The sequence below is a fragment of the Vigna angularis genome, chromosome 1 (assembly GCF_016808095.1).
Source record: "Vigna angularis cultivar LongXiaoDou No.4 chromosome 1, ASM1680809v1, whole genome shotgun sequence".
Taxonomy (NCBI): Eukaryota; Viridiplantae; Streptophyta; class Magnoliopsida; order Fabales; family Fabaceae; genus Vigna; species Vigna angularis.
In genome coordinates, this window is record NC_068970.1 from 21,592,533 (window position 1) to 21,656,706 (window position 64,174).

The 64,174-nt window shown below is 31.9% G+C and overlaps 3 protein-coding genes across 6 annotated transcripts; 2 read left to right on the forward strand and 1 right to left on the reverse strand.

Annotated features, from left to right (window-relative positions):
• The first annotated feature begins 14,899 nt into the window (after window positions 1-14,899).
• On the forward strand, window positions 14,900-18,398 carry LOC108338120 (NAC domain-containing protein 37). The gene is made up of 4 exons (XM_052866877.1): window positions 14,900-15,031; window positions 15,473-15,645; window positions 15,969-16,244; window positions 17,727-18,398. Exons 2-4 carry the CDS (start codon window positions 15,492-15,494, stop codon window positions 18,272-18,274), a joined length of 978 nt encoding a protein of 325 aa, XP_052722837.1. The 5' UTR covers window positions 14,900-15,031; window positions 15,473-15,491; the 3' UTR covers window positions 18,275-18,398.
• Window positions 18,399-25,225: 6,827 nt separating this feature from the next.
• LOC108345403 (uncharacterized) lies at window positions 25,226-37,589 on the reverse strand. Its single transcript, XM_017584007.2, has 11 exons — window positions 37,308-37,589; window positions 35,735-37,047; window positions 35,556-35,645; window positions 35,011-35,475; window positions 27,218-27,332; window positions 26,959-27,138; window positions 26,614-26,855; window positions 26,390-26,480; window positions 26,244-26,296; window positions 26,074-26,158; window positions 25,226-25,987 (listed from the first exon to the last, which is right to left on the reverse strand). Exons 1-10 carry the CDS (start codon window positions 37,471-37,473, stop codon window positions 26,090-26,092), a joined length of 2,784 nt encoding a protein of 927 aa, XP_017439496.1. The 5' UTR covers window positions 37,474-37,589; the 3' UTR covers window positions 25,226-25,987; window positions 26,074-26,089.
• Window positions 37,590-46,802: 9,213 nt separating this feature from the next.
• LOC108329613 (zinc finger CCCH domain-containing protein 6) lies at window positions 46,803-55,155 on the forward strand. Of its 4 annotated transcripts, none has more exons than XM_052878719.1 (5): window positions 46,897-47,273; window positions 51,864-52,073; window positions 52,219-52,343; window positions 52,431-53,515; window positions 54,028-55,155. In XM_052878719.1, exons 1-5 carry the CDS (start codon window positions 47,214-47,216, stop codon window positions 54,105-54,107), a joined length of 1,560 nt encoding a protein of 519 aa, XP_052734679.1. In that variant the 5' UTR covers window positions 46,897-47,213; the 3' UTR covers window positions 54,108-55,155. The 4 variants fall into 4 exon arrangements, with proteins under 4 accessions (XP_017419441.1, XP_052734679.1, XP_052734674.1 ...); XM_052878714.1 differs by lacking the exon at window positions 54,028-55,155 and having other exon boundaries at window positions 46,897-47,123; window positions 47,220-47,273; window positions 52,431-54,026; XM_017564024.2 differs by lacking the exon at window positions 54,028-55,155 and having other exon boundaries at window positions 46,897-47,090; window positions 47,220-47,273; window positions 52,431-54,026.
• The last annotated feature ends 9,019 nt before the right edge of the window (window positions 55,156-64,174 follow it).

Below are 64,174 nucleotides of genomic sequence, written 5' to 3' on the forward strand. Positions count from 1 at the left end.
ATCTAACTACACTTAGGGTCATTAAAAATATGGATAAATAAATAGGTAGGACAAATACATCTTATTGGTTACTTAAGATACCATATAGGTAACATTAGTTCAGTCATTATATAAAAAATTACTCAATAATAATAGAGGTTAGTGTTTCATTAATTTAACACGTTCTCATCATATAATATTAAAGAATTAATGGTATAACTTTTACTAGCTTCTTTATCTTAAAAGATTATCCTCAAAACAAAATAAAATTCAAGAAAGATTTCTCAAAACTTAGGGAGTTAGAATAAAATATTCAAATATAATAAAATTTCGGTATGTAATAAAACAAGTTAAGATTATATATTTTCTTAAGTGATCCATTAAGATTGATGAAAAAAACATAACAAAAAAGAGAGAACAAAACATCTTTACATTACAAGATAAACTGTTATTATTGACAACCGTGATAATGTCTAAAATTTATTAATAAATCTAAATTACTGATGAGTTAATGATAAAAAAAATGGTCAATGATAAATTTATCAATGAATAAAAAATTCTTTTAGTAAAATTATTGACAATCATAAATCTATGAATAATTATCCTCATAACTATTGATAGAAAAAATTCTATATATAAAAATTCATTATTAATAATAAAAATTATAAACTATTGATTAATTTTAACATAATTTATCGATATATATTTATTATAGATATTTTCATTGATAATTTAAATTTTCATTTATCAATATATTTTACTCATAAATTTATTTACATCAAAATCAATCAGTAAATTTTGTTTTATGAACGGATTTATTTCCACCAATAATATTTTGTTGGTAATTAAAAAATTTATTATAGTATTAAAATAAATAAAATCTTACTTCATTTGAAAATCTTATTGAATAGAAAAGTTTCTTAAATTCTCCATTACAACTAGGTATTGGGTATCCAAGTGTGAGTCGAATACATTGGATAGAAATAAGAAACAGTATATAAAGATGAAAGACCCATTAATCCAATATTTTCGTTTGGGGTGTACCTATGTGGAAGAGACTCACCCTTAAGAGAGGAATTGTTGAGTATCCAAATGTGAGTCCAAGTCACACGTTAGATAGAAATGAGAAAGTAGAACAAAGACCTATTAACTCATTATACCTTAAGGTTTTGGATAAAAAGTGATATACACTATCGTTGCACGTTCCGTTCCATTCCATTTCGTGGTATAGTTTAGTTGTTTGATCGGTCAAAGCTATCCATTTAGTTTGTCATTCACACTCTTTATGTAGTTAAGCTATTAACCTCGCGTTTTTCATTAGCTTCGACTGTTACTAAATTTATCATGAAGGTAGAAAGATTATAAGTAACTGGGAGGTGAATCAAACCTTTTCGACAGAATCGCATAAAAGAAATTCGTATTTTAAACTTTTTAAAATTAAAAAAAAATGTGTGTATAATTATTTTTTTCAAATTTAAAGAGTTCATATTCTACTGCAGAGTGGGAGTATCTTCTTTGAAATTCTGTCACTGTCATCTCCGAAGCAGAAACCCTGTAGCCAACTCATCTTGTCATATATTTGCCACTCTTTCTCAATCAAAGGTCTATATTCTGTCCCATTTTTACTACATGCTTGGAAAGTTCTTCTTCAAATTAATTACTCAATTTCCCATCATTTTCAGTTCCTGTATTTCTCTGTTTTCCTACACCAAATTGTTGTTGAGGACAAACCAAATCAAATTGGCATTTGGTAGAACATGTGTGCTGCATTTCCCAGTTCAATAATGAATGTCAATTTGTAACCAGTATTCTAGAAGATGGCATGTGTTGTTTAGTTTAATCAGTGAGTAAATTGTAGAGATCCAACGTTTCTGAGACCAAACGGTGATGATTGAAAATATCCAGAAGAAACCTGGATGGGGGAAAACATGATGTTTGGATTTGCGATAACATTGGTGGGTTTTGCAATGAATCCAACTTTTAAGATCTGACTGTAATAGAGATTGGGAACAGGAATGGGCACTCTTGATGAACATAATGATCAATGATAACCTCATTGAATGAAAAATCACAAGGTGATTAATGCCTATAATTTCACTCCCATCATGATAGGGTCAAGCGAACATACATATTTTTATAGTCCTTTCTGTGAAATCAAAAATTACCAACTGTGAGGGATGCAATCATGCTTTGATGAAGCTTCTGGTTCACACCTACACACAAACAGGGAGTCAAGTTGAAGAATTTGCTGAATTTTCCTTCTTCTTTTTATCTTGCTGCTTTTCATGGAAAGCTGCACAATTCAAATTGCAAATTCAATACGCTGATTTCTCTTCACCAACCACCGTCAACCATAATCTAAAATTCCTTTGATAACATAAAAAAATTAAGAGGGTAAAGTGTAATTAATTGATGGAGATAGAAGGGGTTTGGAGCAATGTCTATGTCAAAAGGGTGAAGATCCTTCTATGACCCATCAAGGATCTCCTTTAGCCGGTTACGCTATGTTTTTCTTTCAACCTTTAATATCATTTAAAAGTTTTATAAATTAAAATTTTGATTTGTTAATTAAAATTTGAATTATTTTTTAGTTAAAAGAATCAAAGATGAAAATTTGAGTTTGTTATGTATCCAAATCTAAATTATCTGCCATTTTAAAGTATTAATATAGTCAAAATCATATAAATTTAAAATAAAAACTAATCTAGATTTTAATATATGTAACATATAATATCTTTTAAAAGTTTTAACAAGAAATTATATTAAATATTTTTACATAAAAAAATCAATTAAGTAAAAAATAAATATAAAAATCAAAAGAATCAAAATTTAAATACTAAATTACTAATTAAATAATAATAATAATACATTATTTTACTTTTACATCATGCTACATCTCCAATTCATAAGTTCATGCAAAATACGTTTATAAGTTTTGTTTCAATTTTAATAAGAACCTATGTTTTGTTCCAATTAATAAGTTCTTTCAAAATACTTTTTACAATTTCATTTGTTAATTCACAATATTGAAATTAAAATCTGGTTTTTATCAACTAAACCTAATTTCATTTAATCCACTGAGTATGGTGGGGTCCACAGTGGGGTCTCTTATCAGTTTCAATGATGTGGTCCGCCGCATAATCCCGACCCACGGCCGACAGTGCACCACACCGCCGTCCTACGTGGACTAAGGCTGTCCACATCAATGTCTAAAGTGTGAAAGTCTAATAAAGTGGTTTTTATCTTTGCCATAATGTTGTTACATTACACTACATTTACATTTATTTAGATGTACCATATTAATTGTGTAAGTTTACCAAGTCATCAATGCTTTTGAGGATTATATGCATTATATAATCCATATGCCTTATAGAAAGTCAGTTCATGTAAATAATAATGCGACCTTTTCCCATGCCTTCTTACAATTCTAGTTAAGTATCGTAGCCCACAAAAACACTGGTTTATTTCTTCATTCTTATTATGCATTTTATTGTAATTATGAGGTATGCGGTTTTATTCCATGAATCCAGAAGTGGATACGAGTAAGCTTTTGGTCAGATAGTTTAATACTGTATTCTAAGTGTCAAATCAATGCAAGAAAATATGAACAATAAATTTAATTTATTTTAGTATATTTTATTCTAATTCACACAAACTTAAATTGTTACATGCAAATGAGTTTTTTTTTTTTATTTGGTGTGCAAATTTCTTTTAAGAGAGATATCATAAATATTTGATATCAATTACTTATTGTTTCGGTTTATAGATCGAATCAAGTCTTATTTTCATAACAGTCTTCAAATCCTATGTATGGGTTAATATTTTTCTTCCGTTTCATACTTTTTATTGTTTAGTTAAATTGGAGAATTATATACAATGTTCTTTTTCTGCTTCATACTTTTTATTGTTTAGTTAAATTGGAGAATTATATGCAGAAACCATTTCAATGCTAAAAATTAAATTGGAGAATTACTTATTGTTTAAATTATAGATTTTGAGGAGAACTTCTAGTTAACTTGATCTAATTACGGTCTAATTTATAATGATCTGATTTAATATAATTATTCTTAACATTAGCTCCGGTTTAGTCTGACTGTTTGACTCTCCGACCAATATCTATAGAGTCAATAGTTCAATTCTTAAAATGACCGGACAATTATACTAACACTTATGAATAAATTTATATAAGAAAATACAAGTTTTAATTTTAAATATTAAGATACTAAATTTGTAAATTTTTTTCTTTATTTGTTATTCTTTGTGTCTATTTATGTTTAAGTTATCATGTTAAATGATCGGTTTGTAATAACGTTTCAATTCCTCTTTTCTTTTAAGTCATACGTTGTTTTATGAAGGCATATGTGATTGTAATTCTATAAAAAAAGATTATTTGGATAAAATTATGTAACAAGTTTGATTGATTGTAATTATAGTATAAGTTTGCTTAGATTTTGTTCTAGAATAGGTTTGCTTGCTTTCAAATTGTAGAATACTCTATAATACTTTCATAATCCATATAGTTCTCAAAATACAACAAATATCTTCTAGTCTAGATAGCTTTAAAAAACCAAATATTGAATAGTTATTCTTGTTACACATTCCATGGTCCTTTAATGAAGTCAAGAACAAAAGAAATAAAATCAACCTGTTGCTTATCCAACTCCATAGTTCGACAACAAAACTATAATCATAAAATAGATGTCGCATAGTCTTAACATTATAGTCAGAGTTTGTCTAGTATGGTCAATAAAAAATGATCGTAATATATTTTTTTACACAAATTTACTAAAAGAAGTTTGACCAATTTAAGTAATTTGAGATTGAGATAAATTAGATGAAAAATGAGACTCACAAATTCAATTAAACTTACACCATTTGGAGTTACTCGAAAGAAAATATATCATTGTTATAGAAAGATGTATAATTTCTGGAAAGAACTTTTTCTAGGTTGAATTCTTGAATCACTTTGCTTGTATTTCTCTTCACTTTATTTTACATTATCTGAACTCCTTTGTAATAATAAAAAATCACGCCAAAAACTAAAAAGTGAAACAGAGATGAGATTATAAGAGGTAATAAGTAAATGAAAACTTTGGAAGTTATTAATGGAAGACATAAGAGGGTAAATTATGGCTTAGTAATCGCTTTCCTTATCTTTTGATCCAAACGCCGAACTAAAAGAACAAAGCAATAAATAAAGGTAAATAGTTTGCATCCAAATTGGGATATGAGAAGGACACGTGCACCATAAATATTATGATACAAAATTACTACTAATGAAGAATGATTTTGCGTAAAAGATGTGATTTCACTAGCCACTAACAATGCTTGGTGCATGCGTTTCACTTCGCTTTCTTCCTATTTTGTAATTTTGTGACCTAATTGAACCACGCATTTTCCTAAATGGAGGACCACCTCAGATCATAGAAGATTCATTTGAACTCCCACTGTTCTAACAGCTGCAACAAAATATAATTGATCAATATATAGAAACAGTGAATAGAGTATCATTTGACATGACTACTGCCACAAATCATTATATCCATGTTTGTTATATATGTCACTGTAATAAGCCATGAAAGGGATTGCATCCAATTCAAGTTCTCCATGTATATATAGCCACACATTTCCTTTTCCTTTAACACAAATATATGAGTAATTTCGCATTTTTTAATCATGAGATGGGATGTGTAGACTTCTATATTAGATATATATTAAAATGTTGGAATAGCATAATAAAAAAAATTCGCAAACATTTAACATTAACTTTTTTTAACATTCTACTTCTACTAAAAATAAAATATATATACATTATATAAATAGATGCAAATATCACCGTAAAATAATTTTCTAATATTAAATTAGATTTAAAATTTACTTTTATTAAGATAATATCAAAATTTTCAAAAATCTATCAAATGTAAAGTTAAATTAAACTTAAAATTTTCTTCTTAATAATTTTATATTAAACATAATATTAAATTTCTTATATAACTTTTATATAATGATACCTCATCCTTTTTCTAAAATTTCTAATAAGGATTAAGCTAAACTTCAAAACAAATTTTAACTTTTAATTTGGTTTTGGTTAACAAAGACTATGAGAAAGCTGTGTAAGAGAAGGCATGTTTTTAGTTAATTGGAAAGATTTTGTTTAGAGTCTTAGTTTTTTTTTTTTAATTTATTTATGTTTATCTTCTACGTCAAGGTTGGAGACTAAGGTTCACCAACCCACCAAAGACATGTTGGTTGTTCCCACTCCTCAACCTACGTTCATTCCCCATTTTCTTCATTCCAACTTCACAAAAGTTCTACAATGGGTACATTCAAATGAACACAATTTGGCTTTAGAGAATGAAAAGCACGAGAAAAACATTCATGTAAATAATCCCTCTTCATTATAATTTTGTTTAGACCATAATTAATTAAGTTGAGATCACCTTGCTTTAAGAAGGATTTTTTATTCATCACGTAGAAATATAGATTGTCTTGTGAATTTTGATGCATAGTACATAGTAAAAGTGAAGTAACTTGGATTAAAGTTGTGTTGGATTAAGGTATATTTGGATTTGGGGCACGGTAAGTTGAATTGGCATGAGTTAAATAGTAAAATAATATATGTCTGTAGGATCATGATCATGGTCTACTTAATTAAGGCCTAAATAGGTAGGTTTTTAGTTTCGGTCTCTTAAAAAAAATGTCTCAATTTTTTTTATTAGTAAATAAATTACAATTGTCATTTATTAGTATATAAGAAGATCTCATTTTTTAAGTTTGTTTGAAGTTTTCCAAACTCTTGATATAAATTATTTTATTAATAAATAGAAATCTCATTTTCAAGTTTGTGTTAAATCTCTAAAATTTTTAGTTGTCCTGTTTAGGATAAATGGATTTATTTAAACAGATTTGTTTGCGTTCAGATAGGTTTTATAACAACTTCTATATAAAATAATAAAAAATGAAATTAACTTTTTCATATGTTAAAATAAAGTTATCGTAACTCAAAAGTTATCTTGCCTCTCACTTGATTTAATGTAACTACTCTCTCCATATTTAATTGTATCACTACTTAAAAAAAAAAGATTTTATTATATTATTATAAAAAAGTTGTTGCTAAGGTTCTTTTGTGTCAAAATAGAAGTGAGGAAATAATGTCTTCCGAATAATTCGGATATTATTATTCTTGTTTTTTTCTAAATCATTAACAGTTCCTTCACAATCAAGATTATCTTAAAAATCAATAAAAATGAAAGCAAGACTATTTAGTGTGTTTTGCTTTTATTGAATACCAAATTTAAATGTACATCGAATATAATTTCTCTCTCATGAAGTTTTACAGTTCAACTTAACTCAATCAGAATTCAAATGTAACCTTAATATACGACGAAACATAGTCTCAATTAATATTTCAACAATTTTAATTTCGGAAAACCTTGCTTAATATACGCAACAGTAATTAATAGAAATAGTTGATGTTATTCTACAAGTTATACGTGTATTATATTGATTCGATTGTTGAAATTTCTTGAATGGCTTTTTTATTTTTTAAATGAAAGTTTACTATCAAATTTATAAGAATTATCATGCTTTAGATAAATTTCAAGATATTTGTAGCTTAATATCAAATAATAATTGGATTATTCACGTCTTTCAATACTAAACAATAAATAAATGAAACACTCTTCATATATCCTATCATAAGCATGTCTTGTTTGCAAATTTTTATTGACGCAAAAAGATCTTATTGCGAATGAGGAAACATGTAATTAGGATATTTTTAAATTTCCTTTGCTGAATTCTTTACTTTTCTTTCATCATAAATAAATATTAAATGTATATAGTAATCGTACAATTTTTTAAATCCCTTACACAGTGTCAAGGCGATTAATGGACTCAAACTTATTAGTAGTTTTAAGGGTTAAATATGTTTTTAGTCCCTAAACTATTGGTCGTTTCTGGTTTTCATTCCTCTTTTAAAATAAGGTATAAGTTGGTCCTCATTCTTTTCGAAACGTTCGTTTTAGTCCTCGAAACTTTGGTTTTAGTCCTCATTTTGTTGACTAAATGAGGACCAAATTTTTAACGGTGTTAGTTAAACGAACGTTTCGAAAAGAATGAGGACCAAATTATATCTTATTTTGAAAGAGGAACGAAAATCAGAAACGACCAATAGTTTAGGGACTAAAAACATATTTAACCTTAGTTTTAAAAGCTTAAAGTTTTCAATTCCATGAGTAGTTAATGGTTTAACTCACTCATAATTGATTGGTGAACTAGTTCAAGTAAAAAAAAATGTAGGTCTAATGTTACTTTGATTAGACATACATGATTTTTCAACAACAAAGTCTTCATTATTAACTTTATTATATCTTAAAATTTCTCAAAGCTTTATCAATGAGAAATTTTATATAAATTTGTGAACATTCTAAAAATTTCTGTTTTAATGGAAGAGTACACGATATAAAAGAAAGTGTGAAGTTAAGAGGGTATTCTTAGGAATTAAAATATGAATTTAAGTTCCACATTGATTAAAAATAAGAGAGTAGTACATTATATAAAGAAGTTTCCTTAATCTATTGTTTTAAAATTTTAAATTGATGGTAGTGTCAATTCTTATATAATTAAATTCAAGTTTCATTAATATTGTTTTAATCCCTCACTTTAATAAAATTAATAGATACTTAATGTAAACCCATAAATTAATGTTATCATATTTTATTTCTAGTTGTCTTAGTTTCCTCTTTTAAAAAATATAGATTGTCATGAGATCTTATTCGTCAACCTTATATATAATCTTTTAATTCAATTACAAAAACTTTAGCTATATTTAGCGATGGTTAAGACCTTATTAAACATAACTAGGAACAAATAAGTTTAAGTTGTTCTTGTTTAAAATTATATTCAAATCGATTTAAACAGTTTCTTTGATAAATATTTAATAGAATTAAAAAAAAACAAATAAATAAGAGTGAATTAAATTAGTGTAGAACGACATGAATATGGTTCAATGGTTGATTAAAGGATAAATAAATAAGAAAATATTTTTCTTCGAATTTCTTTACAGAGCACAAGATTAATCAAACGATTATTCAATGATTTGATACTAACAACAAACGAAATAATTTAAAAGATAGAGAAGATAGAAAACTTTCATGAGAAAATTCAATATAAGATGAGAAATTAATTTCTTGCTGAACTCATAAAAAATAGAAAAATCTCGGTAATATTTGATTCAATGTATTATTTATGTTACAAATGAAATTTTAAGACTTATGGTTTAGTTGGAGAATAGTAAGAATTTAGAATGTGTTTGGTTGATTGTTGATGATGTTTATTGTTGAATAAAATTGAAGATATTAAGGTTTATTCAATTTTGTAATATAGAGACCATTTAGATAGATTATATAATAATATTGAATCTTTTGTAATGTTCTTTTATAAATTAATTTGAGTTTAGGAATTGAAAATTTGTGAAATGAACTCAGAAATCAAAAACTGAAATTAAGAGAATTAAAATAAATATATCAATCACAAATTCAATAACTAAATAATTTGAAAATCATAGTGATTTAAAGATTCACATTTAGTTAATCAACTAAATAGTTTATGTGATAAATCTCAATATTATGCAATCCAATATGTATTTAGTTATCAAATTAAGATTCAACCGATTCCTAATTTAAATTATAATTTCATAAATTCAAACTAATATCACAAAGTAAAACTAAAATTTGAGAATAGAGAATAACAAACTCAGAACAAAGAATCATTAGTGCACAACTTCATTAATATTGATTTCATGAATTGATCTCTACAAATTTAGTTCTCCATTATTGACTATCAAAAATAAAAAAGAACAATAATAAAAGAATATGAAAAGACAAAAGTGAAAATAGAGAGAGAAAAAAGGGTAAGTAAAACAAATAAAACTTTGAAAATTTGACAAATGATTTCTTCCCTTTAATTCTAAACACAATTAGGCCTTATATAGGCTTTAAAAACTTAAGAAATTATGGGTCTAATCATAGGTTCAAATCAAGTTTAAAAGTTTAACTATAAATGTATAAGCTAATACAACTAAAATCAAATTTGTAGGTTCCTTTATAAAATTTCAATAAATTTGTTTTAATTTCTAAAAATAGACCTAATTATAGGTTTGGTCTTCATTTTTCTTCGGTTAGTTCAATTTCGTTCACTTATCTTTTTCTTAATTTAGTTCTTATATATTTTTAAAAAGATTTAACTTGGTCATTTCCTTTATATTGACGTTAATACTGTGTTTGTATATATTTGATAAAAATTTTCTTTTAATTTTAAAAAATAAAAAATAAAAATTGTTATGTGTCGAGTTGTGATCATTCCACGTGGCAATGACAGCACCACCTGCCACTCTTACTACTTGTTTTCAATTTAATCTTTATGTTTATAATTTTGGTTCAATTTAGTCTCTATATTTATAATTTTGATTCAATTTAGTCACTCTTTTATTAAAATTGAGTAATTTGACCTATTTCTAATTTGACACCAAATTAGTAATTAATCTTAATTACAACTTATAAATACATGTTAAATATTTCTTTTTAATTTATATATAATATTACTTCATCTAATTATTCAAATTAATCCTTATTAAAATTTCTAGTTTTTCAAAAATATTTAAAATATAAATATAAAGTGATAGTTGTAATTTGTAAAAGTTTAATGTGACACATGGCAATCATGATTTGACACATGATATTTTTTGTTTTTTTTTTAAATTTATAAAAATTTCATCAATTAATACTTGAAATGGACACAACACTAACATCAATTTAACAAAAAAAAAAATCAAATTTGATCATTTAAAAAAATAAAATGACTAAATTGAAAAAAAAAATTGAGTCATCCTAAAAAGTAATAATGATGTTCAAATCCGAAAAACCATATATCATTTTAAAGTGCTAGAAATTTAAAATCAAATGCAATTGGAATAAGTTAAAAATAGTATTAAAAACATTATGAAAAGTGAAATTACTCTACAACAAAATTAGAAATGTGTACAAAATATATATTATCATCGATACATACATATTCCAAATAAGAACATGGAATGTAAATATATTAGGAAGTTTGTACACATGATTTACTAGGTATTTTCATGAACAAGAAAATTAAAAATAATATTAAGAGAAATGATTTTTTTATTATTTTTGTTAAATATATTATCTTTATTTTATATTTATCTTTATTTTATATTTATTTTATTTTATATTTATCTTTAGTTAATTTTTTATTTATATTTTGAATTTAACCCATATTTTTTTTATTATAAAGAGAAGAATTGTGTATATATTTAACAAAAAAAAAATTAATCTCATACATAATTTTTATTATATTTAAACAGTTAATCTCTAATAAATGTTTCCTTATAGGCTCTGAATTCAAATAGTTCTTCTTTATTTGTTTTCTCTAATTCTAACTCCACCTCTTTATAATATAATATATATATATATATATATATATATATATATATATATATATATATATATATTAATTTGGATCACATCTGACTCAAGAAAAAGGAATTATATATACATAGAATGAACTGATTATATATTTTAAAACATTTTTGAAAGAAGTATAAATTAAAAAATCTAGACATCTTTTTCATAAAACATGTGAAGAAGCAAGGAGAGAAAAAAACTTAAAGAAACTGTACAATAATATCAAAGTTATGTTCAATCCCTTCCTCACATAGTTGATGGCTGTGATAGATAATATTGCTAAAATTTTATAAAAAAAAGTGATAAAGAAATGAGATGGAAAAAAAGTTGTGTACATATTCTTACACTCTTTTTTATGACATTATATTTTTATTAATAAATAAATCTCACTTAATTTCAAAATACATATTATTAAATATCAATAATATTTGTGTACAGGTAACAAATTCTCGATTTGTTATCTATACATAAATAACTTATTAAATTGGTTTTATACATTTATATGTTAACATTTTGATTTTTTTTGTACATTTATGATATTGCTCTCTTTTAAATTTTACATTTGGCCCATATGCGTTATGTGTCATTTTAATTTAGTTCTCATACACATATAAAAATATATATTATACACATAAATCAATTAAAAATATTCAAGTTATCACTAAAAGTATTCAGGTTATCACTACTATGGAAGATATATTTTTTTTATGATATTTAACCAACTTTAATATATATATATATATATATATATATATATATATATAAAAAGTAGGTTATCAGCTAGCATATAATTAATCTATGATAGAAAAAATTAGTTAATAATTCAAGTTTATGGATAGAAAATTAATGACTAAAAACTATTAGTAAAATAGTTGTTTGATAAATTCTTTTAACAAATTGTGAAATTTACCAGTAATTAATAGCGAGTGGAATTCATCTGTAAATAGTTATTGGTAATTATCGATGAATTATAATCGTCGGTAAAATTTGTCGATAAATATTACGATTTGGTTTTCTTTTTCTTTCTCATCTTATCTTTTTTCTTTTCTTCTTCTTCCTCCTCTCCTCTTCTTTCTCCTCCTCTTCCACTGTTGTCATCACATCGCTTCTTGCTTTTGACTCCTCCTCCTCTTCTTCCTCTTCCACCTCTTCCAACTCCAGTTGCTATCGTAATCGAGCCATCGCAACTCAACCATTATCATCTCCGCTATACCGCACCTCCGTTGTCACACCTCTTACTCCTTCTCTTCCTCTTCCTCTTTCTCCTACTCCTTTTCCTCCTCATCCTCCTTCTCTTCTTCTTCTCACCCATGTCCCCCTTAATATATACAAAAATATCATCAAACTTAGCATGAAATTTGTTATTGATTTTTTTCGACGAAAAAATACTCCTTGCCCTCCTGACCAAAGGAGTCTTCCTACAAGATGTTAATGACAGACATTATTACCTTTAGACTGGAAAGAATTTGAAATTGTGTGGTACAAAAATGATTGCGTAAGCAAAAGTGGTGAAAATGACGGGACCACATGGTCCCTATTTGTAGAAAACCTGATGGACACATGGTGTCCCCCATGAACGTAAGATCTTGCACCATCAAACTTCATAATGTACACGACGTTACGTATTCGATGTCAGCGCTGACAGCATGATCCGCAAGGCGTTGACACAATTGGTAAAGTTTTACTCAACCTTAAGACTTGTGGAATGACATACATTGTATGTACTGAAGAGTACATATCTATTGTAATAAACGATCAATCGTCCGAGCATGGAGGAAATCAGTTGGTCATGATCAGAATAGTCTAAACATCTAATTAATCTAATGAGATTTAAAGGATTGTGATTAGACTGACCTTAATCAAAAGTCTATAAAAAAAATTATAAATACATGTTAAAAGTATGATTGTTGAGATTTTGTACTAATAATTTATTATACCATTAATTATTTTATTCATCGAATTTGAGTTGACTTAACATTATAACACCGTTAGAAGGAATCTGTCAATCGATTAGAGTCCGGCATACCCAACACGAAAGGATAACATGGGAACTAGCGAGAATAAAATTGTTTTAAGTGTATATCACGAAATTATACGTCTTACTTAAAATCTGTTAAACCACTAAGAAAGGTACAGTAAAATAATGAAAAGTTTAGGTTCAGTTAATAACTGAAAGTGTATGAAAAATGAAGAGAGTCACGGTACGAGACAGGATTCTAGAAAGGAAGGCTTCAACCATATTGTTCTAAAAACGTTGAGTCTGCGATACTTAACAACAGCAGTTAAAAATAAAAATGATCTGAGTAAAATAAATAGGTAACCTAAGGTGGGATAAGATAAGAAGAAGAAAAAGAAAAAGAAAAAGAAAGAAAGCTGTGGTTTGACGAAGGTAAAAAACAAAAATAAGAAAAAGAAAAGAAAGAAAAAGATGAGCAAAAAGGGAAAAGAAAATGGGGTAGGAAGCTAGGCTATGACGTCACATGGGGGGAACAACCATGAAGCCATGCGCAACTCAGTGGTCCTTCCTCTCTTTTATATATGGATTATACCCTTTCCATTCCTCTCTCCCAACACCATTTCTATTCTCACTCTCTCTCATCATGTTGTTCTCTCCCTCATAGTTTCTCTCCTTCACCTCATCATCATCATCATTAATTTTGTCCACTTCTTCCTCATTGCTCTTCTCTTTAACACTAACACTGATTATCAGGTCAGCTAATTACTATCTCTGCATGCCAAATCCAAACATCACACAAACAACAACCACCTTTCTCCATAACACTTCACCATTTTCCACCTTTTATAATTTTTTTCTTTTCGTTTATTATCTTGTGTATTATTATCTATGTCTAGTGTTTTCTCATACATAACTGATTGATTATACATTCTCCCAATCTGGTTCCCAAACGAGTGTTGAAGTATTTGATGAAGAATGTTGATGAAAACCTAGAAAGGAAGGACGTAGGGCAAAGGGTAAGGGTAGGGTACCCGAAAAGTTGTAGTTGAAGACTGATGTGTGCTGTGAAAATTCTCGACAAAGGGACAAGAGAGTCAGAGGGTCAGCTTCCACAACGAGACAGACTTTGGCTAATGGCTACTGTGCTTGTGTTGTGTTCTATGTATATATCTAACCTTAACTTTTTTCCCTTTTCTTTTTATTATTATCCCTTAGCCCGTGGCAGGCCTTGATCCAATAAAACGGTGTCTCTCTTTTTGTCCCTCAAGCTTTTAGCTTTCGACCAAACGCGTGCCCAATTTGTGATAACGTCATCTCATCTACCCTTTACAATTTCTTTACTTTTATAACTATCAGTATTTTTACCCATATTAGTGTTTTTTTAACAAATAAAAAGTAGAGTTTGAAACTTTATATGAAAATGTTTAGATGAAAGTTTAGAAATTTTGAATAAGATGATAGGATTATTTGAGAATATGTATAATTATGAATGGTAACGTGGATTGGGAAACCCCGTTCTTGATGAATGATTCACACCATTCAGCAACACAAGACAGCATGATTAGCACAAGCCTCTAGCTGTCCGTTTCTCGCAGACCCTTCACAAACAGAGGTCTAAGCTCCAACTCCTCATGGTTTTCATCAAAACCTAACTCTCATGATTTGGTTATTTCCTTTCTCTGTGTACCCAGGGAAGAAATTAATCATTGTTTCTCAAATTATGGGTTTTTGTTTATAACACGCGCTTATTTTTATTTCCTTTTCAATTCAATTCCCTTGAGTATTGCTCTCCACCAAATGAGATGATGGTCATCTCTGATAGCACTTGCCACCTTTTCACCAAGAGGACTCCTATTATATATTTCCTTTTCTTCGCCTTTGCCTTTTTAGCTTTTTGGTTACTGGAGTGTTTTCTCTTTGCTTCTCTTCTTTCACCCTATATTCTCTCACATACACATTCATATATACTCATACATTCATCTCTTCATGCTTATAATTCATACATGATGGAGAAACTCAAGGGTGGAAGGTATTAATGGTGAATTTTATGCAGTTCCAGTGATTCATACGATATGGAGTCGTGTGTCCCACCGGGGTTTCGCTTCCACCCAACAGATGAAGAACTTGTGGGTTATTATCTCAGGAAAAAAGTTGCTTCTCAGAAGATTGATCTTGACGTTATCAAAGAAATCGACCTATATCGCATTGAACCATGGGATCTCCAAGGTATGTATATGCGCACATATATAAACATTATATATACGTATAGTACTTCTTAATTATCCTTCAGAGTAATGCCTGATATACTTCAATTTATCTAAGAAGAAGTAATCTTCCATTTGTATCAGCTTAATGAACTTTAATATGAAAAAAAAAAAATTAACCATTTCCCAAACACCCACTTACACCTTCAGTTTTCTTCGTGAATCAAAGTAGGGTTTTAAGTGTAAAATTGATCAAACTTTTGTTGAACAAGTGTTTCTAGCTAGATCTTTGTCTTTTTTTCAAAAGATTTTAGAGTATTGTTGTGAAAGATTTGAGTTTGGCAGAGAGATGCAGGATTGGGTATGAGGAGCAGAATGAGTGGTATTTCTTTAGTCATAAAGATAAAAAATATCCAACTGGGACAAGAACCAACAGAGCTACAATGGCAGGATTTTGGAAGGCGACAGGAAGAGACAAATCAGTGTACGAAAGGACCAAACTTATTGGCATGAGAAAGACCCTCGTTTTCTACAAAGGAAGAGCCCCTAATGGACAGAAAACTGATTGGATCATGCACGAGTATAGGCTTGAAACTGTCGAGAATGGACCTCCACAGGCAAGTATATCTTTATGTATTATGCACAAATATACCATTGCCATATACCCTTTTACGTATTCTGCTAAATTCTTGCTTTCTCAACTATATTTAAATAATCATTTTCTTGTTCATGAAGTTGAATTTGAGATGTTAATTATGAGTTCACACTCGATGAGTGCCTTTAGATGGCCCTTCATTTAGTCAATTATACGTAATTATCACATATTTCACTACCCTAACCTTGTCCTATTCACACTATTCCTAGCTTAGTCACTGTTAATTAATCACTTCCAATGACTTTCCAATTTCCGAGTAATTCCTTCAGCAAAAACGTTAGTTTAGTCTCATGTGCTTCTGTTTCTGCATCAGTGCAGATTGAGCACTTGATTAGTTCCCCTAAATGAATTTTATAATTTAATATAGGCCCTAACAAGTTTGCTTTCGTAGACTGACTGAATATTCAAGGCACGTACAAGCTTTCTACCTATTTGCTACAGAACTTTTACCAACAAGAAGTCAAAAGTCAGTTCTTTCAAAAGCGTTTTCTTTTTCTTTTCTGATACACTTTTAATTCTTGTCATATGTGAAAACCCATCTTCTTTTTTGATATGGTAAAAGAATTTTTGAGGAACAAAGGAAGACAACTTCTACCTTGTCATAGTGATTTTGTTTTTCTATAAACTTGTTGGAGACTTAATTATGTACATAAATTATTATCTAATTAAGTTGTTATTTACATACAGAAAATAAGAAATTGTTTTTCCTCAAACAAACGAATGTCCAGTTTAATATGTTTAAGTTCTAGGTATTTCTCTTTATTGACCTTAATTACAAGTATATATGTTATATATGTTCATATAGAAAAAAACCCTCAATGACTTTTTTGCTCACTGCAAGTAGTAGGTCTATGTAACAAGTAGTCAATAATTTCTCAGAGAAAAGAAAACTGTAACAGAAAAAAAAAATTGTTTCTCGAACAATTATTATAAGATTTTTTGGATTATTCTAGTTTTAAAGTCCAACTAGTGGATTCAAATCACATGTCCTTTTTTTGCATCTTTTCTCTTGTCTTTCTGGTTGAAAAACGACATAGCCAGAAAAAAATCAAATAATTAAGCAAATGTCACCATTTACAAACCTTTTGCTAGTATATATCAATTTTCAATTCGGAAGACATAAAAGGTGAACAGATAAAGAACCAAAAGGAGACTTATTTCGCTCTAAAATAAGCCACAATAATATTCTTTTATTGAATGCTTTCTTGAGGATGCAACTAATAATTTGTTTATTAAGTGGCTATAGTACCATTCATACCACACAGGCCGAAAATTTTTGCAAAAGCTAATAGGAAAAAACACTCATGAAAAGTTAAACACGAACTTTCACTTTTTTATTTTCCATTAAAAACATGAGTTGAACCAGGGAAGTCAAACATAATACATTTCAAGAGAAAGTGAAAGTCTCATCTTAGCTTTCCAACATATAATCGAGTGTGTGCAGGAAGAAGGATGGGTTGTGTGCAGAGCATTCAGGAAAAGAACGAACGGTCAAACGAAGACTATCGAAGGGTGGGATCGAAGGTACACATACGAGGAACAAGCATGTGGTGTCTACTCTTGGGTGGATCCTATCGACCTTATGTTAAGGAAACCACAGCGGAACAATATTTCGGCTGAAAATTTGTTGTACAAGAAAGAGACAAGGTTGATGCATGCAGAAGAAGCGATGCAGCTTCCTGAGCTAGAAAGTCCTTCCATGACAATAGTGAAAAAGCAAAGCTCGACATCAGTGTCCCTTATATCAGACAACATTAACAAGGAAGATGGTTCTGAGAAGGTGACCGATTGGAGGGCACTTGACAAGTTTGTGGCTTCTCAGTTGAGTCAAGAAGAGAGGCATGAAATAGAAGGGATGTCAAGCTTTGCAGGTCACAGTGGGTCGGACATGGCATTGTTGCTACTCCAGAATACTAATGAAAGGAACAAGTTCAACCCTTTTCTAAGTGCAGCTTCATCAGACTGTGACATTGGGATATGTGTATTTGAAAAATGATTAGGGTTCATTTCTTGTATTGGTATTAGCTATATAAATATGTTGTATGGATGTTGAGACATATATCATTATATGTGTAATTTTCATTTGTAAGAAGAATCTCTCTCGTGTCAGTGTAAACTAAGATTCATGCGCTCAATATCACTTCTTATAACTTATGTAGTTTAACACTTAAATTATCACGTTAGGATGACATACATTTATATTTATCTAACATATATTATAAAAATAAAATAGTCATAAAAAAATTTATATTTAAAAAAAAAATTAATATAAAAAATGTTGTATTCTTTTAAGTTTTTGAGTAAAAAGAAACCTTGTCATGTGCCCTCTTCATTAAGCATGCATTCCGTTGCTTTATGTCTTCATGGCTACTTCTTTCTTTTTCATGTTTAGAAGCCACTTGGATTTGCTGACGGAATATGTATGCAAAAAATTGTCTGCATTAGGTTTTATTTCTTATGGGTGAAGGAAAAAAAAAGTTAATAATAAAATATTAAATTTTTAACTTTGCATACTCTACTTTTTCGTTTGGAAATTTATGTACTTTTATATATATGTGTTTAACTTTTTTTCTTCTTCTTCCAAACGTCTTAAAAATCATCTCACGTATTTTTTTTCATTTTTCTTCCTTTCTTCACTTTCTACTCCATTGTCCACGTAACTTATGATATTTTATGGTTTCAAGAAAAATTAATGCATAGATCTTTGTATTTGTGTTATAGATTTCATGAACTTTTTTTTATCTAATACTTCTTTTCTAACAAAACAGGTTTTTTGCATAAGAATTATAGATTTCAAAAACTATTCTCACCGATTTTTTTTATAACAAAGCAGCTCTCTAAACCAAGAAACAAAAGGATACAAAAACTTAAATTCCCTCTTTATATTTGAGTTATTTTAATGTATATTTCCAACTCAATTTTTCAAAATATTTTATTTAATGAAGTTAAAAAAATATTATTTCTTCAATAATAATCTTATTTTATACATTTACTCTTATTTTCTATAATTGGTAATTTAAAGAACGATAAATAGTACAGGATGACAAGGCATATATTATAAAGCACATTTGCCTCCGAAAAGATAAATTTGTATATATTTCTAGAAAAATAACTTACAAGTTAGTTTTTGTATAAGAATCCAGCTTGTTTTCCTTTTTAGATTTGGCCTAATTAGTAGTCACAAGTATATATATACACACATGAAATTATAAAGCAAGTTCACTCTCATCTCTTTTTAAATAAAAATTATACTTTTTACATACAAAATTTTCACATTCATTTGATATTATTATTTTTACTTTTTGCTTTCTTTTTTAAAAAGAAAATACAAAAATTCACTCTATGATCATTTTATTCTTTTACTATATGTTAAATAAATATAAAAGTATATGATGTTATTATTACTCCTTAAAATAGGTGGTGATAATACTATAAAAGAGAAATTTATACTTTCTGTATTTTTTAGAAAAGTAACGATAAGATGATACATGTTTACGTTCATTTGACATGTATTACAAAAATAAATAGTTATAAAAAAATAAACTTTTATATTTTTGTAAAAAAAAAATAGAAAGTAAAGAAAAAAAAATTATGTTTCTGAAAATATCATTTCTGTATGTAGAATTCCTCAACCATTCTTAAAATATCTAACTTACTTAGCAGAATTAATAAGTGAAAGTTATAGTCATTCAGTTATGGATATTCATTTCCGTCAAAATCTCATATAACATATGCCTCTCAAAGCACATAGTACAATTAATAGTTAATATTTAACTTGCTTTCTTATGAGCAATAGTTAAGTTTTATAATCACAGAAGAAATCGTTGCACATATACAAGTCATTTTTACACACAATTTTTTGTGATTTTTGTCAAGTACCTCTTGCATTTATTTAATCTTATATACTATTTTATTATTAATTTAAGGTTAAATGTCTTTGGAGGTCCCTATTGCAGATTTGTATCAATTGGGTCCTCCTATTCTGAAAGTGCTCTAGGTCCCTGTTTTGATCAAATTGAACCAATAATATTCTTGCCGTTAATTTTAGTGGACGGCGTTAACTTTATAGCGAGGTGGCATGGTGATGAATATCTCGTTGTGTGGAAACCACCTTCTCCACTTTCCCTTCCTCTTCCTCACCTTCTCCTCTCTTTGGGAAACTTTCTTCTCACCCTCCGACACCCAACTCCAATCTTGTTGTTGGAACTGACTAACGTTTTTGGTTTCTCTTTGTGCTCCAAGATTGTCAAAATCAGGTTTGATTTTGGTTTCAATTTTGATTGCTGATTAAAATCGTGTTCTCTCGTGCAGAGAAGGGTTTGAGTGGTCAACATTGCATGGAGTCCGAGAACACAAACCCCCCTTTTCTGTATGGTGAAAAACTGAAGCTTGATGAGCGGTTTTGTTGTTCTGTGTGGTGTAGGTATGGAGGTCGAAGAGAGGAACCAGAAAGGGTGCAAGGGCTCAAGGTTCCAGAGTTTTTTCTTGCAGTGGGGGCACAAGAAGCGGTTGAGATGTGTGAGGGTGGATTTCTCTGCAAAATTAGAACCAACCTTTTCATGAATGGTGATACCCATAGCTGCAAAATTGGATTTCTCTACAAAATTAGAACCACCCTTTTCTTTGTGTTCAGTTTCAATCGGCGTGGCCGGGGGTTGCTCATCCCAATTCTTTCTCGCACTCTTGGACCCAACCAGCGCATCGGAGACCTTCGAGATCCCGGCGACAATGGTGGCCATCTTTTTTCTTTGCGGCGGAGTCCACCACCACCGACGATACCTTGAGCCCGCTGGACAACCTTCTCCCAAGAGAAAGCAACGCCCGCCGCGGACTAGGTGACGACTGCTGTTGGTGTTGTTTTGTTGGAATGTCTAACCGTGGTTTGAGAAAAATAAAAATAATATGATTAGAATGGAAAAGAAGAAGGTGAGGAAGGTTTGAAGTCAGAAGGGGATTTGGAAGAGGAAGAGTGAGGTTTCCACAGTAGAGCTCGTGAAGCGTGGGGAGGTTTCCAAGCTCCGGAGGGATGTTTCCCGTGAGCTTGTTGCCAGAGACGGCGAGGTACTGGAGGTGCTGCTAGGTGCCATATTCGGGAGGAATCTTGGTAGAGAAAAAGTTGTCGCCGAGATGGAGGTGACGGAGGAGGGGCATGGCAGTGACGATGAAGTGGACCCTAATTTGGTTTAAAGGATTTTATTTAAAACTTAAAATAAAATAAATTCCATCACATGCGCCACATCATAATTAATTGCTAGATCAACATGTCACTATACACTAAAGTTAATGTCGTCTACCAAAATTAACGGTAAGGATATTATTGGTTTAATTTTACCAAAACAGAGACCTAATTGAGAACTTTTAGAATATGAGGACCCAATTGATACAAATTCACGCAAATAAAACCTCTGGAGACATTTTACCTTAATTTAATGCATGTTTACAACTTAAATGTCGAATGATCATTTGATTATGTCTATTACTTGCTCATCCTCTCTTTTTTTTTGTCTTTTCTTTTATTTGAAAGACAATTTAAACCGTCTAGCTTTTAATATTTGATACATTAATTTCCACTGTGCATTTGTTTAATCTTTTCTATGTAAAAAAACTATCAATATTATGTTTATTCCTATTGTAATTTCTTTTGAAGTTCCTTACTTTTTCCTTTTATTTATATTGATTCGCATGTTTGTTTTAGGAATTATATTTTAAATATTAATACACTATATACAAAAGTCAACACTTTCTGTTTATACTAGTGAAGTAATCATTGAACTTTTATTACCAAATTGTAATATTCAGACGTTTAACTTTTATTGTTTTACCTTATGATTAAAAGAGAAAAATTAAAGTTATGTGAGGAGTTCAAGTACAAAATTGAATTTTCATATTCAATAAAAATGAGTTAAATAATATATAAAGAAAAAATTATTCACAAATTCAATATTTTAAGGATTTTACTTAAAGGTGATATGAGTTTGTTATGTCTGTTTGAATAACTCAATAATTAGTATTTGTGACGAGTAACCAAACTTATTGCGAGTAAAATATTTGTATTTTAAGAGTAAGTGATTTTCTCAGTATATCTAACGCAGAACAAAACGTTAAAGCTGGTTGAAGTGAGATTCTTGACATTTGAAAATAAACGAAGAAGAAACTTTAACATGTAATATTAGATTTAGATACAATTCCCAGTGATGATATCTTCCACAATCAATCTTAAGAAGCCGTCTCATATATGCATATAAAAGATCTTAATATTAATTTTTTCCATAATAAAATGGTGCATGAATGTGGTTCCTCTTCCGCATGCTTTATCTTATTTTACAATCAAATATAAAGTTTATTTTAACTAGTAAAAACACATGCACAATTGTTGATATTTTTTTATGATAATAAAAAATATAAAAATTATAAAATTGAAATGATTATTATTGTTATCATTATAATTGTAATTATAAAATTATTTTTTTTGTAAATTTATTATAAATACTTTTTATTTATTTTATTGATATTTTTATGATTAAAAAATGATTAAATTTTAATAAAACAGTTAAATTGGAAAAAGAAACGGTTAAATTTAAAGAAACAATTAAAATTGATAAAATAATTATTTTAGTAAAGAGGAGATGGAGAAATGAAAAAAGGGTGGTGGAATGGTGGTAGAGTGGAAAGGAGAAATGAAAAATGGTGGGGAAGGTTCATAGTGAAAAAAAGAGGGAAAAGGAAAGAAAGGTGGTGAAAGGTGAAGAGAGAAGAAAATAAAAAAAAAATTAACAAATGATTACCTTTCAAAGTTGTTAATACCAATTTAACCTAATGAATTATATTAAATCATTTCAAATGAAATAGGAACTAAATTGAGGACAAAAGGAAGTAAAAAATCACATTAAATCAACCCTACAAATATTATAACCAAAATATTAAGTCTTAAATATAAGTTTCTTTGACTTTCAACTTACCCTATAACACATTACTACACTGATGACGGATAAAAAAAATTTCACATTAATATTTAACATGAAAGAAATCTATGATATTAGTAAAAAGATGATATTGAGTCAATAAAGTACTCATTCAAGTTAATGATGTCCTAATAAAAATAGGTAACGAACGAAATGAGGGGAAGAAATATAGATTTGAGAGAGAAAATAGCATAAAAAATCTTAAAATCTTACACTTTAAGTGAAATTTAAATTTTTTTAATTTTAAGAAATTAAATTATTCTCATAAGTTTTTCTATCATTCAATTTATCTTTTAAATTTTCTCTTCAAACAACATGTTCTTTTAAGTTTTTTATAAAAATAAATAACTATAATTTTAATTTAAGTACAAGCTAGGAAAACGAAAAATTAATGTAATAAATCAATCACTTATTTAACAAATAAAAATTATTTTTAATTGATGATACTTTATAGGGAAAAAAATTGTATAGTGCAAAAAAAAGGGTAGATTAGTTCTTATATATAGAGCTAATATTCCCTCAAATATTCTTCTGTTAAAAGCATTTGCTGTAATTTGAGTTCTTTCAAAAAGGATAGAAGAGGATAATATATTCTTTAGTTTTAAAAACTTTATTGCTTTCCATCTTGAAATTAAAATATATACTTCAATATATAGGTGCATGTAATTTTTCCGTGATGGTTCACAACAAAATTTTGAAGTGGTTCTTTTCACTTTTTTTATCTTTAACGTTCTTTGTATAACTAATTAATTGTTTAGAATCCTAATAAAAAGTTTAGGATCTTAAAAAAACTATATTCTAATGTTCTTTCGAAGTGATATTTATTTATTTCCACGTTGAATCTTTCGTGGTTTAAATAATAAATACAAGTTCATACTGAATATACGACTATAGTAAATATTTAGAAACAATACTCAAAATAGATGTATTAGTCTCGAAGAGGATAATTTCTTGTAGAAAATATAATTTGACAACATTTTTCTCTATATGATTACTTACTCTAATTTTATTACATCACATAAAGTAATATTCAACTTCGTAGTTTTTTTTTCATCTTGTTATCTATTTTATTAAAATGGGTAATTCTTTCTCTTATGGAAGATGTTTTAATAATGTCGAAATGTGAAAAAGCTCTTAGGTACGTAATTTTCGGAGGAAAACCATTAAAGAAACAAGACAGATTTAAATAAGGAATTAAAGAACTTTCAGATGGCATCTACTTTCTTTCTATGCCAATACATACCAACGTGTTTCCTATATTCAATTCAAGAGACTTGACAACAACATACATAATTGTCCCCTGTCTGTTCCGTAGCTTACCATAGAGCAGAATGTAAGAGACTGTGACCAAAAAATGGAGTTAAAAACTAATAAGCTAACAAAAAACAACACTACTGACACTTCCAGAACAAGACGGCAACAATGTAATGTCACAAACAGAAAACATCCAAAGAAAATCCTAGTAAAAATTGAATGCATGAAACCAAATCTTCTTGCATTCTACCTATCTTCAATCCAATTCTAGATCTTAAGCTGACAAATTGCATCTTTAACTGCTTTAGGCCAGTTTTGTGGTTTTTAAACAAATTAGTAGAGCTCAGAATAAATCGTATTACACCTCAAACTTTCATATATTTCATAACTTGACCATTCAATATTCAAGAGACAGGGACTGCTCCATGCTACATAGCAATCCTATCACTATGAACCCATCACCTATTCACTACAATAAAAGTTCTAAAAGACCACAGAAAACGAACATTTTTCCAAAGTTCCATATTACTGGAGCTTCACAATTCGTTTCAAAAAACGTCCACCTATTCACACTACAATAAAAAATCTAAAAAAACTGTAGCAAGAGAAGCAACCTAATAATCTCACTACAAAAATGTTCCATTTGATTGATGATTCACATGTTTCAGCAATTACTTAGTGTGAAGATCTCCTCAAGGAAACCCAAATTAGTAATAACTTAGCGTCACAAGGAACCAAACCAATAATATATATCATTTACTCCATAACCATAGCATTATCCATGAACACCATGCCAAATGAAAGTCAGCCTTTCACTGTATTTAGTCCCTAGTCTAGTCTTCCAGTAAATTCAATAATAAGCATAAAGTTCACCATAAAAAGGCTGCTTATGTATGGATATCAATAAATACTTGAAGGATCCCAGCCAATCAAAAGAACTCCAAAATACGGTAAAACTCAGTTCAGATCACTATTGGCTCCTAATAATGAAAGTGAACTGCAGCAAACTCTCCAAAGGCATCCATTAGAACCACAATGAGCCTCAATATGCATATTCAAATATCAAACCCTGTCTATCACTTGATAAAAAGATAAATCCATCGTGACTAAGTATTTTTCTTCCAATAGTCCTTTAAACTTTCCGATCATCAAAGTTATATTTGACGAGTCAGATTTATATTGTTCATTCAACAAAGCATCCTCAAATACAAGTCCCTGATCTCATCATACCTAAGTTGTTCAAGAAAAACTAGCCCATTCCATATAATCTTATTAATACCTTACTCCAGGACCTGAAAAAGACAACCTACCCGACAATCATTAAAAAATTTAGTCTATACCACCTATGACCAAATCGATATAGATATTTAAAGAAACAAACCAGATGGCAAAGGAGTAAGAGAAGACTGTAAAATAAATATGCAACTTCAGAATTGCATGCTCAAGTAGCAAGCTTATATTTGAAGATGTCTGTCCCACAATTCCAGATGCACCTAAACAAGAATACAGGCCAACAAAGTATTAGAAGAGAATTCACTGCAGCAAATTGGAATGTAAAATTCTACAAAATAATCTTTACCAAATGATTCGTCACATTAATAATAGTATCCATGTCCATGTGAGCCATCACCCCCATAATAAGATGAATATGAACCTCTACCGTACTGTAACGTGAAAAGAAAAATTTGTAAATAATATTACAATTAAATTATATGAACAATAAAAATAGGTTAGACAATGTTAACTAACATCGGAAGCATAGTAGTCAGGCGGGTACTGTCCGCTGCCAGACCCAAAAGAATCTACAAAAAAGAGTTTAAGAAAAAGGTTGTCAAGAATATAATCCACCGTATCGAGCAATTGATTAAGAATAAAAAGAGAGTAAAGGTATCGACCATGGTGACGAGTTCCATGAAATATAGGAGGATCTGCATAATCCAAACGGGGACGAAGTCTATTAGGCCCCATGTAATCAGGTTCAGGATCCTTGAACACGAATACAATAAATTCGAATTAATTAGTATCTTCCAGTTGTGAATGGAATTAACAAAAAGATAGTAAATACAACCACATTAAAAAAAAATAATAATAAAAAAAAATGATAAAAAAAAAATCTTACAGTCATATAAAACGGACGTTTCATTCCATGCATATTGTCATCATATAGATAAGGATCATCAAAATGTCTTCCCATAAAAGGCATGTCAAATTGTCCAACAGGGGAGTAGGTCCTCCTTGGAGGAATAGGCTCACTGGGACCTCCATCAGGCATACCATACCATGCTCTGTCATGATAAGGTCTAGTCGGTCCAGCAAATGGAGCACCTCGGGTACCAGCATAATGTCCACCCCTCACAGCTCCTGATTTACAACATAGTAAAATATTAATATCACTCAAACCTTCACGCCAAAGCATGAAAAAATAAACCTGAACTAAAATTATAGCACGATCTCTATAAATAACCTTGTGGACCAAATTGCCTTTGACGGAAATCTGGATGCATATTAAAATCAACGTCATCCCGAAAACCCATTCTTCCAATTTGACTGTGTCCACCGTGATAGAAACTCTTATCCCTGTTGAAATTTCCCCTGTTGTTGAAGGGCTGCCTTCCTCGTCCAAACCCCCTCCCTCTAGTAGGGACTGCGATTAGATAATTTTAATACTGGATTCAACAAAATAACTTAGGTTCCAAGTTAATTGTCAGAAAAACTTAAATTACCTGGTCTTGAAAAGGCTGCACTCCTAGCATGACCAATTCGGAACCCACCACACATACCACCTTTGACAGCCTGTGTTTTAGGTAGAGGGTTTGAAAGTCTAGCTCTCACTTTTATCTGAAAAGCATTGCAAAATTGAGTATTTTTCACCAGATGCAAAATAAAGTCAAAATAAAAAGAAAAATAAAAGTAGGATGTTAGATGGGTGTAAGAGCAGAAATTAAGCCCGTAATAATGATATTAATACATTTATGAAGATTAATCTGAGTCGGCAAGGGGGAGAGGGAGTGAAGGAGTTAAATGAACATTGACATCAAACTCTCAAATTAACTTACAGAATCACACAACTTTACAATTCTAGGTTGTAAAATGGGTTTAACTTGCTCTTAAACTTATTAATCTTTTCTTGGTAGATGAGTAGACTTGTTCCAACAAGCCAAACTCACATAATTTCAAGTACCGCACAAGAGTCAACAAACCCATTTGTTATCATTAATATCTGCCATAAATTTCCTAGATTAGAAGTACTTTTATTGCCTCACAGACCCAGTTTGTTACTCGTGACCTAGATTGCTTGTTGCCCAAATAAATCTGTGTTAGAAACCAAGCTGCACATTTGTAACCCTCAATTTAACACAAAGTCTTTCACAAAATTAGCAATTTATCCTGTAAATCATGGCCAAACAATTTGTCTATGCAAATTTTTAGGTGACAATCCGTGTCATGACCCTTGAACCCAGCAACACATTCAAATGTTTTTTCAATACCTGTTCCATTATCAATCTATAAACCGTTGTTATAACACTTATATCTGTATGCAGATCAGTTTATGTATTTGGTTCAACGCTTTAAATGCTAAAATTTGAGCAAGGTATCGGTTTGTTTCAAAATAAAAATATAAAACTTGTGAATGAAACACAATAAAGTTTTTGGAGTGTTTTACTAAAGGCTCAGAACAAAGAATGAAAAATATAAGATTTATTTCCTCTCCAAAAGCCGAGAAAGGAAAACACGTACATATTAAGGTCTATTAAAGATGTAGAAGGGAAACTTGTGACCCCAAATATGAGAGATGATGAGAGTTATTATATAAAGCACCAACTCCTACACAACAATGACAGACACCAGAGCATAGCTAATGTCCAAAATAAAGGATATGGTGATATGTAGTATGTGTGTGTGTGTGTGGGGGGGGGGGGGGGGGGGGGGGGGGGGCGGATGGGTATGCATGTATACATAATATGACACAAAAATATCAATTAATAATTAAGATTTATATAATTCACAGTGTAAAAACCAATCTGCTAGTTTACCTATAATAACGACCCTCACAATAGAATTCTAATTAAGAAACATATATCTGAATAGAGAGAAAGGAAAACAAGGATAAATCTTGCATTATTTAGAAGAAAAGTTATTTTCTTTTAATTTCTTCTTTTTTTATGATAAAAGTGTCTAGGAAGATTTAGTCAAAAATAGGTGTCAGCTCACATTCTTTACTCATGTTCAAGTTGTGTCGAGAAAATGTCTAAATTGCGTTGAAAAGGTATCTATGCTGAAAAAAAAAATTGGAACACAGTTCAGCAGTTTTGGGCACAAGACAAATGCATATCAGATAAGTGTGTGTCCAAAAAAGTATCAAACACAACAACTTTCGGCACACTCCTGTAGAATTTGGATAGGAGAGAGATAAAAAATAAAAAATAAAAAACAATAAGAAGAGGACAATGGTAAAACTGTGCATTCGGAACTATGGCACCTCTACTGAAGTTTGGAAATGTAAAGGAGAACAAGGTAACATTTAGCTCACAAACCTATTTAAGAGACTTGAGAGTGAAGATAGAAAGAATGATTAAAAGATAAATCATGTATTGGTTGATTATATTTATGAGGATCCTTGCATTAGAGACGGTCAAAAAAGATACAAGCAACCTAAACATGGGTGACAGGTAGGTAAAAGGAAAAAGATAAATTATCCTATTTTAACAAGCTTACCAATTCAAATAAATTAAACAATTATGACACTTAACCTCAAGCTCGAGTATATAAATTGTATGTATCAAGCTTAGAACATAGAAATTGAATTTGAGGTCTCAAGAACTTAGTCAAAATATTTGCAAACTAATAGTTGAGTTGACAAATTACATGCAAATTTTCTTGGACAACTCTTTCTAACAAAATGACTATCAATTTCTATGTGTTCGGTTATCTCAAAAATTATAAGATTGGAAGCAATGTGAATGGCTGCCCAGTTATCATAATACATGCTCATTGTTGAATTTCATACAATCTTAGCTCCTAAAGGAATTGTTTTATCCCCCCGAGTTCATAAATGAGTGATGCCATCACTCTATACTCAATTTTGGCACTAAAATGAGAAACAACCTTTTGTTTCTTGTTTTTTCAAGAAAAAATATTGCCTCCAATGAAAACACAATATCTAGCAGAGGAACACCTATCTATAGGAGTTTGTACCCAATCAACATCCCAATACTCAACCAACTGGGTATCTCCCATATCTTCATTTAGCAATCCTTGGTTTGGAGCCTTTGTAAGGTATCTAAGGATGTGAATAACCTCACTCCAATGATCAAGACGAGGGACCTACATAAGCTGACAAACCACTCCAACTACAAAAGACAAGCCATGTCTTATAATAGTGAACGGGACAAGTAAGACTTGTTATGCCAAACTAACATCTTGAAGTGAAGAGAAAGAAAGGAATTTCTTGTAGAGATGCGATGATTTTTAGTTTATGAAGAATGACACCAAGAATAGTCTAAGAAAATTGTTAGGATATAGGATGATAGGATAGATTGGGTTTAGGATAGAAGGTAGGAAGTGGCTGAGCCGAATGGTAGGAGGCAAGGGGGAAGCAAGTCTAGCCGAACGGTAGTAGGCAGGAGAGAACCGAATGCTTAAAGGCAGTAGGTTGTGTGAGTCGCACTGGTGAGCCGAACGGTAGAAAGGAAGGGAACCGAATGGTAGAAAGGGGGAATCGAGGGACAGACGATAGGGGAATAGAAGTGAAGGAACCGAACGGAATCTACACTAAGACCGAACAATAGAGGATGAATAAAATGCGAGAAAGTTTGTTAGGTTGTTAGTGGGAGAGAGAGTATAAATAAACCTTCTGTGATTTTGTTGAGTAGCTAGCCATTTACTTTGTGTAAACAGGTCTTGGACCTTGTTGAGGGGGACTAGACTCCCGAATCGTTATTGTATTTCATTATACGTTATAGTGAATACATACAATTCCTTTGTTCTCTCTGATTTGATTGCCTTTGCGTGAGTGGGTGTTGTGAGAAAGTTAGGCTTCTAACTCAGAAAGCTAACAAAAACACATTTGATAACTCTTGTAGAGTTTGTCCAACCCCAAGAACACATCATGAACAACACACACACACACAAAGAAATAGGAGAAACATGAAATAAAGGTTCATCAAGAAATAGAATAGTATAGGGCCTGTGATTGTTAAGAAAGGAAGGGGGTATTCTATTTATGAGGAAGCAAGCAGTAATTAAGAATAGCATCACCTCAGTGATGAACTGGCATATTAGTACCAATCAACAAGGTACAAGCAATTTCAACCAAGTGTCTACTTTCTTTGTGTATCAAGTGGACTAATGTAAAATATTATATGAACTTAAAAGAGTAGAAAAGTAAAAAAAAAGTATTCTTTAGCATTATCACCACTCAATTTTGATAAGTTGGCCAAACTACTTTTTTATTGCATTAAGGAAAGATACTAAAGACAATGGTTTAGATTGATCTTAAGGATAACCAAAGCAATCATGCAAAAGTTTATATGGGGATACAAAACATAATGCAGGGGATCTAGAGCCAAAAAAGTTAGCCAACTCATACTAAACTAAAATGGAAGAAAACGAGTATTACCGAAAATATTATCAAAGGCACCTAAATCAAGTATGCATGGACTTTGAATTTTCACAATTTGAGAAATGCAAGTTGTTGATAGATCAGACTAAGTGGAAAATTCTATTTGGCTGCTAGATTTTAATCTTAACTATATTCTTGTTACTCTTCATTAGAAAACTTGAATTCAATCTACTCATATTTGAGACATCGGTTGTCTTGTCAAGGAAGCCATGTAAAGAGAAATAGTTTTCTTAAGTACGGCCCATTCCCTTTCTAATACTATATCATACATGACCACTTCGTCCTCGTCTATTTCCACAGTTCCACTTTCGCAAGTAGACACCATGGCAAATGATTCATCAAAATTATGAAGATTTTTGCCAACAAGGGTAGGCAAGGTTATCAAATTCCAAAGTCCACACGGACTCATGGAAGCTATGTAGACCCTCAAGAGTCTAAGTTATATGAAAAAAATAGATATAATACATACCAATTCAACACTCCACACCATAACTAATCAAAAATTCCATAATTATAAAATAACTGAGTTTAGTAATGCATATGACTATTGTATAAGCTCAAACTACACCAAAAAGATAAGTCCATACAATTCCCAAACGTAAGTTCTTGAGGTAATAACAATTAAATAACTAAACAGAAAAATGTCTTCTAGGTCTACGAAGTGAAGATGCCTCATCGCATCAAAAGAAGTTGAAATAGATCCACTTTTGGACATTTTAAAATCCTGAACAACTAACTGTGAAATAGAAAGAATAAGAAAATTTAAAAATAAAACAAAACTAAACACTAATTGAACAAATAAAAAAAAAGGATGCAAAGAGGAACAAGACAATACCGTTAAACTGAACAACGAAACAAAAATGAACAAATTCTGCAACTAGAGAAGGAACTTAACACTTCAGAAACGAAGCACACAAACAGAGAAGAGGAGCGGTTAAAGGAGAGGTGCAATCGGAGAAGAGCTGCAATCAAAAAACATGCACGATGGTCTAAGAAGATGCAACATGGTGGCTAAGCATACGAGACACGGTGTTCTGAGAAGATGTGTGACACAGTAGTGGGAAAAGATGACTATTCAAGAAGATTGCTAATGTCAGAAAGAGTGTGAACATAAGAGTTTAAGAACGAAATTTGCCTTCATAATTTGAAACACTGCATTCCAAATGCAACACATGGCCAAAGGACATGATCCGTTCACATGACTGGTACATGTAAGCCTACTCCAAGTTTACCAAGTACGATCCGAGTTTAATCTAAGTCCACTAAAAAACAGATTTGCAAGCAAGTCAACTCAGACCAGGCGAATAAACTCTTAAATTCATGAGTTTATGGGTTGTCCCCGGAGTTCGATAACCATGAGTGGGAACACAAAACAATCATGTTGTTTGGTTAAGCAACTAAGAATTTTGGTCTTGAACATAATCAAAATATGGGTTCATGTCACGAATGATCATAATCATATAAAACTTATCCAACTTCTTAACCTCTTCTAAAGAATCAACTTATGAGAACAACTTCAACTCCTTAACAAATTGAACATTTGCGATAAAGGAAGTCATGTAGTGATTTTGTTTCAGAGATACCAATTTATGACCAAAATCATATAGGCATTAAATACCATTTGCAAAAAATACTTTTAGCCCTCTTCCAAAAAGAGTTACTAGCTTTGAATGCTCTAAGAGTTTCCAATATATTGGGTTCCATAGATTGTCATAACAGAGCAGAAAGCTGAAAATCTATCTTATTCCCCTGGCCAACCTTGTCTAGTTAGTTGTATTTTGCAATCATCTTCTTCCTTGTGATCATAGAAACAGTGGCCAAAAACCAAAGTTTAACAAATGGAAGCCTAGATAGATGATTTTCACCATTAAGCTTTCTTAAAGTAATTGTGGGGAACCCATACAAGGAGTGGATAGGTCCAGATTCCATTTCATACCAGAGAAAGAGAAGACAAGGGTAAAAAAATAAACATTCAACGTGTTCAAGAGGACCTAACCACCAACCGAGAGTGAAAGGAGAAAAAGGCAGTTGGAATAGGGACTACAGAGGTCAGTGAATGCAACAATGGTGGCACAATGCCATTCCCAAAAGGTGGCATGTGGACAGCATGCACCTAGGTGAGTCGTTCAAAGAGAATGCATGTGGTGGCACGTGAGGAGGAATTGTCCTTCGAGTTAGTTGGGTTCTGTATCACATAAAGAGATGATCCAAACATGATGCTTGGTGGAGAGAACTACAGCAGCCTGCAATGGCGGCAGACAGCAATGGTGGACATGGGGTTTTGTGTTGCTTGACGAGACAAAAATGACCTTGTTTTTCTCAGAGCAGAAAGCAAGGGTAGCCATGACAGACAATCAATGCAAGATTGACCCACACCAACTTGAGAGTGAAAATAGAATGAATGCCTAAAAGAATCATCTTAACTTAATCATATATTTATAAAAATACTTACATCAGAGATATTCAATAAAGATATGAGCAACTGAAACATGCGCCAGATAGATAATACAAAAACGAGAAGTTAACCTATTCTAACAAGGTAACTCACTCAAAAAAGTTAAACAATTCTAACAAAGATTTTGAGATCTAAGAAGATGCAAGATGAACGTATTGATTCCTAAAGATTTAAGAACAAGCAAGGTTGCCATACTCGAGTTTACCAAAATTTGCAAGACTTCCATAGACTACACTCAAACTCATAAGAATTTACTTAGTTTATCTCTCCTAGTTATTCTTTTAACATCAAAATTAGCTTTTAAGTTAACACTGAAAATCAAATCTTAAAAAATATCATAAACTAGTTCTTAATTTTATTTTTTTTACTTGGAAATATCTTTCAAGCTAAAAATCTTCTTGCGAAATAATTAAAAAAATTAACTTTTGTTTAAGCAATTTATAAGAAAGTACGCAAATTAATTTAATTTACAAAAATTATTTTATTAATAAAATAATATTAAAATCACATAATTAAAACTTTTAATTTTTAAAAATATCAAGAAGATATTCAAACTATATATATATATATATATATATATATATATATATATATATAATACTAATAAAAAAATGTAAATACTGATTACAAATAATGAAAATTTTCTAATTCTTGTATATTGTTTAACAGTATTTTAAAAGAAATAAAGAATAAAAAATTCATTATAACTGAACATTAATTAAAAAAAAGGCAAAGAAATTAAAAAAATAAATAAAGCTTTTAGACCATTAGGTTTTCTAAATGCCAATTTTGTATTATGTAAACTTGACAAAAGTTTAAGTCGCCTCTATAAATGTTGCAAGAGTTAAGGCACACGTTTGATTCAGATTATTTCTAAGGAAATACCCCTTATTTTTCAAAAACTGTCTAAACAAATATTATTTCTCCAAAATAAATTGAACCAAACATGAACATAGACTCTTCTCGAGTTTTTAACACAAATTGAAACCTAAATTATTAAAAGCAAATTTCTTCCAACACACTACTTCCTTTCTCGTATATAAACCAAAAAAAAAACTAACTTCACACATTAAGAAAACCAGTGAAGTACGTTAAATTTAACTAATTGCTTAATATTCTTCCTAAAATGTCTTTCCTCTAAAACAAAAAATAAATATTATGATGTTGGAACGAAAAGTCAAACATTATAAGTTAGGATATTTTAGGAAAAATATCATTACATGAAGTAAAAGTAGTTAAAATTTGCTTACATTTGAGAACAAGAAAAGTGATTTTTTTTGCCTACAAAATAAGATGGGAGGTAGTATAGTTTAAAAATAATGCAGTTGAAGTTGATATTCCCTATGTTCTAAAATCCGGCAAAGGGGAAACCACTGAAAAAAGAGAATAATTTTGTACGCATGTAAAATCAGGGTCAAGTAAAAAGCAATAGTGAATACCTTTGATGCCGCATCACCCATTTCTGATTTATTTACACCATCAACACAAGCTACAGCAGCTTCATGTGTAAAAAAATCAACAAATCCATAATCCTTCCTCTTAGCAGTAGACATATTCCGTGCTAAGACGATTCTTACAATTTCACCATAAGATTTAAATAGCTCCCTCACATGATCTTCGTCCCAGTGTGGAGGGAGACCATTAATAAACACAGACTTCACCTGTGCCATTATCTCTGGGTCAGGTTCACGCATGGGTTCAGCAAAGGCTACCTTGGCAGTTCGTTCAGCATGGCCAAAGACAACATCAGGCTTTTGAAGCCTCTTATATGCAAGCATGGCATCTGCATGACAAGAGAACTCTACAAATGCAAAGCCCCGGCTCAAGCCCTCATGTTGAACATCTGGGACAAGCGTAATGTTTTCAACCCCTTCAATACCATAGTCCTTCAGCTTCTGTTTAATCTGCCACCCATATGTTAAGAAATAAGTTAACACACCAGGGAAGTAAACACTTGCAACAGAAAAAACATGTCTAAACTTACAGCTTCTTTTGTCCAAGTATTGCAAATATTTCCCAAGAATAATGTGTCATTATCCTCACTAGGTGCAGTGCCACACCGTTTACCACGTATCTGTAAACAATGGGAGGTAAAACCATAGCACAAAAGAAAGAAAAGATTGTAAAGTCAAAGAAATAAACAATCAGATATAACAAACATACAACAGGGTTCTTCATTTCAGACAAAGCTTTCTTAGCATGCTCCTTATTAGCAAACTTCACAAAAGCATAGCCCTTGTTTTTATTTGTTGAAGAATTTTTATGCAACCTGACTTCAAGTATCTCCCCCATCCTCTGGAAAACCTTTCTCAGATCTTCCTCTGTAGCATCACGATCCAACCCACCAACAAAAATCTCATGCTCTTTTTTAATCTTTCGCTGATTTGCTATGGCCTCCAACTCCCTATGCTCCTCCTCCAACGTCCCAATTTCATCTAGAGGTTCTTCTGGATCTTCTTCTGGATCTTCCTCCGGATCTTCTTCAGCAAGCTCCACCTCCCCTTGTCCTCGAAGATCTAACTTTTTACCACTCTTGGGTCCTTCACCATCATCTTTAATGGGATTAGCATCTTCTGTTTGCACCTGGGCTTTCACTTCTACACCAAGCGACTCAGTGTTCTCTTCATGTCCAAAAAGGTTTGTTTCCTCTCCCTCTGCTTTCTCTGGATCCTGCTCTTTCAACTTCCCTTTTTCTACTTCCTGTTCTTTCAATTGAACCTTTACTTTATGTCCTTCTTGTTCTATCGTCTCTTCTTTACCTTGCTCTCCTTCCCGTTCTAACAATTCCTCCTTACCTTTCTCTCCTTCATGTTCTTTCAACTCTTCCTTACCTTCCTCTCCATCGGGTCCTTTCAACTCTTCTTTTTCTTTCTCCCCATCAAGTTCTTTCAACTCTTCCATTCCTTTGTCTCCTTCCAGTTCTTTCAACTCTTCCTCTCCTTTGTCCCCTTCATGCACTTTCACCTCTTCCTTCCCCCCATCTCCTTCCTGTTCTTTCAACTTCTCCTTTCCTTTGTCCCCCTCTTGATCTTTGAACACTTCCTTTGCTTTCTCTCCCTCCTTTTCACCAGTACAATCTTCATTATCTGCAGATATATTGAGGTCCATAATGGGCCGCCGTAGTCGCTGAAAAGAAACAGAAACATCCTGTGAAGCAGTTACTTCAACTTCCATTATGTCATTCCCCTTTTCAACAACAGCTTCATCCACTTCCATCCACTTCTGTTCCTTCTCTTCAGAAAACCCGACACCTTGTTCCCCCTCTTTCTCAACCTCAATACTATTTGCATCAACAACTGCAACATCCTCCACTTTCTCTGCAGCCTCGGTTTTGTCTTCAATAGGAGTTTCATCAGCTACTGCCTCACGTTGTTCTTCCGAATTCGGAGTATCAATTGCTTTAGCTCTAGGTCTCCCTGGAGCCTTTCTTTTTGAAGTTTTTGTACTGCTACCACTAGCTACCGGTTTCTGCTCCACTGTCATGAATTTCACCCAGGGATAAGGTTAAGAAAATAGCACTGAAAAATAATCAACAGTCTCAAACAAAGACAACCCTAAAAGAAATAAATAAATAGAAATTACAGCAAAGCCATAAAAGAAAACATGAATTCCCCAATTACTACGTCATAGTTGAAACAAACATGAAATCATGATCATAGGGGTTTCAGTCTAAGTCTTGCTTTTCTTTCCTCTCATACTAAGCTTCGGAAACAGAAAAGAAAAAAAAAAGGCTTACCAGTAGATTGATCGGTTTTGGAGTCGGGTGCGGGTGAGACCTCTTTCTTCTTTGTGCTTCTGGTTTTGGTGGCGGGTGTGCGCTTCGCCGCAGGGGATTTCCTCGGCGGTGGCGTCTTCTTGGGGGTTGCGGATTTGGAAGCGGGATCAGCATTTCGTGTTCTCATGGTCGAAATTATTCAATAATGAATCAATCGTCGTTGATCCAATGAACGAGAACTAAACCTACGTAACCCGAACTGAAGTGAAGCACCAGTTTCCAATGCTTCAAAATGACGATAATTTCCTTTTATAATCTTGCTGCTTAAATTTTGCTTATTATTATAGGTCGGTCTAGTAATTTAAATGTTTTATTTTTAATTTTTCTTAACACTGTGTGTGTCGATTTACTTTTACGTAGTCTTAATTAATATTGGTATTTCTGTCCATTAGTAGAAAAACATAAATATTATCGCGATTGTGTGATTGTGTTCTTATTAGACTTGATTTTCTAAATTTATTATAATTATACTATAGAAATTTTGTGATTGGAAAATATTGAAGATGATACCAGTGTTTAAACATTTATTTTAGTGTTTATCTTAAATTGAGGTGTAATATAAGTATTTCAAAATCTTGAGACTGAATAGGTTATTTATACGACTTGGTTAATGTATAATAAGGAATTAAGAGTTCTTTAACTTTGAATTTAGTGATTTTTTTAAAGATATTTAGGTCAATAAAAAACAATTTATCTTGATAAGGATTCTATGAATTTGTTTTTTCTTCGCTAGAGGATATGAAAAGAATTTTGGTTGTTGGTACATAGAATTTATCTCTCGGTATTCTTTGTGTTTTTGCTTGGATAAAAGACTTTGTCTATATATCTATGAAACTCGCGAAAAACTCTATGTTGAGTTTGTATTCATAGTCTTCCTTTGAAGTATTTGACTCTTGAAAGTTATTTTCTCAATAGCTCATGGAATTGACACACCCTTGTTTTTAAATGATTATACCATGAATAAGTCTTGAGGTTTCTTTTCCATGTCTTAGTTGATATTGATTTGTTATATGATTTTCCTTATCAAATTTTGGTGGAAAGACCAAAATTTGTGTTTATTGTTAATGTGTAATACGAGAATTTGTCTTTATTATGTTCAAATTGTAAAATGATTTATCATGATTTATCTAATTATAGATGGTTACAACAAGATAACAACATTTTTAGTAGGAAAAAAACAATTGGCACAAAAGTACAACAACATTATCATCCTAAGATGATTGGTGTACAAGAGACTAAGGGTTAGCTTCGGATTCAGTGATTCCTTCGATGGCACAACCTTTGAAGCCTATGGAGTAGCCTGAAGTAGAGGCTATGATAGAGCTTGTGGTGGATCTTATGGTAGAGACTATGGTGGAGGCTACTGTGGAGCCTGTGGTTCAACATATTATGGTGCAATATGTTATAGAGTCGCCTACTGCTTAGTCACAGCCTAAGAAATCAGTGGTTAATCATGATAATACCTATGTTGCAAATGAATCTTCTTTTGTTAATAAACTAGATGTTTCTATATGTGGTGTGCTTATAGAGTTTGATTCCTTGACTGATATGCATTCTCAAGAGAATGTCACTCTCATTGTTAGTAGTTTGAGGGGTTTATAATGACTAAATTCACTTAATAATAGTTTTAAGGTAGTTCCTAATTCTTTGACATATGAGGAAACTCATTTGGCGGAGAAACTAAAATTAGCTTTTAAATGTGTCAATATGCTTGATAAGAGGGGATATTCTAATATTGAAGAGAATGATGAACTAATTCAAACTACTAGGAAATTTGATACGGATAAATCAAGGAAACTAAATCTTCCAAAGTAAGGAATTCTACAAAAACACTAATGATTTTTTTAGGCCTTTTTTTTAATGTGAAAGGGTTTACTAATGATAAATTTATTAATATATTATTTGTTATAGGCATATGGTATTCAAAGATTGGAATATTATGTGTGAAGGAGGAAATCATAAGGAACAATATAAGTGGATTCCATTTATTTATTTTATTTTATAGTTTTTTTTCATAATAGGTATTATTTACTTGTGTGTATAGTGTAATTTTATTATGTATTTGGTGTGTCTATCTATGTTTTTTCTTTTTATTTCTTTTAATAAAATCTTCATGTAATGATAGTAATGTCTAACATAAATTTATTAAGAATAATACAATTCTTTCTGAAATGTCAATTAGTATAAAATTTGTTTTACTTTTCTCCCGATTATCTCATTTTATGTGACATGAAAATTAAATAACTTAAAAAATAACATTTACATTTATCAATAAATCATTTTTCTTTTTATCATAAATTAATTTAAGGAAAAAATTGTCATCTATTTGCCAAAAAAAAAATATGATTTAATTGATTTCATCCTAGACTTTATCTTTTATTATAACAAGATCATTCATAATTTTGTTGTATCTATGGTTGCAACAACCTCACCAATGCCAATAATGGGTCTTGTAAATTTTTTGATACATGTAACTTTGTTTAATGTTGCCATACATAAAATAACACATGACATTAGTTAAGGTACTATGTACTACATACATAACAATATTAGTGGAGATACAAATTGATTTGATGTGTATTGTAACTGATTTAATTTGTGGTGTCATCCTCACGAGATGTTTCGGCCAAACAATGAAGGTTTTCAATGCTTGTGATACAATAACAACCTCTGATGTTGGTATAGGAATTGAAACATTAGTATAAAATACAGTGTCCACCATAACCTTCACCAAATGAGAGGGGAGACACTCACCATGAAACATTGTGGAACCTTCAAAGCACTTCCCTAGGGCCATTAATTGGGGAAGATACATAATCAATCAATGTTACAACTCACATTGGTAACCAAAGCCAATGTCAACCCACATTTAAGGTGTAGCGTAACAAATCCCTTTAGTGTTGACTTTAACTCTGAGAGAAAGATCAAGTTGTACTACAATGGGCAGCTTTTGCAAGAGTGGTAAGCTTTATAATCACTTGTTAAATGATTTCACCATCGCTTGCTGCTTTTGTCTCATCTCTTGACACTTTTCTCTTATTTGCTTTAATCTCCTCCCATAGTTGCTTTGCCAAGTCAACTTTCATTTTCTATAAGATTTCTTCCATAGGCGCATTAAAGGATAAATGTGATTGGTGGTGTGATGAGGCTCCAAAGTAACCTTGAATCCCCAAACCGTATCTAGTAGTATGAACACATCTAAGGTGTCAAGGTCGTCCAATAACAATATTAAGAATATATTTTCGACCATGAGATTGAAACCACCTAGGAGCTTTGCTTAACTATATAATCCTTCAAGAAGAAATCATATATAATTAGAACACTTTATATGAAAAAAAAGTTTTAAATTAATCTATCCAAACACATTTACTTACAACAACTCAGCTACCCATTGTGATTCTTCAGGAGTCCATGTTCTCGACTTTTTTAAATGGACCTGCTTCCATTTCTTATGGAAGGATGGTGGGGATGGAGGTTGAATTGAATGTCCAGTACAATCTTCATTGCCAAAAACAGAACATGCTTTAATCTTTTCTCTAATTATCTTCTGCTCTAGTTTTTTATAACCGTTACAAGAAAGTAAGTGGGGAATGTCATTATATGCTTGGATGTCATGTTCTTTTTTCAAAACACCTTATAAATATTTAAATGAAATTTACTTAGTATTGTACATTATATGTAATAAAAAATATATAAGTGATGTTATTAACCTCTCATTTCTTACTTTCTCAATTTTGTACAAACTTTTGCCAAGTTTTTTCATCATATTGTTAGGTAGAAACAAAGTCCCACATGAGATAAAATAAGAGATGGACATGAGTTTATATACACATAAGATACCTCTATTGGTAAGAGACCTTTTGGAGTGGTACCAAAACAAAATCCGTGAGGGCTTAACCTAAAGCGAACAATATCTTAACAATGTGGAGATATATGTGTGTGTATGTGGTGAACCTCCCTACAAATTTGTTGGGTCTATAAAGGAGGGGGTTCACCGGGGAGACACAAACACCAGTGACATCTGAGCCTAACCATATAAGGTATTGACACCACTCTTTACCCAAAACCTTAAGGCAATGAGTTAATGGGTCTTTCACCTTTATATAGTGCTCTACTTTCTCATTTCTATCCAATGTGGGACTTAGAGTCACACTTGGATTCCAACAATCTCCCCCTCAAGGGTGAGTCCCTTCCACATAGGTACACTCCCCCTCTAGCGGAAGCATTCCCCCCAACCAATCATAACCATGAGTAGTCATTTCCAATCGTCATTCATCTTAACAGGACTTGCTTACCTGAATACTCTTTGCTAGGAAGACTTTCGATATAGGGACGATTATACTCGTCTAGCCAGCAACCAAGACAAACCATCGGCTTTGATACCACTATTGGGTCTATCAAGAGGGGTGTTCACTGGGGAGACACATACACCAATGACATCTGAGCCTAACCATATAATGGATTGACACTACTCTTTACCCAAAACCTTAAGACAATTGGTTAATGGGTCTTTCACCTTTATATAGTGCTCTACTTTCTCATTTCTATCCAATGTGAGACTTAGACTCACACTTGGATTCCTAACACATACTTGTTACAAGGACTTTCACCTTTTCTTAATTATATACATAAATTATTGTTGATTTTGATTTAAATTGATGCCACTTGATTGAAATTGATGACAAAACCTTCAATTTCAACATCCTCGCATTAGATATATTAAAAGCCATATGCAAATATAAGGAAAAATATAAACATTAATACATTTACTTAAAGAAATATACAATATTACCAAGATAGCATTCCAAATGGTGTTTCTCTCCTGCTCGGTAACATAATCCCGAGATAGAGTAAAGATAGATATTTTCTCATGAACAACTACTCTAAGATAGGTGCTAAGAGTTTTTGCATTTAGCCTAGTGACTCTACGACTGTGCACATCAATATTCACTGGTGTCCTCTCATTACTAGCTAACCTTTTAGTAAGAACCTTTAATCTAGTAGCTCATATGTTAGATCTCTTGAGAGGACCTTCATCATATCCATATTCCAGTTTTGAAATTAAAATGACAAACATTAAATATAACAAAGGTGATATATATAATTAATAACATTAAAAATTCACATAAATTCGCACACACACATATATTCCTTCATCATGATCTTTTTGAGTCGCATGCACATCATCCATGATATCATCACAATATTTATCAATCATTGTTGGACTGTTTTCTATTGTGTAGCACAACACGCCTGTTCTCAAATGCAGAATTAGTGACATATAAGACTTATGAAGCTTGATATGCCATAATAAATGTTTCATCTTCATACCCTACCTTTCAAAAGTAAACTAATCTCATTCCCAATTCATTAACTTTCACAACCAGTTTTGTTGTCAACCTTTTTGCATTTAAAAACGTGTACAAATTTTTTGACATAACTAACTTCTCAAATCTCCTTTATGACATCGTAATAGGACATGGATACCACAATTGGATTTTGAACTTTTAAAGTCTAGAATTGCAATGACTCTTTGTCCAAAGTGACTCCGCTATTATGCATAATTCCTTTATTATCTTGAGACTTTGTATAAAACAAAGTTCCATTAATTTCATTCAAAGCAACATAAAACATTAAACTTTAATCCATTTGCAAATCAGGTTAATGTTTCAAATGCAGACGAATGCTTCAAGATTTATTCTTTAAACCAAGTCATGGAAGTTTTTTTATGTTCCATTAAACACCACATTTTAATTTTATACGCTGGCGTAAGAAACATCGTTATTCAGCATCGTGGTATGTCCTTTTTGCACTAATGTTAGAATTTTATAATTTTTTCAACATTGTTCTTCTTCCCTACCATACACACATGTTGATCCTGATTTTATTGTCTTTACTAATTTATATGTACTATTTATGGTTACAACCATGACAGTGCCTATCTTGTATTATTGTTTGTTTGCTTTTTTATCTTCTGGGAATGTTTTGGCTTGTTTAGTGTTGGACATAACCTTTGTTTATCCTGTTTGAATCCTTCTTTTTTCTTTAGGATAATTTTAATGTTTTGGTTTGTTTATGATTAAGCAAGCACTATAATATCTTTTTTAGTGTTTGAGGATGTATAATTTGTATAATATTGGTTAATTAGAGAAATGTTGCTTGTTATTTTAGGATGGAAGCTGTGAAAATAATATTAACTGTGTTGTTTGCTTTTTTTATCTTCTTGACCATGAGTCCATGGACCATGATTGACCTATTTAATTTTTCACGAATTAATTATTTACAATGAATCTTGAAAAACATTGAATATTAATGGCATGGAAAGATGAAGAATTTGATATCTTAATTTGGTGGAAAGTTAATAGGTTGAGATATTTAATCTTGTAAATGATTTCTAGCCATTTCTAGCTCAAGAGTTGCTTTTCTAGCCATTTCAGTCTTCACTTAATATTGGTGGTCGATTTTTTTACTCCACATTGTAATAGATTACACCAAAATACTTTAGATGCATCATTGTGTGTTCAAAATTGGCTATGGACTTACATAAAAGGTAATTAAACTAACACTTCAAATTACATATTTATATTCATTCAGATTACTTGTTAGAATGAATGACTTGAGTTTTCTTTTCAAGCTCTTCAAAATTGAAAGTGGACAAGATGAAGCTTCTTAATTGATGATAATGTTAGTAGTTTTATTTTTAATATTTCATTCTAATTTTACTAATAATGTCATTATTTCATTTATTGAAGACTTTATTTTTGTGTTATTTGTTTCATGAATTAAGTGGCCAAAATGAAAATAGAGTAAGAATGATAAATATTAGGGAGTGTCAATTTGATAATAATTATTTTATAAATTATTTCTATTTGGGTGTATGTTTTAATTACTATTAATTTGGACTTGTGTTTTAACTTTTATTTAGTTGTCCATTGAGTTTTGTTTGGATGTATGTTTTAAGTACAATTTTTTTTCGTAATTTTATTTGATTATCATTTAAAAACTTATAAAATACCTTTTTTTAAAAAATATCTGCAAATATTCATGGATAATTATAGATTTTAAAAAATTCGTGGATTTTTTCAAGCAAATAACATAATAGATAATAAATCAATTTTTATGTGTAAGTCAAGTGATAGGTAAATACTATCTGTGCTCAATCCAATCTCATTACTATCCCTAGATACAACAAATCATTTAAATCTTAATAATATTATCTTTAATATACAGAGTTAGTTAAAAGTTATTTTCTTAGTTATGATATCCTCTTGAATCAGTTAATAATTGATTTTTTATGGTCTTATATTTGTAATTATTGATTTATTATACAAACCTTTTTTTATAGTGTAACTAGTATTTTTAAGGTTAAAAAATTGACATTGCATTATCAAGCGATATAAATAATTATAAAATTATCTAGTATTTTTTTTACTCTTGCTCTTTTATCAATCTTTACCCGTCTTAATTTTTCAAAATTTAATTGCATTTTGTTTTAAAAATATTAAAAAAAATCTGTTGTAAAAATAAAATAAAATTTAAAACCAAATTACCCCTCTTCTTTTAACAAGCCTACCCTATTTTTCTAACAACGCACGAGTAGGCTTTAGAAGAAAATTGCATAATACATGCATGCACGTTGTATTTTAATTAGTGATTGCATAATGTAAGTAAGTATATTATTTAAAATTTGATAATGACACACTACCATGACACCCGTTATATAAAGACTTGAAAGGGTCATAATGTGACCATCAAACCTTAATTTAAGAGATATTGAAGTATATTTTTTAACAAATAAAATACAATATGTATGTCCCTAACCTTGTAATTATTCGAATTTCAAGTTCACCTCCTCATAGGAATACAAATAATCAACTATATAAATATTATAATTAGTGCATAGAATTGGACACATAAAGCTTGCATCATGAAATTAACTCTAAAATGTACATGGAATTATTACTAGCTAGGCCAAGCTTTATCATTAAATTATACAACCATTTGTGGTGGTTAATATCAAAATAGTGAGTGATGCCATGATATATATAATATGGTATTCTTGAAGGTGTTTATTGAATGCAAACTATTTTAACTCTTAAAAGCATTTGATAAATTTTTAAATATTAATGAAACCCATTTTATCCCAAACAAATTCTAATGTTTCCATCCATCTTATCATCATAAGTTCTAATGTGCTCCACCTAATACTACTTATTTATTATTACTTTTTATTTATTATTACTTTATAGTTCACGCATCACGGAATGCCCTTATCAGCCATATAAATAACACAATCCCTTTTATCATTTTAACCATAACAGAAACTGAAGGCAATTAATAAAAAATAAAAGAAATCACTAAAACCTAACTGGGACAGATCGAACTTAAACCATTTAACTAATGGTGATATGTTTACCTGTTATTGATGTTAAAGAATAGAATATATCACCTCTTCCAAACTCATCCTTTTCTTCATAGATTATCTCTCCTCTCACATGTCCATTCAACTCCCATGTCTTGTAATAAAAAACAAAATCTTACTTTCAATTTTTGCAACTAAAGTATATATTGATGATTTTTCTTCCTTAATAATGAAATTCTTCATTGGCATTATTTTCAAAATATAATCTCTGTCAGTCCTTTAATTTAGTTATTTGTTATTTACTTATAGACTCATCTCGTTAAAAAAATTGTTAACGATTATTTTTTTTTAAATAGTCACATATTAACAAACTATTCACTATTTTTTAATGTATTTTTTTTTTCTGAAAATTAAAATTACTCTTTTTTCAAAATTTTAAACTAATTTAATTTTTCATTTAATGAATTTATTTATTTTTAATAAAATTTAATTAAATTTATTTAAAATTTTAAACACATTTATTAAAATATTAAAAAAAAATATCAAATAGTATAAAAAATTAAAATTTTATTTAAAATACGTTTTTGGTAATAAAGTTTGATTAAAATAATTAAATTTACATATTTTTAAAATAAGTCAATTCTAAATAAAAAATAATTTTAATTTTCACTAAAAATATATTTAACTAATTTTATTTTAAAAAAATCACGATTATAACTTGTTAACTTTGAAGAAAATTTATCCCAAAAATAAGTACGTATCCCACTGCTATAGTGCTCAACCTTAATCGCGGGGTAAACATATATATTACATCAAAAGGTACATAATAAAGCTATATATTATTGTAAATAAAGAAATAAAAACTATAAGAACAAGAAAGTATACAAAGCTATATATTATTATTATTATTATATAAACCAAGAGAGATGGTTGCTTCCAAGAAAGAGACGTAAAGCAATTCATTCATGTTCTTTATCTAAGATTATCATCTCTAATCACATACGTCGGTTTCAAAAGCAAAGATTTAATTTATATTAGAATAATAATAATAAAAAAAAGAGAGCTAAAAAGCGCATTGGTCGTATCCGGTTGGCACCGCGGTTTTGTTTGAAATCGAAGTGGAAACGAATTGGGCCCAATCCAACCCACGCAACCACACCACTCGAAGGTATCGTTTCGTCAGTGTTGCATCTATGCGCTGTCACTGCCAACACAAGCCACCATCACCCTCTCCCTAGATTTTCCTAATCTCACGCCCCGTTCACCCTCACCCTCACCGTCAAACTCTATATAAGGATAACCACCTCCCCCGAAACGCCACTCTTTCTTTCTAGGGTTTTCCCTTTCAAATCTCTCCCTCTCTCTTCCTCTCTCTATGCCGAGTGAGTCGTTATAGAAAGGCGACGCGTTCCTTGGTTAATCATTTTGATTTTACTTTTCTCATATTAACCTATCTCTTATGCATCTGAATCTGAGTGTTTTTTAACTTTCATTCTGGATTTAATATGAAGCGAGCAAGGAAATCCAACCGGGTTTCGTGGGCCACTGGAGGGAACCTGTGTCAGGTATATACATTTGACAATCTTTTATCCAAGATTCTCTGTTTTAGCCAAGTTTTTTGTTAGTGATTTGTTGTCGTTTATTCAAATCCTTCTCCTTTGCTGTCGCTGTGTGCGATGTCTTTCGTTCATACGCCCTATTTGGTTTGAGTTTTGTGCTTCGCTTTTGTTTTCTGCGATGAGTCCTGACATTTTATGCACAGGCTGCTATCCAAGATACAGGGGTCACTGCTGTCAATAATAATAATGAATATTATTTATTATTAAATTATTAAAATAATAACAATAATAATGATGATAATGATAATCTTTAATAACTATAAGGAAAATGACGATGTTAACAATAATAGAGAAATTTATAATAATGATACTGATAAGAGGAAGATATTGAAAAAAAAAGTTTCCTTGAATAAATTACAATCTAGGTAATTTGTTCTAAAATTTTGGTTAATTAAATGCCTCTACACGTAAACAGTTGTTGATTTAAAATGGTAAATAAGAAGAAATACAATAAGGAAGACTCGTTCAGATCTTCCCTGGAAAAATTTAAAATCTTTAAAATATGTTTTAAAAATCTCATTAATTTGAATGGATGATGAATGCTTAATAATGCATGTTTACAGAAAAATTCGAAATTGGGAGAGCGAGAATTGAGAGAAAGAGTAAATAAGAAGTTCTTCAATGGTGCGTCACTACAGAAAATTTGGAAATCATCATGAAAAATTTTCAATCTAGGTATTAAGATGTTTAAAGTTCTTCGCCTCACTACAGAAAATTTAGAAATAATCATGAGAAGAAAATAAGTAAGAATAAGAATAAGGAAGAGCACTTTTTGATAACCTCACTGGAAAACATTACAACTTAAAGAAAATTTGGAAATCATGAGAAGAAAATAAGTAACAATAAGAATAACAAAGAGTTTGATAACCTCACTGGAAAAAATTACAACCTAAACAGTACGTGTTAAAAAATTCATTATTTTAAGTGTACAATAACTCCATTAATACTAGATTACAGAAAATTGAAACTATGATTAATTAAATTTCGGTAAAACCTCTCAATGTAAACTATAAATCTTAATTACTGATACTTGTGAATACAAGCAAGTATTGTTTCAAAAGAAAACTTTGAAAGTTGAATAAGTCAGTCCTCCGGTGAAGATGTATTTACATTATAACTTGGGAGTTGATGATGGCACACCAAAGAGTTTGAGTGTTGCAGTTAATCTGAAACTTGCAGAAGTTGGGGACATAACCCTAAACTTCAAAATGTTTTTACAGATTAAAATCTATGAAGTTTCCTTTGTCCTTTATTTGATAATTTTGGGTCTAGTACTTCTCTTTCCTTGGTAAATAAGGGCTTGTTTGGTTTGACTAAAGGATTTTTCACTTTCATATTTTGTTTTCGTAAATAGTTAGAAAATGGTCGTCTTGTTTATTGTTTGCAAAGACTTGTACATTGTTTAACACCAAATAAAGGCCTATACTTTGTTTAACATAAGAAGACTTGTACATTGTTTTATGATAGAAATATTTGACAATAGAAACTAAGTAAAACTAATATAGCATTTGTAATTATTTCTGATACAAGAAGTAAAATATTTTCTCAAAGTAAACAATTCCTTGAACTTTGTTAATCCAACATTTGCATGGATGTATACAACTAATATTTTTTGTACTGATAGCCATATCTTAAGATTTCATCAAAGTTTGTTGCAATTTGTTCATGACAGATGTTAATCTTGGAATGCAATATCAAGCAGTCGACCACCCCAAAAATGTTACACTAAAGATACATCAAAGTTATATTAATTTATATAATGTTTAATCCCTTAAACCTGAAAAGTACTCAAGATTTAAGACAAATTCATCAGTACTTTAAAAAACATAGCTTAAGGACATAGTTCAGCAGTCAAAGAATAACTGATAACAATAACTCAATAACAATGATAAGCACAATGAAACAGAACAACTAGCCAGGAGAAGTGCTCTGAAACAGAGCTGAGAAATAGTGTTTAATAGAGGTGCAATAACATAAGATCACACTGCATATGTGCAAAAACTTGTGTGTTGCTTCCGGTGGCTGCTGCACCATTCAATGCTGTTAATATAGTGGCACTATTTGCTGCTTTCAACTTCTATGCACAAATTTGAACAAGTGGTAGATGTATGCATGTTGTATTTGCCGCTGATTTGAATACACAAACATAATGGCTGCATTTGTACAGCCTATACCTCATCATTGTTCTCATTGTCATTGTGCTCTGCTACCTGGTGTCCTACTCATGTGTTACACAGCATCAGCGAGTTTTCACTTCCTCTGTCTATCTCTGTTGTTGCCCTTGCGACCACTCTGTCGACACTACTCATGTCCGGCTGTTCATGAACAAAGTGGCATATGATGTGCTTTGGTGCTTCAGCCCTCTTTATTTCTAGCAAAACAGGAGAGGAAGAAGGTCTCCCTTGATGATGTGCTTCAGCCCTTCCTTGACCCACTTTTTCTTAATCGATTAACTTAGTCAAGAAGTATAGTATTATTTGTAGAACCTAGAGTCTATTTAGTTTGAAAAAACCTTTTATTTTATTTCTGTTTTCACTTATTGTAATTTGGCCGAATATTTAACCATGAATTTGATGTTGTATTACTAGAAACAGATGCAACTTTTTCATGGTCACAAACAAAAAAAAATTGTCCAACTAATACTAATTTCAGAAGCCTTATCACGAACATTACACCTGTCTTGTATATCATTTGACCTATAACAAAATTGATCAATAAGAATGATAATAAGAATAGTGTCCAAACTATATTCCAAAGTGTTTTAGTGGTGTCCATATGGTTTGAAAGATTTGCTAGGATACCTTCATAGGAAGGTAAATATACTAATCTTGATTTTTTTCATGTTTTATGCTATGTATGTTTAACTTTTTGTGTAGTGGGTTTGTTCTATCCTTAAGTTAGCCATGTCAAAGTGTTGAAACTAGTGTTAGTGTTGTAAAACCTGGTTCGGACTGATTGTTTCAAATAGATGGAATGAGAATAGGTAGTATTATTGGTCTAAGCTGCTTATTAGGTTCACCATGTGAATGAACCGATGTAAATTGGTATTTTTACAGATGAAACAGAAGTTATGGGGTGACCTGTTATTCAGATTGGTCACATATTTTTAATGCTGACATAATGTTGAATGGTAAAGTCAAACTTTAAGGATCAAAGCCATGTTCCATCTATGAACAACATGAATTTTACAAGTTACCACTTGACCAATGCATTTATTTTGTTATTGGTTCATGTAGTTCAACAATTAACCCTCTGATTCAACTAGTAACCCTTGATAATTGATCTGTGTTTTAAAACCTTGCTTAGTGTCATTTGCTTCATATATTTGAAGAGCAAATTTGTTTCATAGTGCGCCTTTTACTAAAAGTGGTGTGGTTTTGTTAGTAGCTGGTGGGCGGTAGTGGTTGTATTTGTGGCTGATTAGGTGTTGATGGAGGAGTTTTTTCAATTTTCTAAAGTTGAGGAATTGGGTGATTCGTGGATGACATAGATGAAGTATTATATAAGTGGAACAAATTTAGTTTGATGGAAATCAGTTTTTGTGGGTCCAATGTAAATAATCCTTTTCATTTCTATTTTCCTTTGCAATCCATTTTTTTCCATGTCAATCCTTCTTAACTCTAAACAAAGTGTAAGCACTCTTTCCACTTGAAGCTGTAAAATGGCATTTTGTCTTTGGTTGGAAATCCTACTATAGTCTAATTATCCTAAGATATCATGTGATTCATGTAACCAATCTCACTTAGTAGAATAAGGCTTTTGTTATTTACTTCGTAGTTGTTAATCACTCACAATTGTGAAGATGGGGAGTAAGTTTGATTTGGTTTATTTCAACACTGGAATTGAAAGAATTTGGTTTGGTTTAGATTTGGTTGATTTCAACATTGGAATTGAAAGACTTAGGTTATTTTTTTATTTGCTTCTAGTTTTTGCCTTTTGCATTCAATAGGACTAGATTGGATATTTCTGTTTTATTACTGGTTTTATTGAATGCTTTTCCGCTAAATAATATGATTGTTTTAATGTGTCCTAGCCTTGAAAAATTGTTCTCATCGCAGTCTTTTAATCAATTCTCAGGTAGAAGTGAGATAAATAGAACTCATTACTGAAATTAAAATATTCTTATTTGTTTGAAATGTCAATTTGGCATATGGTTTTGATTAATGATCTAAAAGCGAAACTTTTCAGGAAATGGGTAGCAGTTGATTGATTAGAGGAGTCTCTGTTCATTTTGATCTCTCAGTAACCAACTGCTTACCTAACGGTTGCAAGAGCTGATATTGTTCTTTGTTTTTGTGTTTTGGATGGGATTGTAGTTCTATTAATGTATTCCTCTTTAAACTCTAGGATGCTGTTATTGGTGAATTTCTTACCGTACGATTTCTAGATGTATTAGTCTCATGAGGCTCTAACATATCAGTATTTTTGTGATTGTGTATTTATACAGTGTTTCTCTATGTAGTGATACAACTTCATGTCAACCTATTTACGATGAATACCACCTCTTTTGTAACACTAATAATTGTGTCCTAACAGGTGAAATTGTTTTTGTCTGACGATTTCCCCTCAAAAGTAGGCCAACATTCGCAAGATCATCTTCAAATAAAGACATCGATGCTAAATTCAAATTCCGCCATTATTGATCCTACCGATTTGCCCCCTGGGTTTGAAAGCAGTCATTTCCTAAAACAAACAAGGGTTGATTTGTCCTGCATTTCCCAGATAAAATGGGAATGTCCTCTGCCGGTAATTCTGTCACATGTTATTTAGAATCTCGTTTTGCATGTGACTAACCTTGTTGAATATTTATTGTTTTCTTAACCATTATCTTCAACTGGTATGTTATCCTTCTTCTATTACTATATCGGTTTCTGTATTTTTTTTTTTACAGTTTATTGTCAATCCTGATTGGCGTGTTGTAGCGGGCGAAGAAAGTAGGGAGAAAGAAAATCAGAAAGCGAGAGAAAATAGGGTGCTTGAAGCTGTTTATCCCCGTCTTTCAGCCATTCCTCCTAGGTAAAATGTCTCACCTTAGTGTAGAAAGTTGTGGTACTTTTTTTCTTTCTAGTCACTAATATTGTTGAGTTGCAATTGGGTGTTTAGTCCTTCTGTCTCTTTGGAAGTAGAAGAGGAAGATTATGATGATGACGTTACTCCCCTCATCCCTATCATTCCCATTGAAGAGGAAGAACCTATGGATATTTTACCCGAAGTGGCAGTAGCTGGGAACCCTTTCCCCAATGTGCAGCCGAATAACCCTCTGCAACATATATCTGCTGAAACTTCCATTCGTTCACCCTCAAACGCCTTTTATACTGATTCCTCGGATCCCTGTTCAGGGATCCCCTTGGGTGGGGGGGTATCTTTCGGTATGGAAGCTGATTTGGCAGCTTCTGTTGTTGCAACCATTATGAGGAGTTCTGAGCAGGGATCCCCGATTGATATGGATTTACTGGTTAAAATATTTAATGATCCCAAAATGCTCGACAAGTTGATTAATGAACATAGAACTGCAGCAACCACCACAAGTGCTTCCACAAGTACTGTGGACACCACTCCTGGTGTTAAGCCTGACACTCCAGTTCTGTTGTCTACATCTGATGTGAAAGCTTCGGGGGCTACACCTACAAGTGCAGTGGGTTCATTGCCTTTTGGTCTGAAAACTACATATCCATCAGTTCCAGTATTGAGTCCAACACCTGACAAGCCATCCACTCTGTCAGTGCCTGCAGTTCCATCAGTCTCACTGTTCTCTCCGGCTCATGATAATCCAGTTACTGCATCAGTTCCATTGTCTAGGCCTTTATCTGGTAAGCCAGGAACACCCTCAGTTTCATTGCTCACAAATACACCTGCATCTCATATACCCAGGTCTGTTAGCAAACAAATTCACCATGTGTCAAGTGGTATTTCCCCTGCATTAAATACTCAGCCTCACCAAGATACAGCTCTGGCATCTGGGCCAAAGCGAGTCGCTGCAATGGGCGGTGAATTAAGCACTGGTCCAGTGCCATCTCTTACCAGGAACTTGCATGCTGTTGTGAATCCGGTGCAATCCCCTGCCAGTACGTTGCCTTATAAACTAAGCACAGGTTCATCAGCATTTGCTGTAAAGGATGCCAACTACTATAAAAACCTCATCAGGCAACATGGGGCAGATAAGCAAGATATGCAGGACTCACACATAGGTATTCGTCATAGTAATCTCCAAGATATGAAACCGGTACATAACTTTAAACAAGGAGAAGTGAAACACAAAATCCAGAAACCATGCATATATTTTAAAAGCTCAAAAGGGTGCCGAAATGGTTCCAATTGCCCTTATCAGCACGATGTTTCAGCTCAGTGGGGAGCTGGTAACATCTTAGGGGCACAGAGTGCAAAAAGATTGAAATCGGGACCATAGTTTTAGGGAAGAACTAAATCTTAAGCGGTATATTTTAACGGAAAAAATTATAAGCCTTCTTTTGTTTCACCGTAAAGAACATGCACATACAGAGAGGGGGAGAGAGTAAAAAGTGGGACATTGGTTTGATTAGCTTACCAAGTTTTCTGGGAGTGTTTTGGTGGCCATTTTAATTAAATTTTGGGCCTGCAGGAACTTTCATACAATTAGGTGGAGGGTATTATGGTTCTTTGATGACGGGCTTTTGTTGACGAAATTAGTGTTTTGGTCAAAATGGTATTTTCGTTTTTGCAGGTTGGGGAGAATTGTTCAGTCCCAGTCAAGTGGTGGCCATCCGTGGAGTTCTTTGGCGGATGCCGCCTAGCCATGAATAATTAATTCACTGCATAATAAGAAATCATAAAATACATATAAAATAATATCAAGATTTTAACTCGACAAAGATTAAATAATATAATGACCAAATAATAAAAAGCTTAAGCACGACTAATATGATCTGCTAATGCTTTTGAAAGATGCTTCACAGACCGCATTAAAATTTACGCATATAGTAGTTGATTCAATGACAAATCCGTGGTTAAAATGTGGTCGGTTTTAGGCTCATTTCGAATTATTTTAACTGTTTGCATTCATATAATAAATAACAAATAATTATCTAATCTGTCTTCAGCTATACAAATAATGTATAATACAAAATTGTTGGCTCAGATGACTTTTCACGTAAATGGTTCTTGCAGTCAACTGATATTTTATGCTACGATCTTTAGAAAGTTTTTGATAGTTTTTAAATCATAATTATATAAATCAAAATGAATTTTCTACGATTATAAGATGTCAAATAGAAAAAGTCAAACACAGCAGATACATTAAATCTTACTTTACCTATTTGTTATAATAGGTTGTCAGGGTTATAAAAGTAAAAGGGTTATGGACTAGAATTCTTCGTCTAAAAAAAGTTAATGTTATTACTAATCAATATTTACCTACAAAAAGATGTACTTATGAGTAAACATGTGAATATTAAAGTTTCGGCCTCATGTTTCGTAAAATTATTGGTGTTTCTGGTAATATTAGTTGACATTTTAAAAGTTATTTTACTTATCTAAATTACTGATGGGTAGAGATTAATTGGTGAAAAAAATAGATGGATAGGATGAATTCCATTTTTTTTATTGTAATAGATAACATAAAAAAGTTATTTTATTTTTTTAAATATTTAATCCAAGTATATCCATTTAATAAAATTTCACTTTATTTACTCACGATTTTTTCGTGGATAGGGTAGACATTTCATTAACTTAAAAATATATCTAATTATATTTCCGAAGAAGGTTAAAAACAAATTTAAAGGTATGTGTTGGAAATTTTAAAAAACTTAAATTAAAGATGTATAGATATTTCCTTAATGACAGAAAATAAAGATGGTTAGGTTGATTGTAATTCATGTTAGAAAGGTCTATTGCTTTCTGGATATAACTGAGAATTCATTAATCATTTATGAAATTAATTAGAAAATTTTGATATCATTCACGGGATCAAATTACTTGTAGACGAACCACATAAATGGTAGATGACTGAATCGCCTAGAATTTAATATTTCGTAAAAATTAAAATCAGAACTGACTAAGAATTTTAAACATATCTAAGTAAAATAAAGTTGAAAGAATAACAATTCAAGGAGTTATATAAATATTTTAAGAATATAACGTACTTCTTAGAAATATTTCTTAATTTGAACAGGTTGTTCTTGTTTCATTTTAGTTAAGGTTAGCTACGTTGTTATGTGAACGAATAATTTAACTTGAGAATCAGTTTCTTTTTTTCTTTTTAATTTTACTAGTTCAACAATCTTATGGAAGTAGTTTTTCATCTCATCACGATTAACGTTGCTTTTAGTCGTTCAAAAACTTTGATAAGTCTCTTAATCTTAAAAAAGTTCAATTTTTTCTTTCAATAACTTAGACGGTTAAACCTCAGTTAATTAATTATTGTTTACACATTTTTATATTAATATTTTACTCTCATAATTTAGATGAATAATTTTGTTTTCTCAATTTTTTTTAAACATGCCAAGTTAATGTCTCGTAGCTAAGTCCACCAAATAGTGTAACACAAATGAAATAAATTAGATTAGACTCATGGCTTTAACTTGAGTCTACGACACTTTTTTTATTTGGATGTGTGATAAAAAAAAAGGGAAGTAGTAAAATAAAAATAGAGTGAAACATATCTTTTTCTAAACTAATTGAAAGAAAGTGAAAAAAAAAGTGTTTCACTTTGAGGAGCACCTATCCTCTTAATCAATAAGAAGGATGACAATGATTATTTGTGTATAGACTACATACAACTAAATAAAGATATTATAAAGAGTAAATATTATTTACTAAAAATTAACAAATTAGATCAATTTTCCACAATTAATTTAAGATCATAATATAAAAAAATTAGGTTAAATGAGATGTACAAAATATCTAAATATAGTCATACTCAGTAATTAATATTTTTTTCTATATTCACATATTACATAAATACAAATTTTCTTTTTTGTTGGATAAATTTAAAGTAAAATTGAAAGATGATATCCTCATATACTCTTAATCTTATGAAAAACATGAAAACAACTTAGAGAGTTGTGTTTGGTGTGTTATAAGAAAAAAGTTATATGTAAAATTAACTAAATTAAGTTTTGAATGAAAAAAAAATAAAGTTTTTGGACATGTAGTACCAACTAAAAAGAATTTCGGTTGATTCTTTCAAAGTAGAGAATAATGATGAATTAAGAGAGTCCTAAAATAGGAATAAAAGTTCAAAGTTTTCTTGGATTAAATGGATACGATAGAAGATTCATTGAAGAGTTCTAAAAAAATTGTAACGTCTTTGATTAAGTTAATTCAATAATCAGTCTTTCACTTGGTCATATAAATGTGAGTAAAGTTTTAATGAGACGAAGATATGTATGACAAGTTTATCTCTATTAGTGACACCTTATTAGATCACTTATCTAGTAAAAGAAAAACTTATTGTATTAACTATCTTAGATTATTAGATATCTAGATATCTTATGTTTATCTTTTATCTTTAGTTACTTATCTTTTGTTATATTTTTATTATTCTTTAGTTTGTATTTTGGACATAGTCCATATTTTCTCATTATAAATAAAGTACCTTGTGTGTATTTTCTACACAAGGGAGCTTTTTACTATATTATGAAGTTGCGCAAAACACTAGAAGGGGGTTGAACAAAGTGTTGTTTAACTTGCGAAAAAGCACTTTGTGTGTGATGCTTAAGGTTACACTTTGAGTATTGGTACCACTCCTGGTTTTCATTAGACAATTTTGGTATTAACCTGATACACTGCCTAAAATTGAGTTTCACCCACTCTTGGTTGTGCAATATTCTTCACCACTCTTAGTATCCCTAGACAATCTCGGTATCTTCATGATACGCTATCTAGTTGAGTTTCACCCACTCCTAATTGTTCAGTATTCTTCACCACTCATTATATTCCTAGACAATCTTGGTATCTTCTTGATACTCTGTCTCGTTGAGTTTTACTCACTCTTGGTTTCCCTAGTTAATCCTAGTAACACCTGTTACACTAACTAGAACCGAGTATCAACCACTCCTAGTTATGCAATATTCTTCACCACTTCTGGTATCCTTAGGCAATCCTGATATTTTTCTGATACACTGTCTAATTGAGTTTCACTCACTCTTGGTTTCCACTAGACAAACCCTGTATCAACCTATACACTATCTAGCTATCGTTTAACTCCATTGAGTTAATCATTAAGTGTTTGTATTCTCTTTAGAATATGCAATCAATCAGATTTCTTACAAGTCTTTAAAATATTACTCTTATAAAGAGGATGTGTTTACAATACAACTCAATCTAGTAAACCTTGTAAGTTTTTAACTCTTCTTCTATGTAGCTCGAAGTGTACTCTCAAGAATTTTCATTTTTTTACATGGGGATGATTTTTACTATATGTTCCTTGTTTCCCATCCTCTCTTTCTTCTCATAAGTGATCTTCTATTTATGGGCTTCATGAGAAATTCTACATTAGACAATGCTTGTTTTGATCCTTAAGTCTTCATAGCTTTTTTCATAGGTGGCAGCCATATGCTGAAGTTTATCAATACTTTATCAAAAGTAGGTTGAACAAACTCTTTATCACAACTTTTGATGGTGAGAACATTCCGTGAATGTCTTCTTTGTCTCTAACGTTCACTTCTCACTTGTATATGACATGGCAGGTAGATACTTGACATATACAATTGCAAAGAGTAGAATAGATATGCATGTAGATAAATGTGTCTTTTTTTTATTACTTTTGTTGTTTTGAAATGTTGTGGATTTAATGCTCTCTAATGTGTGTTCTGAACAACTATAAGCTTTTCAAATTTTCTATCGTTCAAGCAAGATTTGATTGTTAAAGCATTTCTATAGAGATACCAAGCGGCTCATAAAGGTTTCATCGTTGGATGAAAATGTCATTCGGTACAAGGTATCGTTTGACCTATACAAGGTATCACTTTTCCTATACAAGGTGTTTCCTAACAACACTTTGTTTAGTGATCTTAGTTTGGTTCAAGAGTGCGTTTAGGAAGATGTCTTTCAACACATCTTTTTGGAACAATATTTATATCTTTTAGCATGCTTACTAAAAACATTATTTTGTAAGATCATTTAGCATTGTATAGCAAGAGCTCGTTTAACAAGACTCTCATATAGCACATTGACGCATTTTGTGAGAAAATCATTTGGTAGTGCATCTACTAAGATATTAGTGCGTTTACTAAAGTTTTTCCTTAAACATTTCGTTCTTCACAAAGCTTTTTCATAAGAATCCTTTTCTTTCAACGATATATTTTCACAAAGATAACACTTTGTCATATGCTTATTTTGTTAATTGTTGTTCGTTAATCCTCAAAGCATATGAGGATGTTAGTCTTCCTCTCTCCTTATAATACTAATTAATTGTGTGAAAACAATGTTTTGTATTATATTTCTTCTAGGAGTGAAGTGTTGTCCTTCAATATTAAGGGTATATTCTTTCATTTTGTGCTTATGTTCTTGAGATGATGTTGTGACGCTTGTTTTATTTGATAGATTTTTGTACCTCTTGTATAGTGAGATCCACTTAGACACTTTTATAACTATCACTTTGTGAGTGTGTCCGTATCTTTTAAGCACAATTTTTTGACAAGCCTATGTAGGTTTTTCTTTCTAATTAGATGCTTCTAGTAGGGGATATATTATGTCTTTTGAACTTATCTCTTTCGCTATATTTTATGCATTTTACACTTAGATGATTCTATGTTGTCCATTATTCGGTGTAAAACAACTTTTCTTTATGACTACTAGAGAATTTGGTTATTTGTGAGATATATCTATATCCTTTCCATTTTTTTAGGTACCTTGTTACTTATGATTATTTTGTTTAGTGTTGTTTATTAAACCTCAAAACCAGATATACTTTAGACGATCCTGTCTCTTCTCTAGACGATCGTGTCTCAACATATTCAATATGGTATCTAGAGCCTAAAGTTCTTTTGGAAAATTTTCGTCGCCCTTATTCCACTACAATCACCACCGTTTGTTGTCATTATCGTCACCAAAACTTCAGTTTCGACTGACAACCACATGATTCTACTTGGCTTGGCCAAGTGACCCCAACACTCTCAAGATCGTTTCCATCAGAGTCCAAATGCATTCCCACACGCCAGTTAAAGTTCGCAAAAACCGTCTTTCCAGCTCCGTGTGGTGACACATGCGTCACCTTCTTTAACTCCGATCCGTCATTGGACTCATCACGACCTCTTCTATCACCACTAGTATAAACAGATGATAATCATACTGTATGACTTTTTTCATTCATTACGTGTGTATCAGTGCATTTAAGTTAAAGGTCTTTAAAATCATTCTCCGGTACATCTCACTAAAGGCAAGGAATAACTATTTGAGATAAAACATAACAATCTAGAAATTTTTGTACTTATAGAGTTTTTGTTGAAATGATCTCAACATGTTAGGTTTCTGGGTTTGAAACCTAACTAAGACAACTCACTCACACCCTCAACCCAAGAAAACAATTGAGAAAAAATGAATATTTGTATTCACATCGACAAATGTAGTATACAATCAGTAACTGGAGCATAATCCCCCTCCACATTACCGAAGTTCTTGTCTATACAACTAATGTTCAAAAACTAACTCCTAACAAATAATAGATCTTTATTTATACAAGCCTTTAATTCCCACCCTTCCTAATTGCCCTTCCTAACTACTACAACAGTTAGGCTATTAACCCTTCTTTCTCCTCTCATACACTCTCCACTCCCTAACATTACCCACCGCCTAATGTTCAACCTTGCCCTCAAGGTTGAAGTCTGGGTATTGATCTTTAATAGTCAGAACATCTTCCCACGTTGCTCCATCTTGTCCTCTTTCGTGCCATTCAACCAGTATTTGTTGAGGTACTTCCTCCCCCTATTGTATCTGTCTTCTGTCTAGAACTCTAATAAGCTAAAAAGGTTGGTCCATCTACTTGTAGGTCTGCTGGTACTTCCTTTTCCACTCTCTTTACTCCCACTGCCTTCTTTAGTTGAGACACATGGAAAACCGGATGTATCCGAGTTGTGTCTGGTAATTTAAGCTTAAAAGTTACCTCTCCCACCTTCTGGATGACTTGAAATGGCCCAAAATATCTCCCTACAGCTTTGTATGCAATCGAGAGGGCATATAAGTTTGTCTATGGGGTCTTATCTTTAAATACACCCAATCCCCTACACAAATGTTCGTTGGCCTTCTTTTCCGATTCACCTGTTTCACCATCAAATCTTAGGCTCGAATTAAGTGGAATCTGAGCTGTTTAAGGGCCTCATCCCTCATCTGTAACTCTTGTGCCACTACCTCGACCTGAGTTTCTCCTAGTATGAACCTGTGTAGAGAAGGAGGAACTCGGTCACACATTGTCTTAAAGGGTGTACACTTCGCAGCACCCTGGTAGCAAGTATTATACCAATACTCAGCCCAAGGGAGCACTGTACTCCAGCTTTTTGGTTGATATGAGCATAAACATCTCACATAACCCTCCAAAATCTTGTTTACACTTTTGTCTGCCCATCTGATTCCGGATGATAGGCAGTACTCGTCTTCAATTGTGTCCCTTACATCTTGAATAATTCCCTCTAGAAAACGCTCAAGAACAATGGGTCTCAATCAATAACAATGGAGATTGGCACCCCATGCAAACAAACTATCTCCCTTACAAAGACTTCTGATATAGTGCGGGCTGAGTAAGGGTGTTTCAATGGTAGAAAAAGACCATATTTTCTAAGGTGGTCCATCACCACTAACACAACATCATAGCCTTGAGACTTGGGCAACTTGACTATAAAATCCATACTCACTTCTTCCCAAATAACGTGAGGTATGGGTAAAGGTTACAACAACCCTTGAGGGAGGATGTCAAGTATTTATGTTGTTGGCACACCAGACAACTAGCAACGAAATTAGTCACTGATTTCTTCATCCCTATCCAATATAGTGACTGGGCTACCTTGTGGTAAGTCTTATAAATCCCATAGTGCCCCCTGTAACCGATATCACAAGTCTCCCTTTATAATGCAATTGTGGTCCTTTTGGATGTCTTCCATCACTCTTACCAATGCTTCATCCTCCTCAACTTCCTTCAATACCTCCTCAAAGTCCTGCCAATACAGCCTTGCAACCACCCTCCATTTTCCTCTATCCTTCTAGACATCGCATCTGCTACTCTATTAGTGACCCCTGATCTCAATACCATACCCTAGAAGTTTTGCCATCCAATTTTGCTGGTTCTGAGTGGTGATTCGCTGCTCCAACATGTATCTAAGGCTCCTTTGGTCAATGTGAACCACAAATCTTTGTCCCAACAGATACAACCTCCAATGCTGTACGACCATAGAAAAAGCCACTAGCTCCTTCTTATATATCGACTTATTCAATGATCCAAAGCTTTGTTGAAGAAAGCAATAGACTTTTTTCCTTGTGTGAGAATTGCTCCGACCCGTCCTCCTGATGCGTCATACTCTATATGGAAAGGTTGGCTAAAATCGGGTAGGATCAACATTGGTGCAGTAGTAATGGCCTCTTTCAGCCTGGTCACAGCCATATTGGCTTGTTCTGTCCACCCGAACTTCCCCATTTTTAGCAAGTCAGTCATTGGATTTGCAATCTTACCATAATCTTTCACGAAACACCGATAGTACCCTGTCAAGCCCAGAAACCCCCTTAAAGCCTTCAAAGTTCCCATTTCAGTACTGCCTTCACCTTTTCTTGATTCATCTTAACTCCTTTTTCTGAGATCAGATGACCAAGATACCCTATTTGCACTCTGCCAAATTCACATTTCTTTTTCTATTCGCCACCTAATTATTTTGCCTCAATTTACTCAAAACCAGCCCTACATGCTTCAAATGATCTCCTAAGATTGGTTATAAACCAATATGTCATCAAAGAACACTAACACGAACTTCCTCAAATAAGGTTGCAACAAGTTGTTCATGGCACTTTGAAAGGTTGCAGGAGCATTGGTAAGGCCAAATGGCATTACCATGAACTCATAACGGCGTTGGTGAATTATAAAATTCGTTTTCTGTATATCCTTATCCCTCATCCTAATTTGATGGTACCTTGCCTTCAAGTCCATTATAGAAAAATACCTAGCTCCCCTTATTCATCCAACAACTTTTCTATTACAGGAATTAGAAACTTATCAAGTACAATAGCATGATTTAGAGCCCTATAGTCAACACATAACCTCTAGCTGCCATCTTTCTTCTTGACTAATATAACTGGACTTGAATATGGATTGGTGCTAGGTCTAATAACCCGTGTTTTAACATCACTGCTACATGCTTTTCAATTTCGCCTTTCATTGCATGGGGATACTTATAAGGGTGTACAAAACCTTGGGCTCATGGAAAACCCGTGAGTGCTGCTCCAAAACCTGCTTCATTTCCTGCCTTTGCTGCCTTGTCAGCCCCTGGCATTCATCACCATTCTCTCTCCCTTCGATCCTCCCCAAATCCCATATCAGCATCAAGCCTTCACACCCTTCATTTTTAACAGAACCTCTGGTTCAACCAACCTCTTATCTAATGTGGGGTCCCTTTTGATAATCACCTTCTTCCCTCCTTGGTTGAACACCATGGTTAACTCCCTCCAATTTAGGGTTACCTCTCCCAATTTGGTTAGTCATTCCACTCCAAGTATCACATCCACTCCTCCCAATTCAAAGAGGTGAACCTTTCTGCTATCTGAGTTTCCCTTATACTAATTATGACTCTAACATAACAACCCCGTGTTTCCTTCCTCTGCCCGTCCCCAAACTCACCCGATACGGTGGGGTGTCCTCAATGGGTAAACCCAGCTCCTCGAACAGTCCCATGCTTATGAAATTGTGGCTCGTGCCACTGTTGATTAATAACAACACATTCCTTTCTCCTATTTGACCTTGCAGCTTCATTGTTTTTGGCTAAGTAAGGCCCCCTGCCGAGAACGCTGATAATTCCATCTACTTCTGGTCTAATTGATCTCAACCCCTTCCCTTTCCTCCTCTTCATCCTCCGCTAAAATCACCATCCGCAAACTCTTCTCTTGGCAGTGGTGGCCTGGGCTGAATGACCCCCACACTTGAAGTAATGTCCTTCCTCTCTTCACTTCAAGAATTCAAAATAGGGTAGATTCCTTGTGTTCCTCCCCCTGTTATCGATTCCTACCTTTGTCACTTCGCTCCCCATGGTCCCCTCCTTCCACACTGACCCCACATTCTTAGTGACTCCTGCTCGACTCTGGTTATGACGACTGGGCTCAAAATGCGTCACTACTCTTGGCATTTGCCCCCACAAAGACTAATTCTTGATCATACTCTTGCTTACAGCCTTCGCCCCACCATGGAACTCCTCCACATCCCTCGCTATCCTCATGCCTTTCTGTAGCCAGGTAAGAAAATACCCCAATAGTTGTTCTTCGGGCACTCCCTTCGTCTAACCCACCATGATTTCAAAATCTTGGATGTTCCTGACTGCTTACTGGTTGCCAACCTTCCAAAAATTCTACCTCTATTCCTTCCTCCGAATCGGACCACCATCGCCCCTTTAGGCCTTCCCAAGAACGGTTCTTAGCTTTCTCTTAAAATCTGAACTAGTAGCAAACACTACCCTTCATGCTGATGTAGGCCAAGCACACCTTTTCCTCCTCTGCCACCCTTGGTAGCTCAAAGAATTTCTCGGCCCTATTGATCCAATTCAGCGGATCAATTTCCTGAAGGATAGGTAACTCTACCCTTTTCCTCTAATTGGATTGCCCATCTTGGCATTCGCCCTCTCTGCCTCCCAAGTCTTCTTCTCGCCTTCTCCTGTTCTCATTGATGGATGACTTCTTGCAAATCT

What these genes read in the sequence shown, in the direction of transcription:
- LOC108338120 (XM_052866877.1), top strand. Translation starts at nt 15,492, where the DNA reads ATGGAGTCGTGTGTCCCACCGGGGTTTCGCTTCCACCCAACAGATGAA. An exon ending in TGAACCATGGGATCTCCAAG is followed by an intron (nt 15,646 to 15,968) that starts GTATGTATATGC and finishes TGAGTTTGGCAG; the next exon opens with AGAGATGCAGGATTGGGTAT. An exon ending in GAATGGACCTCCACAGGCAA is followed by an intron (nt 16,245 to 17,726) that starts GTATATCTTTAT and finishes GTGTGCAGGAAG; the next exon opens with AAGGATGGGTTGTGTGCAGA.
- LOC108345403 (XM_017584007.2), bottom strand. Translation starts at nt 37,473, where the DNA reads ATGAGAACACGAAATGCTGATCCCGCTTCCAAATCCGCAACCCCCAAG. An exon ending in CAAAACCGATCAATCTACTG is followed by an intron (nt 37,048 to 37,307) that starts GTAAGCCTTTTT and finishes AATTCATGACAG; the next exon opens with TGGAGCAGAAACCGGTAGCT. An exon ending in AAGGCAATTTGGTCCACAAG is followed by an intron (nt 26,856 to 26,958) that starts GTTATTTATAGA and finishes GTTGTAAATCAG; the next exon opens with GAGCTGTGAGGGGTGGACAT.
- LOC108329613 (XM_017563952.2), top strand. Translation starts at nt 47,214, where the DNA reads ATGAAGCGAGCAAGGAAATCCAACCGGGTTTCGTGGGCCACTGGAGGG. An exon ending in AATGGGAATGTCCTCTGCCG is followed by an intron (nt 52,074 to 52,218) that starts GTAATTCTGTCA and finishes TTTTTTTTACAG; the next exon opens with TTTATTGTCAATCCTGATTG. An exon ending in CTTTCAGCCATTCCTCCTAG is followed by an intron (nt 52,344 to 52,430) that starts GTAAAATGTCTC and finishes TTGGGTGTTTAG; the next exon opens with TCCTTCTGTCTCTTTGGAAG.